General features: G+C 38.3%; 3 protein-coding genes across 5 annotated transcripts; all 3 read left to right on the top strand.

The window, feature by feature from the left end:
* The first annotated feature begins 9147 nt into the window (after nt 1–9147).
* ptpra (protein tyrosine phosphatase receptor type A) lies at nt 9148–36965 on the top strand. Its single transcript, XM_030134053.1, has 22 exons — nt 9148–9559; nt 20363–20409; nt 20684–20765; nt 20851–21312; nt 26862–26961; nt 27131–27204; nt 27632–27768; nt 29363–29453; nt 29657–29733; nt 29838–29874; nt 29986–30083; nt 30407–30526; nt 30640–30806; nt 30891–31026; nt 31158–31307; nt 31422–31515; nt 31659–31735; nt 31897–32031; nt 32276–32401; nt 32579–32730; nt 33136–33271; nt 34142–36965. The coding sequence occupies exons 2-22, from the start codon at nt 20389–20391 to the stop codon at nt 34214–34216; spliced, it is 2547 nt and encodes an 848-aa protein (XP_029989913.1). The 5' UTR covers nt 9148–9559; nt 20363–20388; the 3' UTR covers nt 34217–36965.
* Nucleotides 36966–42946: 5981 nt separating this feature from the next.
* On the top strand, nt 42947–44313 carry gnrh2 (gonadotropin-releasing hormone 2). Its single transcript, XM_030134714.1, has 3 exons — nt 42947–43084; nt 43193–43276; nt 44241–44313. The coding sequence occupies exons 1-3, from the start codon at nt 42947–42949 to the stop codon at nt 44277–44279; spliced, it is 261 nt and encodes an 86-aa protein (XP_029990574.1). The 3' UTR covers nt 44280–44313.
* Nucleotides 44314–45596: 1283 nt separating this feature from the next.
* zmat1 (zinc finger matrin-type 1) lies at nt 45597–51910 on the top strand. 3 transcript variants are annotated; one of them, XM_030135468.1, is made up of 7 exons: nt 45597–45737; nt 48292–48401; nt 48497–48583; nt 48699–48834; nt 49015–49290; nt 49972–50062; nt 50444–51910. In XM_030135468.1, the coding sequence occupies exons 1-7, from the start codon at nt 45599–45601 to the stop codon at nt 51435–51437; spliced, it is 1833 nt and encodes a 610-aa protein (XP_029991328.1). In that variant the 5' UTR covers nt 45597–45598; the 3' UTR covers nt 51438–51910. The 3 variants fall into 3 exon arrangements, with proteins under 3 accessions (XP_029991328.1, XP_029991331.1, XP_029991330.1); XM_030135471.1 differs by lacking the exons at nt 48292–48401; nt 48497–48583 and having other exon boundaries at nt 45601–45737; nt 48702–48834; nt 50444–51437; XM_030135470.1 differs by lacking the exons at nt 48292–48401; nt 48497–48583 and having other exon boundaries at nt 45609–45737; nt 50444–51437.
* The last annotated feature ends 1498 nt before the right edge of the window (nt 51911–53408 follow it).

The following is a 53408-nucleotide window of genomic DNA, read 5'->3' as shown; positions in this document are numbered from 1 at the left end:
GGTGTAAAAATTACACTGAAGATACAATCAACCAAGAGTGTTGAACTAGATTTAGTTCAGTTTCCACATACAGATCATTGTGATCTCAACTAAAATAATAACATAATAACCTATAAAACTCCAAATTTTCTTCTTGATTTAATGTGAGAAAAATATCATGTTATGACGATGAATAATGAGAACTTCAAAATGTTCTCCTTGTTACAGTGCAAAAACTGACATTAAATCATGAAAATATTTACATGAACAAATTATCCTTTGACAATAAAATGAGAATGACCTGAAATGTCTCAAGAAAATTGAGTGCAATTTTAACAATATTCTGCTTGTTACTAAATGTTTTGTGCCTTTATAGAACCAATCCATAATGCACATGTATAAGCTGAAGCATAATACTGTAAAAATTCCACTTAAGATTTTTAAGAAATTTCAGTTTTCTTCAGATAATTCACATCTTTTTTGTTTGGATAGTTTGTAAATGTAAATATTTTCATAATTTAATGTTTTTGATTTTTTTCTTTTGTTTCTTTTGCAACTAAAAGAAAGAGGAAAAAATAGTTGTCATTATTTATGAGTTATGCTATTATTTTTTTGGTCCGGCCCACTTGAGGTTAAATTGGGCTGAATGTGGCCCCTGAAATACAATGAGTTTGACACCCCTGGTCTAGGCTCTATGTTAATACCCTCATTATTCTGGGTTTGTGTTCCCAAAACTAGGGTCAGAACCTAAAAGGGGGTCACCAAGGTGTTTAAATTAAGGCACCAAGAGGTAGAAGAAAATGTACAGGAGTAATATGAGATGTGAATTCATTTGCTGAATTACAACAAAGGAACCACATCCAGGGTGTACCCCGCCTTCACCCATAAGATAATATAAGATAAGACTTTATTAATCCCACCATGGGGGAAATTTCACAGTTGGCAGCAGCAACATACAACACACCAGTGGAAGAGAAGGACGGGTAGAAAAGAAGCACAAGTGAGAGTGAAATATAAAGGAAATGTAGATATTTGGTATATATGAATATTTATATAAATAGAGAAATAGAATTACACATTCTCAAGATTTTAAATTTAACTCTTTCATGCATGAATAATGAGAACCTTAGTCAAGATCTTTTCTTGAGTGTTTTTATTCCTCCTTAGGCATGAAAAAAACAATGTGATCAAGCTTTTTTTTTCATGGAGCTAGAAAAATGTCTACTCAGCTACACCATACATTTAATTTTTGAAACAAAGAAACATGTATTTAAAACCCAATATCAGAAAGTGATACAAAAACAATGAAATAAAACATTTTTAATGCTGCTAATCTGATGTTTTCTCACATTTTTACATATTCTAATACTAGTTATTAATCACTTCATGGAGATAATATGCAAAAAAAAAACATTTTTGTTAAAAAAAAAAAACCCTGTTAATTACAGTTGAACAATCAACAATTGTTTTACACTAAAACATGTTACTGCAGATTAGGTTTATCAAGAACAGTAAAGTTACAGTAATGGTATGAATTGAAGTGTATGGTATGATGCATAAGCGTCCACATATCTGTGTTGGCAGATATGGAACTAAAACAACAAAATACATGAATTTACAAGAGAACAGCTTTGAATAACTGCCCACTGTAGTGACCACTATGCATGAAAGGGTTAAATGGCATTTAGATATATAAATATATAAATATTAGGTAGCTGGGATAGGCTCCAGCTCTCCCATGACCCTCTTGAGGATAAGTCAGTTCAGGAGATGACTGACTGATTGACTGACAACAAAGGGGAGAAGTGTTCTCTACAAGAGTTTATTAATGTTGACCTGAATAATGCCAAAGCCATGTAAAATACACAGCCAATGCATTGATTTAAAAGATGAAACAAGACTAAAATGACCTACAAACAAGTCTGTCAACAGAGGGAGAGTCAATAAAAGTACAGATCTGTGGCCATTCATTACATATCTTTGTAAGTTTGGGTCCAAAGGAAACATCCAACCGGGTCTTAAGCTGAAAACGTTTAAGAATTATGTCAGCTAAATGTGTAGTTTTAATTATGGATACACCAAATTTCAGGCCAATACCAATACTAGCAGTTTAGATGATAGCTGATGCTGATAAAGATGTAATTTATGGCTTTTTTGTTATTTACCCCCTATTTAGGGTTCCAGTGGGGGAAAAAATACTATTGTGAAGGTTTTCATCTTTGAGTTAACCACTACCAGTGGTGAAATTATATTACCAATAGCTGGTGTTGGCTGGTAGTAATAGTCAGTATAGAATGCATTGATATATTTCATAATACATCCCTAATAGCACATGAAATAACATTATGACTAAAACTGAGCAGCATCCAGTGAGTAATACAGGTTGTTTTTGGTTTATGGATGGATCTTTATTCGGAATATAATAATATTGTATTATGAAATAAATAGTATGTAAAATAATACTGACTGACTTTTATTTTCTGAAAAAAAAAAAAAAAAAAAAACTTATGCAAAAAAACAGATGTTTATCAATATTATATTTAATGGAAGCAAACATTCTTTTATGGTGACATGTCAGTATGTTAATAATACTCATTAAATAAAAATGACTAATAATCTATTATTTTTAGGGCCCCTGTCAGTTATGAGCCCTTACTATGATCATCATCTTTCTAATAATGTTATATATCCTCCTGAGACCCAGCAACACATTTTTGTCCTCTGTAGTAGACAAGTTTGACAGTTTTACTTAAAAATGCTGCCCATTGCAAAGGACATTCTATTAACCCTTTCATACATAGTGATCACAGCAGTGGACAGCTATTCTACAGCTGTTCTCTTGTATATTCATGGGTTTTGTTGTTTTACATCCGTATCAGCCAACACAGTGGACACTTATGCTCCATCCCATACACTGACATTCATACCATTACTGTAACTTTGCTATTCTTGATAAACCTGATCCACAGTGACATGTTTTAGTGTAAATCAATTGCTAATTGCTATTAGACTGTAATTAACAGGGTTTTTTTTTTTTTTTTGTGCATACTATCTCCATGAAGTGAATAATAATTAGTATTAGACTATGTTAAAGTGTTAGAAAACATTTGATTAGCAGCATTAAAAATGTTTGTTAGTTTTCCATATCACTTTCTGATATTAGGTTTTAAATAGTCTACATGTTTCTTTGCTTCAAAAATTAAATGCATGGTGTCCAGCTGCATGTAATTGTAACTCCTTAAAAAAAAACAAAAAAACACAACTCAATTGCATTGTTTATTTCGTGCCTAAAGAGGAATAAAAACACTCAAGAAAAATATCTTTACTAAGGTTCTCATAATTCATGCATAAAAGGGTTAATAAAATAAATAAATAAATAAATGTAAGGCAAGGCAAGTTTACTTGTATAGCACATTTCAGCAACGAGGCAATTCAAGGTGCTTCACACAGGACATTGAAATACAACGACAGGGAAAAAGAAACACATTTAAAACATTATAAAAGAAACATGTAAAAGGTGATTAAAAACAGCAAGTAAGAAAACAAGACATAAAATCCAAAAATATAAAAACACACACATATTAAAGTAAGAGTAGCAGTGCAAAGTTTTGAAGGAGAATATAAAATTTAAAAAGTCAAAAGCCTTCTAGTCAAAGGCAGCAGTGAACAGGTGAGTCTTTAACCTTGACTTAAAAGAACTCAGACTCTCAGCAGACCTGATATTTTCTGGTAGTTTGTTCCAGATATACGAAACATAGAAACTGAACGCTGATTCTCCATGTTTAGTTCTGACTTTTGGAACACAGAGCAGACCTGCACCAGATGACCTGAGTGGTCTGGATGGTTCATACTGGACTAGAAGGTCTCTGATGTATTTTGGGCCTAAACCATTCAGTGCTTTATATGCTAGCAAGAGAATTTTAAAGTCTATACTGTGAGAGACAGGGAGCCAGTGTAGAGACCTCAGAACTGGACTGATGTGGTCCACTCTCTTGGTCTTAGTGAGGACTCGAGCAGCAGCATTCTGGATCAGCTGCAGTCGTCTGATAGACTTTTTAGGCAGACCAGAGAAGATACTGTTACAGTAGTCAACTCGACTGAAGATAAATGCATGAACAAGTTTTTCAAGGTCCTGCTGCGACATCAGTCCTTTAATCCTAGAAATGTTCTTGAGGTGATAGTAAGGTGACTTTGTAATTGTTTGTATGTGGTTTTAAAAATTCTGTATGTATCTGAAAGAATGTTGTACTATGCAGTTTCCAATCAAGACAACTGTATATTGTAGAAAAAAAAAAAAAAAAGCAAACATTTTTCACTTTCCTGGGTCTCAGGAGGATAAAAACAGCTTCACACAGACTTCAGTCCACATGTACTTCAGGCCATTATTAACCTGTGTGGAGGTTGTGAGTGGGTACAGCTGCCTGGTTGTCCTTAGTCTTCTATAAATACACAGAACAGGACAGTCAAAGTGAGCCAGGGGCACTCCGTGGACCCTTTGGAGGACCCTGGACTTAGTTTGGGCTGCCGTGGTCCGGTCCACAGCAGCATCAGTGCGTGAGTGTGTGTTAGTGATGTGATATTCACGAACGAATCAAAACTTTTGAACGACTCTTTGAAATGAACGATGGGAACTAAGTCTTTGTAAAGAGCCATTCATTTTGTTTGGTTTTTTTGTTGTTTTTTTTAAGGAGGGAGTGTCTGATTGCCTGTCAATTTAGGGTCACTGGGGAGGCACTGGGCAGGAGGATAATGTTTGAGCAGAAAAAAAAAGATCTTGTTCTGAGGGAAAATTGCACTACAGGTAAGGTATTTAAGTAATTGCAATGATAAATCGCTTTTGTGTTTTATGCATTTTTTCTGTATGTTTACAAACATACTGTTCTTGTTCTGAGAATTGCACTATAGTTCAGGTATTTAAGTAATTGCAGTGACTAATCACTGTTGTGTTTTGTGCAATTTTTTCCGTCTGTTTAAACACATTTATTGTTCTTGTTTTGAGGAGAATAAAATGTTATTTCTTAAGAAAATGTTTTATTTTCTTCTTCATTTTTAGGCTACAGACTAGCCCACATTATGGGTACGGTTACATGATGTTTTTTAAATCCGATTTATTTTTCCAGAAGAAATTAATTTGGAACTAAAGTATTTTCTCTTCTGTTTACATGGAAATGTTAAACCCAAATAAAGGTTTACATGAGGTATTAATGAGGTAGATAAGTGAGAAAAAGGGTTTGCGCTGCAGTGCTCATGTTGCCTTGTTCTCACAGCCCTTCTGTTAGCTTAGCTTAGCATAGTCACTGCATTTCCATGGTCACACGTAGCCAGTTTTTTAAAGGTGATTTGTTGTCTTTTGTAAGCGATTTTGTGAAATCCGAGTCTCCCTAATTATTTCTTTAGATCTGCGACTTACTGCACTCATACAATCTTGGGACTGTTGTGTTGACGAAAGTTGGAAAATCTTTTTGTTGGAAGGGATGCATGCGCTAAATTAGCTTTGCTTTACCATTTTAGCTTTGCATTAGTTTTTATTTCCCAAGATTTTATTAGTGCAATAAGTCACATGACCATGATTTGAGCCTCAATTTGTGATCATATTGACCCCAGCGGACTAAAGTAATGATTAGAGAGAATTGAATTTCACAAAATCACTCATAAAATACTACAAATCACCGATAAAACCCTGGCTACGTCTGACCAAAGGAATGAAACGATTATGCTAAGCTAGGCTAAGCTAAGCTAACGGAAGGGCTGCGAGAACAAGGCAATCGGTGCACTGCAGTGCAAACTGATTTACCCACTTATCGAACTCATTAGTGCATGACGAATGAATTAATAAAAAAACAAGTGGTGAACTCTTCCTTCAGGGTTTTAGAGGCTGGTAGATCCCATCAGAATAGCCCACTGGAACGGTTTGGTAAGACTAGACTGCATTGCATATTCTTGTGCCAGCGCAGAATGTGTGCGTCATCGCGACAGGACAAGTCCAAACGGAATAAAGCGTTTACATGTCCGAGGAATAATTTAGTTCGGAATTAAAAGGGGATTAAACCAGTGACTTTATTCAGATTTAAATTTATTCCGAACTATTCTTTTTCAACTGGAATAAGGTGTTTACATGGGCATCTTAAATAGGATCTCACATTTATTCAGATTAAACCAGGAATAAAAGTTGTCATGTAAACGCACGGCATGTACCGTGATGTTTTTGGTCAAACTCCAGCATTTGCCCAATGTCACCTCTCATGTCATGTATTTAGCCCACACATTTGAACTAACTATTCTTTTTTACGGTAAGATAATATTTACATTTTTATACTGACATCTCCATCAATATTGACTCCTTATCTCTGGCTCCTACCAATGTAGCACGAAACTTGGGAGTCATGATTGATAATCAGTTGACCTTCACAGATCACGTTGCCTCTGTCACCTGATCATGTCGTTTCACTCTGTTCAACCTAAGAAAGATCAGGCCATACCTAACCCAACAGGCCACCCAGCTCCTGGTGCAGACTATGGTTATCTCCCGCCTTGACTACTGCAATGCTCTTCTAACAGGCCTCCCAGCTTGTGTTGTCAAACCACTACAGATGGTCCAGAATGCAGCAGCGCGTCTGGTCTTCAATCAGCCTAAAAGAGTACATGTCACCCCGTTACTTATTGAGTTACACTGGCTACCCATAGCTGCCCACATCAAATTCAAATCCTTAATCCTAACCTACAAAATTCTCAATGGGTCTGCTCCTACCTACTTAGGTGCACTGATAAAAGCTTATGTTGCCCCACGACCACTCCGCTCATCTGGGGAAAGAGGTCTGGTGGTCCCCAGACCTTGTACAAGACAATCCAGGCTCTTTTCACGGGTCGTTCCACATTGGTGGAACGTTCTACCGAGCACTACGAGAACAGAGGCGTCCCTGCCTATCTTCAAGAAGCTCCTGAAGACCCAGCTCTTCCGAGAGCACCTCCTGTCCTAGCACTGCCAGACATTCAATTTTAAATATTCTAATAAAGTTTTTCCCCAGGATTATCACAGACTTTCCCAGGATTATCTCTGGACCTGCTGCGGTGGTCCTGCCTCTCTCCTGCCTCCATGTGTCTCCCCCTACTCCCCTCTCCCCCAGTCTCTGTCTCTATCGCTCTCTCTTTCTCTCTTTCTTTACCCTCTCTCTTTAACCCCAACTGGCCAAGGCAGACGGCCATCCTCCAGGAGTCTGGGTCTGCTCCAGGTTTCTGCTGTTAAAGGGAAGTTTTTCCTCGCCACTGTCACCAGTCACAAGTGTTTGCTCCTGGAGGATTCTATTGGGTTTCTGTAAATTGGAGTCTGGTTTTGACCAACTCCATATATAAAGTGTCATCAGATAACTTTTTTGTTGTGATCTGGCGCTATATATAAAATAAAATTTGATTGATTGAGTGATTTGATTGGTTTTCCCCTGGAAGTCGCTTTGGAAAAAAGCGTCTGCCAAATGCATAAACATTTACTGCCGCACCAATTAAACACCTTTAAAATGTAATGTCAATCCTCACATGTAGCCTATTTAGTCATTAAAACATTGGTGTTTCAAAATAATGCAAAAAACATAAAAGAGCCAATCTGTTGAACAGCTCCCTTCATAGAGCCAACAGACTATAGAATTATATTTGTGCCAGTTTCTTGAGCGAGCAATGATGGATTCTGAGCACACAATTAGACATTTTGAGCACATAAAAATATATTTTGCAAGCACATCAATTATATTTCAAAAAGAAATTACGCTTGAGCAAACAAAAATCGATATTGTGCTCCATAAATGCGTTTGCATGTTAGTTTTACTCATAACGTTCTCTTACAAATTCTTTCCATGGCGCACAAACAGACTACTGCGCTCGCTCACTTTCCCCTTCCCTCTCTCACTCAACCTCCCTCTCCCTGCGCGCTCAGGTTGTCGTGTCCGCACGCTCAACTTGACACACACGTTACAATTGTGCCACAAAACCAACCAATCGGAGAGCTTGCGGAAGTGCACTCTGATTGGCTGTTTGCTCTCCAATTAGCTTGCTAGTTACATTTACCCAAAAAAAAGTGCTCGATGAGACAGACACGGATCGGAAGAGGAGGAATTGACTCTACACAAACTTCGGTCAGTATTTATTATTATTATGATTATTGTCTCGGGTAAATGTAACTAGCGAGCTAATTGGAGAGCAAACAGCCGATCAGAGTGCACTTCTGCAAGCTCTCCGATTGGTTGGTTTTGTGGCACAATTGTAACGTGTGTGTCAAGTTGAGTGTGCGGACACAACAACCTGAGTGCGCAGGGAGAGGGAGGTTGAGCGAGAGAGGGAAGGGGCGAGCGCAGCGGTCTGTTTGTGCGCCATGGAAAGAATTTGTAAGAGAACATTATGAGTAAAACTAACATGCAAACGCATTTATGGAGCACAATATCAATTTTTGTTTGCTCAAGCATAATTACCTCCGCCAAGGAGGTTATGTTTTTGCCAGGGTTTGTTTGTCTGTCTGTTTGTTTGTCTGTCCGTTAGTGTGCAACATAACTCAAAAAGTTATGGACAGATTTTGATGAAATTTTCAGGGTTTGTTGGAAATGGGATAAGGAAGAAATGATTAACTTTTGGGGGTGATCCGGAAGAAATCCTGGATTCTGGATCACTTTGAAATTTTCGTTAACATTGTGGTAAATGGGGCCAAAATTTTCGTTTCCCAATATCTCGCTTAATTATTGACCAAAACTCATGAAATTTAACTCAGGAATTGACAATGGGGTCCTCTATCACATTTCAAAGGCTGATCCGGATCTGATCCAGAAGGTGGATTTTATTTTAAAAAATAAATGTAGGATTTGTATTACCGATTATGTGGGGAATTTTTGTGCTTGGCGGAGGTCTGCGCTCTCCGAGTGCTTTTCTAGTTTCTTTTTGAAATATAATTGATGTGCTTGCAAAATATATTTTTATGTGCTCAAAATCTCTAATTGTGTGCTCAGAATCTATCATTGCTCACTCAAGAAACTGGCACAAATATAATTCCATAACAGTCCCATCACTAGTGTGTGGCACAGTGTGGGCAGCTGCGGATCCGTGCTCGGCCAGCAGGGGTCAGTGTGCGCTATGGAGAAACAGCAAGAGAAGCGACGAGGCCTGGCCTGGGAATTTGCAGCTCGCTTCCCATTCTTCCTATGCAGACAGACACACAACATGGCGGACTAGAATAGTCGGCCGACGCGCCCGGATACAGCGGATAAACCGTGGGATTTTACCCTCCAGGAAGGCCGTGAAAGTCCCCTCTGAAGGCACGGTGGGGTATGGTGAATTGAGGATCTTTTCGGGGGGTGCCTTCTTTGGTTCGGATTTTTACACATAAAGTGAGTGCGAAGTGTTGGCCGTGAGTCCCGGACCGAGCTTCCCTCCTCTGCTATCACCCAGGTCCCCCCACCCCGCTCACACTCTCGGTTCCTGGGGTGTGGAGACAGGGGCCGGGGTTGGAAAAAAAAACGTGGAAGAGAAAGAAAGAACGCGTCAATTCCTTCTCTGGCCTTTTTTATTTGCCGTCAAGTTTCCTCTGGGCGCTACAGGAGTTGTGGTGAGTTTTCTTAGGGGTTTTTTTTGTTGTTGTTGTTGCTTTGAGACAGAATCACACTTGTTACAATGTCGCTGTAGCAGCATGTTTCCTCTGCCTGTAACATTGTGTCACCCACAAACACACACTTTGTCCCCCCCCCTTCCTCCTCTCTCTCTCTCTCTCTCTCTCTCTCCCCCCCTCCTCCCTTTTACATCCAGTCCCCTTACATGATACCTACATCCAGGAGCGGATAAAGCCTGCTTTATACTTGGACCTGGGGCTGAGTGTAATAGTTGTAAACCTTCCTGTAATGCTTCCAGAAGTAGCTCCAAGGCAGGGAGGGAAATTTTGGAGAAGGGGGCTCTCAAGAAAAAGGGGGCTTAAAGATGAGTGCGACAACATTTTACAAGTATGGGGGGTTTGTTGTGCCAACACTGATGCTGTTTTTCTGGCAGTGGAACAAAGAGAAGCTCCAGGTCTGTGCAGCCTCACTGGAAAGTCCACTTTATTGATCAATGCTTTGTTATTACACGTTCACAGAGGGTGGGGAGTGACTTTGGCTTGCTATAAGGGTGGGTGGGTGGGTGGGTGGAGGTGCAAAGGGGGGCTTCCATGAGACCCACAACAGGAATTGGGTCGCACTAACATGAACACATATAGTCTGGTGAATACAGACAGCATTGTGTTTCTTATTCTCCTCACTCTTGTCATGGAGTCTCCAGAGTGTGCATTCCCTTTACAACCTCTCCCAAAGTTTTTTTTTTTTTTTTTTTTCTCTCCCTTTTTCTGTAATGATTAATATTCTCCTCTCTTTTTGGATGCTGGGTGTAACCAGCCATACCATGTTAGTCTTTAAAAAAGTATATATACATATTTAACTTTGCTTTCGCTTGCGATATGTGTTATGATTTCTATGCTCATTAGAACATACAACATACTCTCAACCCATAAATACTAAACATCCACTTCCAACCACAAGCATCTTCTGATCTAAAATGTGTAATAACTGTTGATCCACTAATCCTGTCATTAGGTGTAAATAATTGAAGTCGGATGCAGTTTCTCAGCTTTTCATGGTCATCAGATAAAACCCGTTTGGATGTTTTAAAGGCTCCGTAGTGAACATGGAAACACTGTCATCTTCTGCAACATTGAGTCACCAGTAGGGATGTAACGGTTACTGGTATAATGATAAACCGCAGTAAAATTGTAGACGGTTAGTATTACCGTTTAAAATCTAATAATCATGGTAACCGTGTTTGATTATCGCACTTTTAGGGGAAAAAATCCCATGTAAATATATGGTTTTATGTCAAATATTTGAGTATAGTTTTAATTTATTACAATTTTAATTTTATATCCCTAAAATTTGGAATCAATATTCACTTTTAAAGTCTTTGAAAAGGTTCGTCAAGCATCTTTGTGTTATTTATGCAATAAATTATACACATTTTTCATATCGAATTTTATATATTTTTTGTGTTTTCTGTCCTTTTGTGTTGATATAGTAGGTCAAAGTGAAAAAATAATAGGCAGATGAGATAGATGAAGTTGTGCTGAAAAAAATATACCAAACATGAGTATAGTAAACATTTCTTTATATAGTGTATAAAGGCAAAATCAAAAGTATTGAATGAAAAATGGCCTAAATAGGCTCAGACCCCTAAGGGTTAATATTTGAATGTTTCTGTCAACAGAAAGTACATTATGCCTATTATTTTTTTAGTTTTTGTTTTTGTGTTTTTTCAAAATACAACTTCGTTAAATTATTTCAGTGTGTGTATTAGTACTTTTTGAACATTTTGAGCACAATTTCTACAATACCGCAATAATAATGATAACCGTGATAATTTTGGTCACAATAACTGTGATATGAAATTTTCATATTGTTACATCCCTAGTCACCAGTAAAATAAATGTACTATGACAAATGACAGCAGTTGTAGACACTTGTTTGTATGTTCATTTAATGAGATATTTTGTTGAAAAGTCTCTTTTTCCTCATTTGCTTCAATATCATTTGAATTTGTGTTGGTGTTTTATGAACATCTGTATAATTAGTAAATTAAATATAGGAAAATACCTGATTTCATTGAAAAATTCAAAATGCAGAAGACAATATTATACAGGGTTCCTGTGGGGTCTTAAAAAGTCTTGAATTTACAAATCTGCATTTAATACCTTAAAACGTCTTTAAAAGGTATTAAGTTTGATATGGCAGGTCTGAAGTTCTGTTGCCATAAACTTGTTTGTTGTATTGTGTTTAAATGTGTCTGTTAAATGTCCAAGATGCAAAGAAAGTAACATTAGTCGACTCAGTTCCACCCATTCCAACCCGACAATTTATATTGAAATTAGGAGCCAATTATCGCTACCTTTGCAGCCCCCGATGAGAAATGGCTCAGAACGGTGGGAATCAAGGCGTAAATCGATGCATTTTTCTATATTCAATAGGAGTTTGTCAGTATGGCCATGAAATAGGCTGTGAAGTGGGCATTAAATTCTCTGCTAAGTAGTCTTAAAAAGGTCTTAGATTTACTTAGAAACCTGTAGGAACTCTGATTTTAATAAACTATGATAAATCACTCAGGATGGACAAAAAAAATCATTTGGAAGTTGTGGCAAAAATACTTATCGGTCTTTTAAGGGTTGAGGCTGATCTCATTAAATGGTGTTATATGTGATGCCAGTTCTTACGGCAATTTGGCGTGCTATATGTACGTATTTTTGACCTTTCGCATGTTGTTCGACGCCATTTGATCGCATGTCAATTTACGCCAAGATCTCCGGTTCACATAACCCTAACCCTTAGTGCGCAGTATTTGACACATTAATTCAAGTTGGACAGGTGTGAATAATGGTGTGAACATACACGCGGAAAGGTTATAATGCGTACAGATAAAGTGCAAATTAAAAGTGATGCGTATATTTACGCCAGTCATGATATCACGTTGAAGGGTTAATGGGGCAGATGCACATCTATCATGAAAAACAGTGAGGATTAGACAATATTGTGCTTAATTTGAGCAAAATGCCAACTATTTCAACACTGCGGCATTGAAAGAGTGGAACTGTTTTATACTGAGGGCTGACAGGAACATCATGCAGACTGAGGAAGCATGACAGGGACTCAGGGGCTGGATGTCAAATCTGCAAAAGCCTCTGCCATGCCTGCCCAGAGCTTCAGCCATTATGTCTTAAGTGACTCTGCAGGACATGTCGCCTATATCGCACTCTGTCCAGAACACTATACCGAGGTCATTATGTCACATTTAAGTCTATAAGTTAAGCAGCTTCTTCTGCAACTTGAGGAACTTTTTCGCTCAGTCAACCAGCAGGCCTGCTTTGACCCAGGTTTATCAGGTCTGGACAAGTCCACACAACTTGTCAAGAAAACTATATTAAAAAAAAAAAAGAAAAAAAAAAAAAAAAAAAAGGAGAGCATCTTGGCGGCTGTATCCTGGAAAAGACAGTGCTGTTATCATCTTCACATCTTCCTCAGCCTATTTTAAGCAAAAGGAGTTATTTCTGTCCAGGGATCCTGAAAGGTTTTTAGCAGCAGAGCTTGAGTGAAATCTCACATCACACTTTTCACGACACTCTAAAAATAAGTACATCTTCAAAAACGCCGTGTGTGAGCTTTACGTGACGTTTTGACAGCGGTTTGGGCTTTTTGAAATTACCTTCCTGTTGTGAAATTACACAATTTCAGAGCCGTGATACACTATTGTGAGTTGGCTCTCTGGGTGGGGCAGGAGGTATATTTTTGTTTCCACCTGTATGCCGACTGCGGAAGAGTACTGTAATTCTGCCTCCGACAGGATAAACACAGCAACATTTAGAGGATTATGACGCATTGTAAAGCTCAATTTCAGCTACATGCGGCATGTCATTCAGCCTTAATGATGTACATTTCACAATACAGGAAATCAACTCATGAGATGACTCATAATTAACAAATCAAATATCTCGTCTGAGTGGAAAGAACCAGACATCATCTTCTGTTCTTTCACAGTATTTAGAGGGTGTTCGAGATTTGTAAGACGTTTCATTTATGGAGGAAGTGAAGGTGGGTGTTGCTGAAGCACTTCTGCACTTCCATCCATAACAACAGGTACATAAATTCTTTGACTGTATACATTACGTCTTGACAACCGACAAAGCTATGCTAGAGTGGACACTGCTCTGTGATTTGTGGTGTTGAAATGTAGAGTTATGATCAAACTGACACATTAAATCATGTTTGTTAGTGAATTTGAGTCAGTTTTTCCACCTTAAGAAATCTTTGATGTGCTTTTTTGTTTGGTTTTTTTAACAATGTGGTTTGCCTTCACAGTCGAGGTCAAATTTAGGTCCCATTGAAAACCAGTTGAGAGCCACGGTTATAAATATTTATATTTGCCCTTGTCTTTGGCCTTTGAGTCAGCGAAGTGTTTCTTTTACCCTGAAAAAAATCTAAAAAATGTCCAAAGAGCATATTAGGAATGTCGAGGGCTTTTACTATGTGACATGGCAGGAAAAATTGGACTATAGAGAAGCAGTATATCATGATACCAATGTGAAGATAGGTCTCACATGATTGTCGTTTCATCTTGAGCTTCTTATCTTCAGAGGAAGAGGAGGGGACGAGTGCTATAGGATGGTCACTTCAGATATGGCGACCTTCAGAGTGGGCGTCCATTGTTCCAAAATTAACACCAAATGTTTGGCAGGGAACGAAGCAGGTGCCACCTATGTGGTTTTATTATCACTCAAAATACTTTAGTAAGAAACGTTAATATGATACGTAAGTTACTGTAGTAAAGGCACAGAAATGTTCTCATTGTAGACAGAGTGATGATAGGATCATCTACAAACTATCACTATCAGTAGAGGGTGACAGCTAATTTAAGATTCTTTACTGGAAAATAATAACCCAGAAAACAAAACCTGGTCCCACCTACACTTTTTCACTTGGTTGTACTAATTAACTTGTGTTCACTCCAAAAGTTTTCCTGTTTCTAGTAAAGTTAAACAGTTAAGTTCCAACAAGTTTGATATTTCTTCAGGGACGAAGGAGGATTATCCGATTAATTGGCTTTCACTTTTTCCTCTGCTTCAAGCTATTGTTATTTCATCAGCCATTTAATCCACTTTCAGTCAAACTCTAATATTCATAGCCTGCTTTGCTGAATGTATTTTCTGCAGGTATCGCTTTTCGTTTTACAAAGATAAATGAGCAGCCGCGTGTAAGGGCTGTAATTCACACAGGAATTAAAGATTGCTTTAAATCTTTTGGCACTGGACAGCTTCCATACTTATCACGGCAGATAATTTCTATGGCGACCTACACAGCGCTGTGGTCGATAGCCACCTCTAGCCAAGAATCTAGTGTGCTGGCTCTGTTTCATACGGCATAAGTAATATTGAGTCGGGTTTCGCCATGGCCCTTCAGCTGTCCCTTTGGCCCCACACCACGCTTCAAGGTCACTGTGGCTTCTGTGGAGAGCCCATGCTTTGCGCCTCCACATCCACCCTGTGTCCAATGTGGGAAGACTCGAGAGGCCCCTGGCATGCCCTGTGAGAAACCCCACAAAGAAGCGGGCACAGTAGAGCTTCACTGATTCACCACTTTCACTGGGTGAACAAGTGAGTGTTCTCCATCCTTCAAGCCTGATGGAACCGAATAATCATTACAGGCTTAATAACAGACACAGCGGTCACCCCTGCCCGAATGAGTAGCCAGAATAGTAATCCCATGCTTCTCTTCTTCTTTTCATCAACTCACCAGCTTATGAATGAAGCCAACAGGAACACAAACCGCACCAGCAGGGAGTAGTATCCCTCAGAAAGGGAAGTCCAGAGGATTGTGGCTGTTGTATGTGGCACTGGGGACATATAATCTGTGGTCTGTTTCAGAGCAACACTCGTAGCGGCCCTGGGTTAGGCCTACTACAAGTCTCCTGTGAAGAGAAGCATTCACAGTATCCCTGTTGCCCCAGACCCCCTCCCCTCCTTCTCAAGACATAGAAACAGTATTAATATGCCATGAATGGAGACGGACAGACAACCATTATCAGGCGCTCCAGTCACTAGTCAAGCAGGATGTCTTGTAGAAAGCCAGAAGGAAATATTTCTCTGCATGAATGGCGAAGTCCCCGTGACCACCGCTACTGGTGTCATGTCATCTAGGCCTTCAGGCTCTGAGTCTACTGGGTCTCCAGTTTACTCACTTGGCTTTAAGTGTACTCTGGGAATTATGCACAGGATTAGTTTATTTTCATTATTTAACACATGGAGAAATATCCGCTGACGGCTGTATTTATTTTTGCTGTTCTAGGCTTCAAAACATAGCAGCAGGTATTCCCACGACGCTACTGAAATGTGTCTTCATTCATTAATTCATGTCCATGTGGTCAGAGAAGATACTTACTGCCTCATCTGAGGTCACGGTTAATAGAAAAGCATCAGTGAAATCCACAGACCTGAATGGGAACTCTCCATATTAAATGACTACCTTGCATTGATCTTACGTCTTGGCCTGTGGTTGTCATGGAGATGTAATTGGACTTCCTTTATATTCTACCTATAAGTGTTCCTTTCACTCTGTGAATGAAAAGGCATGGGAACAGCCCCGCTCTTTCACAACTGTTTGATTGCACTCCTATGAGGTCTGCATTTGGCCACAGGCAGAGAGGCGAGCGTCGTCATTAGTTGGCTTGGTTCACCACTTGCATGCACATTAAGCACAGAGTCCTGTGCAACGTTGTGGACTGTCACACATGAATTAAATGGATATTAATAGAAGACATATGCTTATTTTATATAGTGAAACAATAGAGGAAGTTATTGCAATGATGTGCAAAATATGCAACCAGGCATTTAAATACACACTTTAGGAATCATGCTGTAGCCGCCACCTGCCAACCAATCACACATGAGTATTTTTAAGTACTTTATAACAGGATTAGTTGAGTCTTCTGCCAGTATGGCCCTTTTTAGTCTGCTGTTGTTAAAAGAGGATGGATGTAGTGTAACATTGGTCCCAAAAGATTAATTTCAGTGCAAATGACAGAACAATACTTTTACTGTTACCTGCCCTTGGAAAAGTAAAGTAAAGCTGCTGTAATTGCTTACTTGTCAAACATAGAACTATAATAAGTAATGATAATTCTTTAACTGAGAGGAGAGGGGGTTATTTCAGCAAGGAATGCCAGTATTTACAAGGACCATTTAGCTGATACCAACTCTATTTTCTCTTTTTTTTTTTTTTTGCATGTGTTTTTTTGTGTTTGTCATTTATTCCCCTTTGGTGCCAGAGAAATCTTAATTACATTTATGTTAAAATAGGATCACCATTATTAAACATTATATTTGAATTAGCACAAATTAAATCATATAAATTTTTGCAAAACATTTAATAAATAATAGGCTATCTGCCATTAGTGAAATGACTTCTCATATACTGATGATGATATTGGTCGATATCAGTGTACCTAATATCAGCCTCTAAATTTGTAATCAACAGACAAATAACATATTCATTTTGTCATTTTGGGGTTTGAGAAACACAACGGATGTTTTTCACCATTTTCTGAAATGTTGTAGATAACACTATCAAATAATCAAGAAAACAGATTAGTTAGCAATGAAAATAGGTTACTTGCGGACCAAATATAAATAAGCATGAATTTGTTCAGTCAGTTTATGATTGTCTTATAAACAACCAGCGTTTATAATTTGGATTGAATTTCAACCCCTAAACTAGATGTTATTTAACCTTTACAATACTTGATGTGTAACGAGATGTTGGTGCTCAAAGGATTTAGTAATGTTGTCATCCCACTGTCCTTCAAAACCATTATACTGTGAGAAAATACAGGGTGTGCAAGGGAAGGAAAAAAGCCAAGTCAGATTTCCATTAACGAGCAAGAGGCTGTGCTGTCATATTTCTGTGTTATGTGTTTCTTATTCCCCGCAGTCATACGATTGATTTTTTTGTTTACTGACTTGTGGAGCTTGTCATCATCTTAAGAAAGCGGTGGCAGTTTTGCTCTTCGCCACAGGGCAGCTCATCCCAGTGGTGGCTGTTGTAAAGGGCTTGCTCTAAGTGCTCTGCCTTGTCTGAAAAATATTCACATGGTTGCACAGCACAAGCCCAACTCAGGAGAGCTCCAACTGCATGACTACCTTCTGAGTACATTCATTTGCTAATAGATGGGCATGTACATGTTTCCTCTGCAGGGAATAGCGTGATGAAACTGTCAGAAAGATATTTACTCTGTTTTTTTTTTGTTTTTTTTTAACTTTGGGCTACATCGCAACGCTGAAAGAAATGGTGAAGATGAATTGAGCTGTATCAATTAAACGTGAGCTTTTTTTTTTTTTTTTTTTTTTTTTTTTGCTCCCTTTAAAAAGATGGGTGTCTTGTTCTACTGTCAACAACCATGTTGTAATAGGAAACTGCAGAGAGAAAGGAAATGTTTCTCAGTCATTGGAGGCACGTTATTAAAAGCTTTTTATGGACACTAAACTGTGACCTGTATAAAAATGTGATTTTAGATAAAGCGCAAATAATTTAACAGTAATCACAACTTCCTTTTGAGTCCTGTACGGATCACTTGAGTGTGAATTACACCATCATCCAGTACATATCACTGACAGAGAGCACTAAGAGCATAAAATCCCGAAAGAGGCACAAATAGAAGCACTTGCCCAGTACCTTTTAAATTAATGATGCCTTCTACCAACACATAAGTCTGCAGAAAAAAGAATCTCATCCCTTTACACACACACATACACCATGGAAGGATACTGCTTTTTCACATTAAGATTCATCTCCAGGGAGGTACACACTTGTGCCCACTGTCTCGATTAAAAACCTCCTGGGCTTCTGCAGCATCTGTGAAGTGAAGGTTAGCAACTGGACTGGCTTATGTCGCCTACACCAGCACAGTGACACGTCAGAGAGCCTCTCAGGGCGGCCAACAGAAAAATAATGTGTCATGCTTCATTAAGGTTACTAAAAAAAGCTGGTAGATGTCAGCGTACCCATGAGTAAACTCAGGTTAACTTGTTTAATTGAACCTTTCGCACGGAGGCACAGATGTGGGATAATGCTCATTTACACATTAGCTCCAGTCCAATGTGATTTTACTGTAGCCGAGTCTCTCCTTTTAATCAGTAGTGAAGGGCAGGATTGTAGGTGGAGTAGATCGTGACTATCTGCAGGCAAGTCTAAACACAGTTGAATTACAAAAAGATAAAGGCCTCTGTTTCCTCATTTGATTACAGATATTTCAGACTTGAAATATCCGACAGAACTGTTTTGGCTCAAGTTTAACCTGAGAGATTGTGTTACATTGGCTGCACATCATTCCCCATCTCTGTCCCTGGTTTCCTGACATTTCGTTGCTCAACCTGATGAAATGAAAGAACAAAATGCCCCTAAAATATTTTAACAAAACATTTGAACCAGCCTATCAGTGTGCCTGCAGTGTACAAAGGCTGTTTATCTGTTCTGAGTATGGTGTTGCCATATTCTGTCATCATTCCCCAGGTTTTCAATATGCCATTAGTATGTAAGAAATGCTCTGCTGCAAAATGCATTAATGTATTGGTACAGAAACTTGTTTTCCAGTCAGATTTTGGTGGTTTAGATTCACATTTTAAGTCGTGACTAGTTTTTTTTTTTTTTTTTTGCAAGCATTTACTAGATAAATGGATGCATGCATGGGTGGCAATGGCAGGAGAGCTACAATTGGATTTGTAGGTTAATAGCGTCCTCATTGACCACATAACTTGCTCGTCATGCTCCATTTCAGGCTGCTGTCAGAGTCAAACAGTGCTCAATGTAAGTACTGCAATGAATGAGCTCAGCTCAAAACACCAGGAGATTGGCAACTGGCACTATTAGTGCTTTTAGCGCCCAATTCATCCTCTGCCCACTGATGCAATAATCCCTCATGTACAGCATCAGTTTGTGTGCAGTAACCCAGTGGAGTGATGAAGTATCTCTGTAAGCAGAGCCAGACGGGCTGGATTATTCCAGGGTCAGGACCATGGGTTTAGGATGAGGGATTATCACAGCTCAGTCAGGGAGACAACAGCCTTGTTGGCCTGTGGGATTATACTAAAGACTGACAGTGAGCCAGGCTGACCACCCGGCCACTGTCATACTTTCTCCAAGCCTGACTGTCCTCGGGCCTCTGCCTACTCATCCTCATGTCAGTGGGTAAAAGTGTCCTTAGTGATGATTCACTGTCACTGCGGGAGTTTAAATGTGACACTTATTCTGCTTTGCTTAAGTTCTGGACAATGAGTACTCAGTATGAAACAAACTGTGGTTGGGCAAAGTACATTTCTTTCCAAAAGCTTTAAGAATGCAGGATAATGTTTCAGTATGGTTATAATATAATTTTATGACATTACAATCTGGCAGACTTATATATATCATCAATAAAATATGAAGACAAAGTCACTTAAAGAACAAATAATTGCCAGACAGTGAAGATTTCACCTGTATTTTCTTTGGAATATTTAAAGTTCTACACTAGATCTGATCCAATCTGAAATTCCAGTTTGTTTAGTATTGTGTTTCATCTTTGTCATGCAAGAAGCAATAGAAGCCCTCAGCGTTAACTATCTAGTGGAGACTAAATTACAGCTGAGTCTGTAATTATGTGTGAGATGTTATGATACAGAAATGTAGCAATTTCTATGTCTTTTCTTCCATGACTCGCAATAATGCTGCCATACCAGATTCAGTTTGGTACTGAATAACTGTTCAATTTGGGAAACATTTACAACATGAGAAACTCATAAGATCCTCTGTTTGTTCTTCAGGACCACGCTGTGCGAATGAGTGATTGATGCCAACTTCGCTCCTTCAGGTAAACGACCTTTAAAAACATACACATAGTTAAATCACTCAAGTGTTTCAAGTTATTTACAATTGCAAATGTAAGAGCATTGCCTTCCAAAATTGAGCATGTGGGATTAGCAATGAAGATTTGAAAAATATAGTGGATTATACAAGATATAAACCCTGCATCTCTTGATTGTGATCAAGGTTTTGGGGGGATTTAGTCTCTTTTTTTGATCAATTTCAGTGAGATTTGTGGTTGAATACCCTGCTGTCCTTTTTGTTGTGTGTCGTCCATGTAGGGCAGAATGGGTGTGTGTCCCCTGCTCCTGCTGTTTGGTCTAGTCCTCGGGGCCTCAGCCCAGGATAATGTCCCCATCACAAGTATGAACCACACCCACTCATATTAAACACCTTCATTATATATGTTAAAAAGTTCAGGGTTCACCCTCTTGTTTTTTTCTTTTAGGTCCTCCAAATATCACTGCCAAACCCACAGACCCCCCAGTCGCACCCTTCCTCAATATTACACTTGCGGACACACAAGCCCCCACAGCTCCACCCACCACACTCACCCTGACAACCACCCCAGTGACAACAACAACAACAACGTCAACTCCCACCACGCCCTCAAGCTCAGCAGGGGATGACAGCGTACAGCCGTCGGGTCCCAATGGTACCGTGCGGTTGGTGCCGGTCCCGCCTCCTCCACCTCCAGCTCCAACCGATGTCCCTCAGACGCCGTCAAGCACCAGCCTCCCGCCACCGCCGCCTGTCACACCAGCTCTGGATACGGAGGACAATGGGAATGCCTCGTCAGCCCCAGATACCCCAACTCCAGAAACATACCCAGATGACGGGGACTACCAGATAGAGACAGAGACCACCACAGAACCAGGCACGGAGTTCACCTCACATGCCAGCCCGCATGGTGAGTGGTGCAGACAGTTATTAAGGAAAGTGTGTTTGAAGATCTAGTTGTTATCTACCTTTATTTAGGACCTAATGCACTTCTTTATGCTAAATATGTAAACTGTGATAGCTAACTGATAACTGTGATTATATTTGATGCTACTGCTACATATCATCATGTTAGGGAAATTGTTCTTTAAATTTGAGCCTGAAATGGTGTAAGATAAGAGGTACACCAATTAATTAGTGCTTATGGAATGTTTTGCAAACTATCAGTATTGTCACGATCTGGCTCTGATAGTGGTATTTAGTAAATATTAGGCTTCTCATCTGGAATTACAGACTGGGAGAGAAAATAAGTCAAACAATTAAAAAAATTCAGATAGAATCATATAGATCAGGGTTCCTCAATCTTTTTTGAACCACATCCTATTAACGGCATCATGAGCCTAGTGGTGCCCCCCATGTGTGGAAAAAAAAAAGTGGGATGGGGGGGTGGTATGTTATTCTAAAAGTAACACGACAGACCTATATGAGGAGGGTGGGGTCGGCTGTATAGCTCTGTAGATAAAACTGTGAGAAAGTCAAAGTGAGCTCCACTCACCTTATCATTGACCACCTGCCGAAAATCAATTTGCGATCGGGGGATGGGTGGGGGGACGATGTGCCGGACAATATGCGCGCCCAGGTTGAGAACCACTGATATAGAATTTAATCTCCAGTGATGCATATTTATTTATCAATTTTGGTGTTTATTACTTTGAGTTGAACAGTCAACCACTATCAAGTAAAGTTAAAACAAAGGGTTTCAGTTCAGTTTTATGTATATACCCCAATATCACACTTCAGAGATTCGCATCAAAGGGCTTTACAGACTGTACAGTATACAACTTGCTTAAATCCTTGATTTGAGCAAGGACAAAAGGTGAATTTCCAACACTCATTGCAGTCCAATACATTCGGCCTATTACTCCGCTATTAGTTTTTTCCTCTTGTAACATGTCCTTATTATATCTTTTAATCCACTATCAGTTGACTTCTAGTTTAAAATAAACAACTGTATTATCAGATTTCAATATTTTCTACTTTGGTTTGCATGGTCCTTCCACACAAACAAAACACCAGCCTCTTTAGATGCCTGAGGTAGAAACAAAATCTTCAAAAAAGCAAAACTAAAATTCTGTCATGGAAGTTATCGAAGTAAAATACAGTGAAACTCTTTAGTCATCTGGTCATGTGACTCCAGCTCAGTACATTTGAGTCTGTTTTTTTTCAGTTTTTAACATGTGAGGCAGTTCTGCTGTTATTGCCCTCCAAAAGGGCTGGATCTGTGACATCCCACAGTAGAAACAGTGCTGCCAAATCTCTTCTACCACCACACAGTATATGCTGTCACATCGCAGACCCTACTGTCTACGAGTCTTTTTTTGGTTGTCCATTTAGTTGTGTGTTATTTATATAAGTTGTTGAGGCAGCAGCAACAGCCCGAAAGAGACAGTAAGTGAGCTCTCTGGTCAAGAGTCGACCTTTAATATTTTAGATAGATGGACATTTTTCTGCTTTTAAACTCCATTGTAGCTGTGCCTAAAATATCTTGATGTGACATACCTACATTTGACCAGTCATCCAAAAGAAACAGAAACCCAGTGCTTAAAAAAATAATATGTAGATCATTTTCATTTAAATAAGAACATGTTTCCCTATTCTCCTATGTAGTAGTAAGTATGTAGTGGAGAAGCTTAAGCCGCCTTTATATCTCGTATCAAATTAATTTGAGGTTTAGGAAATATAAACTCGTAACATCCCTGAAAGATTTCTCTTGCATTAATTATTCATTTTACTTGAGCATAAGAAAGGCTCAAAGCATGGATTGACTGGAATAGATGCTGTGTTATCGTGTAGAGCGATAACAGGTATGTTTTGATTTATTCTGCACAAACTGTTTTGGTATTAAAACTATTTTAAGGACCCAAGGGGAAACTGTGGAATTTAATTGAAGAGTCATCGTCAACAGAAATGCAACAGATGTTGTACAATGCAGTGTGTCTGTTGCATAACATAATCACTTTGGATTCATAGGTGTTACATAATTGGCCCATTGTCTCCCTGTGCTGTGTCTGGGCCTTGTTGAGAGCTGTGAGTACGTCTGTATGGCATTAGATTGGTCAAGGCTGTATCACGTCCACATGATACCCACAGCCTGTTGTGCTCCTGCTCTTTTCAATGTACACATTGTCCGGGGGAGAACACTGAAGAGTCCTGGGAATTGTGCCTGAAAATGCAACATAACTGGGCGCCATTCCAAACGACTTCCCCCAGAAAGTGCATATGGAGCACAGAGTCGACTGAATGATGAGCATATTTATATCCCCGAAATCGAGTTTTGGGGATATAATGGTTTTACCCCGAATGTTGCTGCCGCCGGATATTCTTCGTGTAAATGTGGTAACTAGGACAGATTTGGTTGGATTTCTTCTCCTTTGATAACCAACATAGTGAACCCCTAAAGGAACAACCCTATCGATTTCAGCTTCTCTATAGCCACTTTTACATAGAGATCCCGGAAAAAAGGTGAGATGGTGATCCCACCTTTTTGCATTCCGGAATCAAAGGGGCGGTGATGTAGCGCAACGTGTAGTGTGACGTATAACTTGTGTGTCGGAAATACCCCGTGCTTAGAGATGTTGCTAACCTCTCCAGAGTCAGTCCGTTTTTCACCGTTCCACAAATATTAGCATGGATAGAGTCCTCTGCCCGAACTGACAACAGCTCACAGACCTCGCCGTCTCCCCAGTTTTGACATTTTTCTGGCCACGTTGATATGTTTGTTTACTATACAAGGCCCGCGCTCATTTTTAAATCCCCCTGGTGCAGGGGTCGCACACACAATAAGTCATCTAAACGTCACACCTTGCTTGTTGAACAAGAGGTGTTCCCTTTACATAGCGTTCCAGAATCATGAGTCCACCTTTATCACAGCTCTGTTACTACCTCCAGAGGGGTTTCAGAGCCATGACAGAGGTGGGACCAAAGGATCCCACCATTTCATTTACACAGACATCGTTCCGGAATAAAGGTGAAATATTCCCGTAACAGAAGTGCTGTGGAAAAGGGGCTTATGAGTATTATATGTCATCCAAATTGGGGTGCTTTAGTTGAAAATCAGTTTTTTGGACATAAATCAAGCAGTAATAGGCCGACTGAGATAAAATTTGGTTCATATTGATCGTCTTACAAGTGTCTATTTTCTGTCTACCATCCAGAGTTCATATGGTGTCATTCTCATTCACTAGGTGGAGTTTTGTGGGGAAAAATGGGTTCTCTGACCATTATTCTGCCACTATCAGGTTGATGTAGCTCAAATTGAGTTCATATTGATTGTCTAACAATTATTATGGATAGATTTAAATATACTAGAGAGGATAGGGGGGATTTCGGGGATATACCCTTGCTGTCGGCCCCCTACAGCATAAGCCTCGTTTACATTTAACATCAGATCTTTCTTGAATTTTGACTCCATCCATGGAACAGCTGATTTTGTCATTGCATTGTCACCAGCGCCGTGTAGTTTTCTAGAGAAATCTCTTCTTTTGTTGAGCCCTAACATGTCTTACAGACCAGTCATCAGCACACAAATGGCAGTCCGTGTATGTGTACGTGTTTTTTTTTTTTTAACACTAAACTCCTGTTGTTGTTCAAATCTCATGTCTTTTGTGTTAACTGTAGCAGTGAAAGGTCACCAGGAAGACTATAGGATTGCCTTCAACCAGTAACTCATTGGCATGTTGGAAACATACAAATTGGTCAGCCATTGTAATCTACAGGATGTGTCACAGAGAATAGATAACTTACTCTGTCTAATTTGTAAAGAGCCGGTGTGACTACAATCCTCAAGGCTTTTCCTCAGGAGGCCCTTGTGCTTTCTGTCTCATGACAAGTTGACAGCTTTTACATTCACACGCTGTATTATTCATATCAAATTCACACTGAGTGACCTAAATATTTCAGTGCCGTGTACTGTCCTGATCCTGGATATAACCAGTTATAGAAGCCAAAGGTCGAGCCTCTCAGTTAAACTGTGATTTGTCCCCTCGCTGCAAAGGGGCAGCCTGTTGCTCTCTCCATTTGTGTGTTTTTCCCTTTTCGTTAGAGCGCCAATGAAATATTAACATCAACAGCCACAGCGGAAAGGAAAGATACAGACTGGTGTTGAAAGAGGAAGAGGGCACCCGATGACCTTTATAAAACAGCATCCTAACACGTCCACTACTGAAATTCGGCCTCACTGGATATGAATAAAAATGGATTTTAAAACACAAACGGTTCAGCACAGTTGTTCAGAAATAAATGTGTGGTGCATTTAGAGTACCTGATTGACCTATGATGAAAAATGTGTGGGTAATTATATTTATTCATTCGGGCTCCCTATTAGCTCCCAATCTCAAACACGTCGTAAAAAGTGAACATACGAACACACATTAGACACACTTGGCCTTGTTGTTTTCTAAGTCGAGGCTCAAATCTAAAGCATGCTTTTACCTCAGAGCACCTTGGCCTCAGAACAACCTACCTGTGGAGATAAAGCATGCAGAATCTGTAAACGTAAAACATGTGTACAGACTCACTTTTATCTTAAGCCTCTTTTCTTTTCTATCCATCAGTCGTTTATTGTTTTAAGTTGCCCTCTTTTAATGATTTTAACCTTTTTTTTATTGCTTTCTCAGTAATTGTTTCTATCCCTGTTAGTTTCATTGTTTTATTGTCTTTTTATTCCATTTATTGTCATTGTCCTTTAAAGAATTGCTGTTGTTACTTTATTGTGGTCTTATCTAGCGTTCTGTTTGTCCTGTTGGTTTTAACTTCATCTCCATTTTGCATTTGTTCTGCTGCTCTCAGTTGGTGCTTTTCTTTTTGAGTATCCAGTTTATTGTTATCATCATCATTACTATTATTATTATTGCAACAAAAATAATCCATTCTACCAATCAGCAACCAAAAGTGTAGTCAATCTAGACACCGTAGGAGTGCAATTAGTACCTTTATAAAGTGTAATATCACCAAAATCTATCTAGGTGATATGACCAAAGAATTGTGTCTCCATTTATTTGTTCCATTTTCAGTGTTTTGGATGATTTACAGTTTTAATCAATTGTTTTGGGGTACATTAAATGAAGAATAAACACTTCATTCAACACTACTGTCTTCAATGAAACTATATGCCATGTATGACTGGAGAAACACATTCACAATTATGATATTGGGAGCAAACAGGTTATATTTTGAATTTCTGTTGAGCAGCAAAAATGTCCAGAGGAATGATCTCCATTTTGCTATTTAGGCATTTTTCATCATTTTCAGAAAGTAGAACCTGATTTATTCAAACCGTTTCAATATGTTGCCTAAATCTACACAAAACATTTTGTTCCCTGTGCTTTATAATTTTTGCGCTAAATGCGGTGATGGAATTTGTCACAAGTATTTGAACCTTTTTCTGTACTTACTGTATTTTTGCTAAATGACTGTATTAAACTGTCATAACCCTTATCCCTTCTCTCTGTTTCTTCGTAGACAACAACCCGTCTGAAGACATGCCCATCATAGCCGTGATGGTGGCCCTGTCCTCTCTGTTGGTCATCATATTCATCATCATCATCCTCTATATGCTCAGGTTGGTGAGACGCTGCTGATGTTTTTCATTCACAACAGCCAGAGACCTGCGGCGACGGGCTAAGATGCTGCTGTTGCCATGGCAATGACTGACTGACTGACTGGCTTGTGTGTTTATTTATGTGAACATCTTTGGTCTCATATGCACTTTGATGTTTGTTGATTGACAGGTTTAAAAAGTACAAACAGGCGGGAAGCCACTCGAACTCCTTCAGGCTGACCAACGGCAGATCAGATGATACAGGTAGAGTCTGTGTGTGTTTGTCAGAGGATTTCACTGCATGCTTACTAAGCAGTCGCTTGTTTATTTAGGGCTATATCAGTGAAATTTGTTCAAGTAGCTTGACCAAACTTGTTATGTTGTTTTTTTTCTGATAAGGCTCCATTGATCTTGCGCCCTCCCCATCCTGTTCAGATATCATGTCACTGTTTAGCTGTTGGCAGAGGGCTTTTGTTCACTGTGATTACCTAACAGACAGGGCTGCAGTTAAGCCACACTGCCCTCTGGTGGACATCTCAGGATAAGACCATAAATGATGCAGACAGTGTTGCTTCATGTCAGACAGCTTGACTCAGATTTTCTTACCCCCTTCTCTCATGTCTTTATCTCTACCTGTCCCACTCCTCCCGTTCCTTCCCCGCCTCTCCTCCCTTCCTGCTCGCCGGCGCAGAACTTCAGAGTGTGCCGCTATTGGCCCGTTCGCCAAGCACAAACAGGAAGTACCCGCCCCTTCCTGTCGACAAGCTGGAGGAAGAAATGAACCGCCGTATGGCTGATGACAACAAGCTCTTCAGGGAGGAGTTTAATGTAAGGGGCATTTAAACACATACCCTTCATGATATAATATACAGGAGATGGTACATGTCTTTACTTTAATAGCATTTATGTTTACTCTACTAATGTTAGTGCTCAGTTTGAGTTTATTGCTCCGATCACTTTTTCCATCGCTGTTAACATTCAATATCAGATTTGATGCATACACAAAAGAACCATAACAAAGACATCACTTACAGTATATATACACAGAGGTCACTGAAATCATCTATTACAGGGGTGCCAAACTCATCTTAGTTCAGGGGCCACATTCAGCTTGTTATGATGTGAAGTGGGCTGGACTAGTAAAATAATAACAATGAAAAAAGTAAAACTACACGATGAAAAGGTTTACATATACAAAACTTCCTTAAAAATCTGAATGTCTTAAAAATATATAAGTGCAATTTTAACAATATGATGCCTCATTATTCATATCATGTACACATGTGCATCACAACTTACATTACAATTACAAATACACAATACATTTAGTAAATGGTAAGGTTCCTCAAAAGGACTAGATGTTGCAATCCCTGATGTTTGCACTACTTCTAATCTGGAGATCTTGATGGCTGCTGTAAGGGACACATTGTCAGTCACATTGTCACATTGTCAGTTGTGTACCTCAGCATCACGGGGTGTTTCGTCCAATTATCTCATAGAATCACATCACATAGAATGTTGTCAAAATTACACTTACTTCTTTTAGGACATTTCATATTCATATTAGTTCAGATTATTCACATTTTTTGTAAAAGGATAGTTTGTAAATGTAAACATATTCATGTAATTTTACTTTTTTACACTAAAACAAAGAGAAAATTGTCATTTATAGGTTATTATGATAGCGTTTTACTGGTTTTATCTACTTTAGATCATATTGGTCTGAATGTGGAACCTGAACTAAAAGGATTTTAACATCATTGATTGTTAATATCTTCAGTGTACTTTTTGCATTTCACAAATTCATCCCACGGGCCACATTGGGCCGTTTGGCGTGCTGGTTTTGGTCCACGGGCCCCATGTTTGACACCTGTGATCTATAGGTTTATTTATAAGTTGGTGTGCAATGGAGGTCAGTGAATTCATGATAGACAAGAAAAGGAGAAAGAGGCATATTTTTGATTTTGACAGTATTTCTTATGGAATTTTTTGTTGAATAGAGGTGTCATCTCAAATTCTTCTGAGGTCTAACACTTCACTGTCAATCCACTGACTACGTCTATTGCAGCTGTCCTCCATGTTTGGGACTCGCACCAGTGCAGTATAATAATGAATGTCAGTGTACAGGGACATAAAAGCCCGAAGAATGAATTCCAATACAGATATTCAGACTGTGGAGGCAAAAAATCTGACTAATTGTTCCATTCACACTGTTATGAAGTCAGTCAGATCTGTGTCGCACATTAAAAGTAAAAAGGAGGGAAAAGGATCATTTATGTCACTTCTGTCTGCAGCCAAAAAGTCGCCACCCAACAGCTAAACACTTAAATGTGTTGCTTTCACCAGTTCATCAGGTTGTTACTGGACTTTTTCCACACCCCCTGTGATTCACAGTGCTGTCATCTACTTTCTGTGTGTTTAGGCACTACCAGTCTGCCCCATCCAAGCATCATGTGACGCTGCTTCCAAAGAAGAGAATAAAGAAAAGAACAGATATGTCAACATCCTGCCATGTGAGTGTGGTTATAAATCTGCCAGAAAGACTGACAAATGTAGCAGCGTTTAGTGTTACCGCCAGTAGATTAACCATAATTAAAACCATTTATCAGTAAAATGGTAATAAACATCAGACAGTCAAAGGGATGAAATGTGAGTAATGATTGTAATGAACCATGTGTCTCAATGTCCCTGTTTGCTTTTTGTCCTCATGTCTCAGATGATCACTCCAGGGTCCATCTGTCATCTCTGGAAGGAGTCCCTGACTCTGACTTCATCAACGCCTCCTTTATAAATGTTTGTACATGCTTCCACAAAACAAACATTTCCTTCCCTGCTTTTTCATTAAATTGATTATTATGTCTCATTCTAACCACTTCCCTTTCTCTTCCCTTTTCTAGGGCTACCAAGAGAAGAACAAGTTTATTGCAGCTCAAGGTAACATTTGTCACTGCGTCAGTTTAGAGTAATCTTTGCTGACAAGCTGTTGCATCGTCTTATCAGAGCTTATGACTTGTTTTGATGTGTGCATCTGTCTTGGTCTCTCAGGACCCAAGGAGGAAACGGTAAATGACTTCTGGCGGATGATCTGGGAGCAGAACACAGCCACCATCGTCATGGTGACCAATCTGAAAGAGAGAAAAGAGGTAAGATTGCAAAGATGACAATAATGTGTAATATCTTTAAACACTTTATACGTGCAAGTATTTCTCTTGTATACAGTTTAAAATGGACAAACTTGGTAACTAATGTAAGACAGTCTGTTTTAAATGTCTTACTGTATTTTTTTAATACTTTTATTCTTAAGTTAATATTTATCTGTAAAGTTAGTTCAACATTGCACTTTGACACTGTCCTCAAGCATTAATCTTCTACAGCTTCTCATCACACTTTATGTTAGTGTGAGTTTGAATAGCCTCATTTGTGTTCTTTTGTAAACCAAACTTCTTATTTCCTGGGTTTGTTTCAGTGTAAGTGTGCCCAGTACTGGCCGGACCAGGGCTGTTGGACATATGGGAACATCCGCGTGTCTGTAGAAGACACAATGGTTCTAGTGGACTACACCATTCGCAAATTCTGCATACAACAGGTACAATAAACCTCTTATTATCAGAGGCAACTGGATCAAAATAAAATTAAGTGTCTTTTTTCCATAATGTTCTGAGGATTATGCTGAGGTCCGTGACATGATTTGTGTTTCAGGTGGGGGACGTATCTGGGAAAAAGCCTCAGAGGCTTGTCACCCAGTTCCACTTCACTAGTTGGCCAGACTTTGGGGTGCCCTTTACCCCTATTGGCATGCTCAAGTTCCTCAAAAAAGTCAAAACTTGCAACCCGCAGTACGCCGGGGCCATTGTGGTCCACTGCAGGTAAGTGTGTTAAAATGTCCACTCTTCATGTCTTGTTTGTGTTTGTATGTGTGAACTCACATGATGGACTTTTCTGTCACTCAGTGCGGGCGTGGGGAGAACAGGCACCTTCATTGTGATCGATGCCATGTTGGACATGATGATCGCTGAGAGGAAGGTGGACGTGTTTGGTTTCGTCACCAGGATCAGAGCCCAGCGCTGTCAGATGGTGCAGACCGATGTAAGCTGATTGTTGACATACTACTAAAAATACATACCTGTATTTGGCACACAGACGTAAATGCTAGATCTAAAGCTTATTTATATGATCTGGTGAAGTAATCCTTTTCTTTTCCTCCCTTATACCCACAGATGCAGTATGTGTTCATCTTCCAGGCGTTGTTAGAACACTACTTGTATGGAGACACAGAGCTGGAGGTGACCTCTCTGGAGTCCCATCTAGCCAAACTGTACGCTCCCTCACCTGGAGCTGGCTGCAGTGGTCTGGAGGCTGAATTCAAGGTCTGTTCGTCTGTGCACAGGATGCTTATTTTCCTATATTTTGCTTCTCTCACCATCTGACAAGGATATCTAATATTCACCCTCAATTTCATCTACATATTACATCATTTCCAGAAACTGACATCCATCAAAATTCAGAATGACAAGATGAGAACAGGCAACCTGCCAGCGAACATGAAGAAGAACAGAGTCCTACAGATCATTCCATGTGAGTGTGAAATCGTAGTCTGAAGTTTGGGTTTATAATGTGGCAATACTGTTCTTAAACAAAGCAGCAAATGTCATCATTCGCTCCTTTTCCAACTTTTTCACCTGCACTGAAGAAAAGCTCTGTGTTTCTACTTGTGACAGATGAGTTCAACAGAGTGATCATTCCAGTCAAACGTGGAGAGGAAAACACTGACTATGTCAATGCCTCTTTCATTGATGTGAGTGTAAAAGCATCTCGATAAGAGTGCATCATTTCATTTGGTTAATGCAGTCATTCGATCAGGCTTTCTTACTCTCTGCTGCGGTTGGATTTAATTTTTTTATTCCTCCCTCCTTTTCCTATCAACATCACCTCCTGTCCCTTTGATCGTCTTCACAGGGATACCGCCAGAAAGACTCATACATGGCCAGTCAGGGTCCCCTGCAGCACACCATAGAGGATTTCTGGAGGATGATCTGGGAGTGGAGAAGCTGCTCCATAGTCATGCTCACTGAGCTGGAGGAGAGAGGGCAGGTGTGTGTACATGTCTGCGTATGAAACTACATACACTAGTATTAGATAACTGGTCAATAATGACTGAAATAGTATATTGATCATTTGCTCCCTGTGATCTACATCTTGTATAACATAAATTGTATTAAATGTCTCTGAATCTGTATAAGCATGGAATCTACAGATTTAGAATGCACTATTAGTGTCATTTCCTTATAAGACACTCTTTACCTCTAAAATCTAATTTGCTCTCTGGGTCTTGCAGGAAAAGTGTGCTCAGTATTGGCCCAGTGATGGAGTTGTGGTCTATGGGGACATCTCCATTGAGCTGAAAAGGGAGGAGGAAAGCGAGAGCTACACAGTGCGTGACCTCCTGGTCACCAACAACAGGGTAAGAAAGGAGACGCAGACAAGCAGATGCATCATGTACATTTGGTATACAACATAATGATTTGTAGTTTTTTTTTTTAGTCCAGATGTTCAACCTCAGATTTTGGCCCTATAACAACACAAGCTATCCTTCTTCTGATTGTCAAAACAGATGGTTATTTGTTTTCTGTGTTTCCAGGAGAACAAGGCTCGAGCGGTGCGTCAGTTCCATTTCCATGGCTGGCCAGAGGTGGGCATCCCCACTGACGGTAAAGGCATGATTAACATCATTGCTGCAGTGCAGAAACAACAGCAGCAGTCTGGCAACCACCCTATCACTGTGCACTGCAGGTAAGACATAATAGACCCATTTATTTGGCCATTCTCAAATAATGTGCTGCTTTTAAACATGAAAACGGGGAAAGAAAATGCTTAACATTCAGGCAATTATAAATATCTTTGCATCACTGTCGGACATGGAAATACTTGAGAGGTAATTAAGCATGCTAGTATGTGTCTGGGAAATTGCTGCAGCCATTAAATCACAGGAAAAAACATCTCTGACGAATTGTTCTCTTCTTCCTCGTGACATTTGAATAGCTCCCACAACTGTTGCTATGCTTCTTCTCTAACACATGTACTCTCAACAAGCTTATGGTATGCATGTAATGTCTGAACATGCATAGTACAGTTGCAAACTTGACAACGTCACATTTACACATTTGACTGTGTGTGTGTGTGTGTGTGTGTGTGCAGTGCTGGTGCAGGACGGACAGGGACGTTCTGTGCACTGAGTACGGTCCTGGAGAGGGTGAAGGCAGAAGGCATCTTGGATGTCTTCCAGACAGTCAAGAGTCTCAGACTGCAGAGACCCCACATGGTGCAGACACTGGTAAGGGCTTTATTTATGACTGTGCTCTCTAATGAAACCAGTGTATGTACAGAACCATAAAAACATTAAGTGAATCAGCCTTTAAATGTCTTATATACAAGTATGACAGGTCTTAACAACTGACTGGATTATTGGAAGTCAGTGCAACTTTATTAAAATAACATACATGTGGTTGGGAAAAATATAAATTAATCACACTGTAACAAAAGTCTTGAACAAGAGCAATACAGAGCCAATAACAGCAGTTTCAGAAAAAATTATTGGAGTTCAACCATCTTCAGAAAAATCACTGTTTCTACTTACTACTTACGGTTCATGTTGCTTTTGTCTGTTAAGTCTAAGTTCAACATGTGTCTCCACTATAGTGCATTCAGTCTTTGTTGAAACCTGTTGAAAATAATAAATGTGAACTCATTTGCGCCTTATGCTCAAAATGCTTCAGTTAATATGTGAATGTGTAAAGATATTAGGGTCATGAGGGAAATTAAAGTACTGAACTGCTGTTTTAATAGCAAACAGCCAACATGTGCCTATTTGTTGGTATGTGATTAAAATAAATCTTAAATTGCATTCATAATGGCATTAAAAAGCACTAGATGCAACTTGTTGAAGCCTGCAGAAACCAGAAATTTGTAAGTTAAGCCGCAGTTATAAATCAGTAATCACCTGTTTGTCTCATATATCCATGCACTGTGAGTCAGATTAATGACTGACCGAGTTAGGTAGACATTTCAACACGACTAAAGTGACACAGTTACTCATGCACAACAGTGTTAGAAGTGAGGAATCTGTACCAGAGCTTTAAGATTCAAGAGGATTATGTTGTCATGTGTTACTGATACTGCTGTTTTCCATCCCCTCCCTCTTCAGGAGCAGTACGAGTTCTGCTACAAAGTGGTCCAGGAATATATTGATGCCTTTTCCGACTATGCCAACTTCAAGTAGGGACCTGCCATGGGTGGACGTCATCCTACACATCATACAAGCATACGCACCCACCAAAACACACATTACATTACCATGCAGAAAGCAGCATATTCCCATCTGACAGACTTCATAAAAGTGACTCATCATGACTTGATCTGCGGATGGGATGAACTGCCTGATGGAAAAGGGAACGGAGGTCTCGGCCCAGAGAACAGGGCAATGCAGTTGGACAGAAAATAACGGAGATGCCTTCTTGAATATTTTGTAATATTGGTCTTGTTAATACAGCCCTTCTCCTGTGTTTCCTTTCCCTCTCTTCTCCCTAATATGTATATAAACTTACTGTGTTGCATCTTATTACTTTGGTTTCAGACACAGTTTTCAGTTTGGCTGCATTTTCGGGTGGCACCTGTAATGTATTTTATTGGTATATATATAAATATATAAATATATATGAATATTAATTGAATGCTTTAGAGGCTAATGTAAAAAAAATCTAGAGTCAAGTTTTGGATTTCTTTTTTTATTTTGAGGGACAGAGACTTAAAAGGTTTTGGCTTTGTCAGAGCCGTGCTGTAGCGACGTGTGGCAGCAGAACACAGTTTCTGCATTAACAGACAAGAGCTGGACTGTTCTTCACTCCCAGACATTTATACAGCACACACACACACACACACACAAACAGAGCCATTTTTTGTCACTTAAAGCCACTTGCAATGTCTCCCCTTTACGTTTCAGGGGTCAATCATGATTGAAGAGCAGAACGTAGCTCATAGTCTCAGGTTGATACGAACATACACATTGAAAACCAGGAGCCATTTGTTTTTAAGGGACATCTCTGTGTGTGTTTAAACTGGATAAGCTGGCAGAGGGGGCACATCACTGTCCTCTATCTGCTGAGTGCCAAAGTCTATCACTCACGTGATGTTGCAGCTCTGAGACTCTACCAACCATGTTTAGACATTCAGGACAAGACAAATGTTTTACTGTGCAAGAATCTTTACCAAACACTTTCCTCAGCTAGGGCAGAAAATTGGAGAGGTTGAAATTCAGTAGTTTTACCCAGTATACGTTTTAGAATTGGTCATATTAAACTAACTTTATTTTATTCTATAGGTCTGTTACAGAACAGTCAAATCCCAAACAGAGACTTGGAAAACACTCCATTATTACATACTAGAAATCTATAAATGTTATATACCCATCATATTGCGTTTTGTTTACAGACACATGTCAGTATTTCTTGTAGATTGTATTAATTTCTTTTCTGTCTGGGTTTTTTTTGAGTCTGCTTGAATATTTTTTTATATCAGCTTCACATCACTACGCTGTATTGTCACACTTTTAAACAATAATTCCCTTTTATTTTCTACCATGAACACTGATGCAGAAGAATGTTTCTTTTTAGTCCAATGCTGTTGCTAACATACTCCTCAAACATGGATTCTTTGTTACTTTAATAGTGAAGGTGTGCCATACATTGTTTGCTCTGATATTTTGGCTGTCCTATGAGGACATTCACACTTGAACTACTTTTTTTTTTTTTTTTTTTTTTTTTATGAGGTCATACATTGAGGCCGTGCCCTTTAAGATTGTAATGAAAGATGAATGATGTCAGTAAACCACAGGGCTTTAGGTCAGTCCTAGTGTAAAGTCAGTCACCTCAGGAAATGACTGATGTCAGGATTGTTTAAATTGTCCAAATTGAACAAATTCAAGAGGAGTATTAAATAACCTCACCGCTGAGTTTCTGTGAAACAGTTTTAGACGAATAAGAAGGGTTAATGACTTACATTTAAGGTGGTCTGTCATGTCATGGATGATGATTTTTAATAGCTTTTAATTCTACTAAATGAAAACATGTTTTTCTTTTTAATTAGTTGTAATCATTTCGCTATAGATTTTACTTTAAGAACCCCACAACTGTAAAAAGAAAAAAAAAAAATCTCTGACAGCCAGCATTTATGATTACTTCTACTAATGACAGGAGCACAATCAAGTTAAATGAAATCATAGTTGACAAAGTCATTAGTACATGCTGAATTTTCAAAAAGGGTGGTTGCATCAGATTCGATTGTTGAACACTCACGCACTATTTGCACGAAACACAAAGCCCTAAAAAAAAAAAAAAAAAAAAAAAAAGCATAGAAACCGAAAGACAAAATAAGTACTTCAGTAAAGCAAGAGCAATATAGGGATGTTATGGATGCATTCAGTAGCTCTTTCAGGTCTCGCAGCCCTGCATTCAGCCTTTTATTAGGCTCTGTTAGGGACTTAAAGTAGCAGATATTTCAACTGACCGGTCACTGAAACTTTGGCAGTTTGTGCTTCGTCATCATCATTTCAGGTCGTCTGTTTCCCCAAAGCATCACAAGTGCCCGCACTATTAGTTAGGTGCCATTTTGTTCTTTGTGTGTTGACTTTGTCACTTATCAGGCCTTTGAGTAACAGAGGAGGACACACTTTTTTTTTTGGGATGATCAGTCTGTTTGGTTTTGCTGAAATGATGCAGGTTTATTATGTTTGGGCAACGTCATCACTTCCTTTCATGTATTTTGACAGCAAATCTAACACTGTGCCAACCTATGAGACACAATATTAGGTTTTAGTGAGTTAAAAAAAGTGCCTCATTGGTAGGTTTTAAAGAATAATTACCTTTTACCTACAATATTTACCTGAACCACAGAAGTTGCCCTTTGCATTTAAAGTCAGGCATCACCTGCAGACTGATGAGAAATCTGTGCATGACAAATCGATGGGGGTAAAACCAAAACTGGGCCAATCATCCTCCTGTTTAGAACCCCTCTGGTCCCATATACAGAGATCACTCAAGAGATACAGTTCTATTCCTGTTTGAATGAATGGCTTCATTTCATTCCATATTACTTGAATGTGGGGTCTATTTGAAATAATCCCTTGTGAGAACCTTGATCTTTGACTCGGAACGTCATCCTTCCTCCCCACAACAGATACAACAGCATCTAATAAGACTGATCATTAAGGGAAACGGGTGTCCCTAATTTCTGAGCGTTCTGACCAGAATTAACATGCGTCTCATTTCTATAGAATGATACAAAAAGAAGAGCCCATCTGTCTTTTTCTCCACTTCTGTCTGTCCTCGTGTCTCTCACAGATTCCACTCACTGTCCACTTATCTCTTCCTTTTTCTCTTTTCCTTGGACCATTTACCCCAGTGGTCACTGCCCATTCCCTTTTGTATATAATGTAAGGTTATTTATATTTCATTCCTGTCTGCTTCATTGCTTATTTTTTCTGCTTCTCCTCTCATTTTTTTTTTTTTTTTTTTTTTAAAGATGTATATGAAACTGTATCGGGACCATTTTGAGATGTATTAGGGATATTTTGTTTTGGCCATTTTTAATTTGGTATAACTGTCTTAAGCAAATCCTATTTTTTAATTTGCCTATGTTTGTTTCTAGTGTTTTGTTATTCAACATTTGAATATATGTATATATAATTATATATATGATAAAATTATATATAATTATATAATGCCAAATGGCCTTTCTAAGCAAGATTCTGTTCAAACCTAATAAAGTGCTTGAGATTTTATCATTGGTGTGTATTTATTATGTCTTGATCCATGCATTGGGGTTCTCACTGACATGAAAACCTGGAACATCATGAATTAAGTAAAATTAATAAGTTCTGCAAGTTAATTTTGAACCCCTGGATCCCCACGGGTCAACACACTTGTAGACACTGAAATCTGATTGGACCAAATATCTTACATCCACATACGCGTACTGGAAGTAGTGCAGCCAAGAGAAACACTAAAAAAATCAAGAGAATCATCTATTGGGAATAAATTAATACAATTTTATTGAACAAATATAAGAATCTAGGCTGTCAGTGCAGGTCGGTGTTTCTGATTATGTTTATGCCTGCAGAGAAGGCCTTGACGGCCCTGACAGCCCACCACAGCTGTTTAAGTGTCTATATGTATAAGTACTAGGCCTAAGTGTTTAAGTCAGCCAGTCCCAAGTAATAATATGGTTAACTACACGTGCACATTTCCTGAAGGAAATGTGATCTGAGTGCCTGCCTCTTGCCGGATTTGTGGACTTGTCGCTAGGTGCGATGTAAAAGCAAGAAATAGAACCAAAGAAGGACTGTTTATATGTAAAGCACTGAGTATGTTTGGATGAAAGTTACATTGTTCAACATTGCATTTGTATGTAAATCATTTATTACAAAAATACTATAGCTGTGTAACAGCACAACAGGAAAGAGAAAAATAAGGATCAGCTGAATTATTGACACTGTTTTTCAAAACCTAAATTTACAAATCACAGAAGATTAACAGCAGAATTTATAATTTGCATGAACAACTTTGAAAAGGTTCATGTAATGTGTTACATTTCTTCCAAACACACACTCACACAAAAGAACACAACTCATCAATGAATGTTTCAAACTGGGAAAGCAACCAAACAAAGTGCAAACCAATAAAGGGCCCTTTAGGGGTTCTAAAAGGTTCTAAAAGGAGACTGAAAATACAATTTACAATCACCCACTGAGTCTGTCACAGAGATCAAACAAAAAGATGGGCCTTAAACAGGATTTGAAATGGGAGTCAGCGGTCAGGATAGGGGGGTGGTGCAAGCTGAGGTGGGAGGGGCAATCTCTTTTTAAAGACTTCAACTGACCAATTACAGCCAGGTGAGGAGAAACATGGCGGGTCCACCTGATAACCACTAATGACCTGTGGACAAGATCCAACCAAGAAAGAAAACAGCTGTGGGATGTGTGTCTGGAACAAATGACACTGTGTGTGGAACGCACTGTGGGCTACATTTTATTGTATGAAAAGTGCTACTTAAATAAAGATTGACTGATTGAGTGACTGATTGATTGATTAATTAATAACATGTTCTGTGTACCTGAGCTCTCATTAAACTGTATTTACTTTTAAAATATTATTTATTAAAAGCAACAGAATAATGTAGAATGAATGATAGAAAATGGTGAGTAAAATAAATCTGTTTCTTCACTCTTTCATCTTCCGCTTTGAAAAAATGAAAGATGTATGACTGAGGGATTTAAATGTGTTCAATTCACTTTGATATTTGGCTAGTCTGTTAAAGTTGCATACATTTATTGACTCAGTCATTATTCACCCATGTCTTACTTCTTACAGTGTAATTGTATTACTTTAGGTTTTCTATATTCCATTTTGCTACAAAGTTCTCAGCTCTACATCCAAAAGAAAAGAAAAAAGAAAAGGAAAGGAAATGCATTCTATCATTTTACCCACTGAAATAAAGAAAGTGGGTTGGAGTGGTTTACAGCAGACATCATCATCTCTTCTGTCACATCGATGCCTCATCACTGACGTACATTCTTTGACTAATAGCTCTTTAGTAAAGAGCAGCAGGTCTGACCTTTAATCAGAAACTGTCCAAACACAATCCATGTCCTCCTTTAAATGAGAAACCAGTTGTCATTGGTTTGAAATTCCAGGGTTTGGGGGGTTTTACCATCGGATGTGAGGTCAGACATGTCAGACTGAGGATGGAACGGGTCACTGTGGTCAAACAGGTGCACCAGAGGAAATGGTCATTACCTCAGCCAGAGAGGTTAGGTGATCACACCTCTGTCTGTCTGTCTGTCTGTCTGTCGGTCTGTCAGTAACACTAGTGCACATATTTCCAAAAAAATTTGTGGAAGGATATGACATAAGCCAAGGACAAACCCTGATATGTTTTGAGCAGATCCATAATACAGAAGCATGAATTTTTAAACTATTCTTAAAATACATTATAAGGTATTTTACAGGAGCTTTAACAGCGTGTATGTGCTCTTGGATGAACTTCTACCTTCATGTAATGACTTTTATCATCCGACGACAACATATTGTAGTTGATACGAGAAATAGGCCTTTGACACTACTAGTTACAAACACTGTTTTTTGTGTTTAAATCCAGTAGTTTAGTTGTTTTTACCCCCAGGGACTTTGGAATGCATTTTTCATACATTTTCTGTTCATTTTGGCTGTGTCCATGCATATGGTATGAATTTTGGCAAGATTGTGTATTTTTATTTTTTCATTTTTTAATTTATTTTACCTTTATATTTAACAGTATTAAAAGCAAGTTGTAACTGGGTAAGGGCTTGGACAGGAGTGGAAGCAGAAGTGTACATGACTGTATCATCATCATAAAAATGAAATTTTGCGTTTGATATATTGAGATTGATGTTATTAATGTAAATTATGAACAAAAGTGGCCCCAGGACTGACCCTTGTGGCACACCTTTTGTCAAGGTGAGTGAACTGGAAGTACAGCCGTCTACCTGCACACTCTGCTTCCTGTCTGTCAGGTAATTTTTAAACCAGCTAACTGCGTGTTCTGACACTCCTGCTTTAAATAATCTATGTAAAAGAATAGGGTGAGCCACAGTGTCAAAAGCTTTTGACAAGTCAATAAAAAGGGGCTGCACAGTGCTGTTTGTTGTCAATAAAATCTATAAAATCATTAAAAACATTTAGTGCTGCTGTAACTGTGCTGTGTCTTTTCTAAACCCAGAGTGAAAGTCAGATAAAATACTGTTCTCATTTAAAAAATCCTTCAGCTGATCACTAACCAGAGACTCTAGAACTTTGGCCAGGACGCAGGGCTTGGAGATGGGCCTGTAATTGTTTAAGACCGTGGGGTCACCCCCCTTGAGCAGAGGCGTGACTAGGGCAGACTTTCAGATTGAAGGTATAGTGTCAGTGACCAAGTGACCAATTTTATCTTGTTATTTCCAGCTCAGCACCTACAGTGAATCTGAAAGACACTGTGAACTACTCTGTGTTACACTCATACTGTTAAGCACAAAAAAATGTGCCATCAAAATCCATTCAAATCAAAATTTGTAATTTTTTTTTTTTTTTTTAAATGTTACTGCTGGTCATTGACATATAACAGGCTGCAATAGTTCAACACAGAAAAATTTAGTAGATTGAAAATAACTTGTTAAAATTTTGAAAATAACTCAAAACATGGTGACAAAATGACAAAAATTTGACACTGAAAGCTTTAAAATGCTTTAGTATTTGATGTAGATGTTGGTGAAAAAATTAGCCCAATGAAAGAAAAATTTATGAATGTATTTTTTTATATCTACCTTACGAATAACAAATATGTATGTACTTAGTGGTATGAGTGTGACTAATATTATCATCATAAAATTAATGTGGTTTAATGTAAAAGTAAATGCAAAAAAGTTCTACATCTTTTATCTATAGCTCTACATCACTGATATAACATCTTGCCACCAATTTTATATGAATGAATGAATGAATGAATGAATGAATGATGCTGGATGACAGTATGTGGAACTGATGAAGAGTGATGGATGAGCCGTGAGGGTTCTGAGGGTGTGGGTGTTGTTTGCAGGTGATAATTAGAAATGACCAGGTCTTCTACACCCCTTGTCCTCAAAGACCTGTTATTTCCAGCGGGGTCAACGATGGGCAACGTACGTAAGAATGGATAATAGAAATGCATGTGGGGAGGGGGCTCCTGTCCGCCTGGTACTTAAATTGAGCAGTAGGATGAGGCTGAAGAAGATCTCTGCAGTAAAATACCAGGAAAACTGTGAGGTACTGTGAGACAATCTGCTCAAGGACAAAAACCACGGACCTTGGAGAGAATCTGTTGTAAAAGAAAAAACTGAGGTAAGAACAGATGTGTATCCACCTTTAGTATACTTTGGGTAAAATTTTTAAGTTAATATTACTTTGACAGTGGTTTAAACCCCATAGAGGTTGGTAAGTGATAATAACTTGACATTTTGCTGTTATTGGGGATAAACCTGGAGAATTACTATTTTGGATTGTGGTTTAATATCTAATGTCATCTGTGTGCATGAGAAAAGAGGAAAATAGTTGATACAAAACAAAAAATAATGAATATTTATTAGTGTTTTAGGAGTTTTCTTGTACATACAAATATTATATAACGGAAAAATTTCAATTTTTACTGAAGTCTGAAAAAAGTCTTTCCAGAAGTCCAATATTGAATGAAATTAACAGCTGGAGTCAAATATTTTAACCCATAAGGACCCAGTGTGACTTTTTTGTCAGTTCCCGAAAGATTTTTTCTCTTTATTTAACCTTTCGTAAGTGATTTATAGCTATTTATTATAATATTATCCTCTGAATTTTGCACTTTTTCCTGTGAAAATCATCTATTTTCCTAAGTTTAATTGACTGATTGTGTAGATGTTCATAAAACCTCAAAGTAAAGACAAAGGTTATTCTATCAAAACAGAAAAAAAAACTGAAGAAAAAGTGACTTTTTCAGTAAAATCTATCATTAACTGAACATAAAATCAGTGTCTCCATCCACGGTCATTGATCCAACTCCATGGGTTTTTACTGGTGAATCAATGTTGTAGAAGATGACAGTGTTTCCACGGTAACTGGAGCCTCCGAATGTCCAAATGGGTCATATCTGATGACCATGAAAAGACAAAATACTGTATTTTACACCAATTATTGACATGTATTGATAGGATTAGTGGATCAACAGTTTAGATCAGTAGATGGTTTTGGTGGACGGTGGATGTTTGGGTCTTTATGGGTTAAAGTCGTCATATTTTGGGCAGTATATTAGCTCTCCCTTACTCATTTTACAGGAGATATTAGAACTATAAGTTATGAAAACTGTTTCTATGAGTAGTTAAACATACTGAAATTTGAATTGCATTTTCTCTGATGTCCGTTCAGGTGGAAGTATCATGTGTCAGGTATCTCGGCTGGTTTTACTGCTGGGTCTGCTCATATATGTGGGCGCTCAGTTCTCCAACGCACAGCACTGGTCTCATGGTTGGTACCCAGGAGGAAAGAGGGAGCTGGACTCCTACACCACATCAGAGGTCAGCACCAGTGTTTGCATGCATTATTTTCTCCTTCAATGAGAATTTTCTGGGAACAATGGAAACCTTTATATTGTCTTTCTGTCTTCCTTTCTCTGTGTGTCTCAGATTTCAGGGGAGATTAAGCTATGCGAGGCAGGGGAATGCAGCTACTTGAGACCACAGAGGAGGGGCATCCTGAGAAACATTTTTGTACGTAAAGAAAATACTTAACCTTAACACCCAGGATCAAATATATCTATTTTTTTGTTCCAATTAACAATCAGTCAGTATTGGTGAAACATCTGTATGGAAAGAGTGGACAGTAATATATGTATTTCAGGGTTATATTTGAGATATTTTTCAGAATTTTTAATTGTAGGTATCAGTTTCAGCGATGTTGGTATTGTGTAGATCCATGATTAAGTTACACCTCCAGGGCTGAGTAATGCTTGAAACAATAATAGTTGAATGTCATCTGTGAATAGTTTTATTTTTATCGGATTCATGCTTGCCAAGGCTGCATCTCCTTTACATTCAGGAGCAAAAACACGGATTAAATAGAGAAAACAGCTCCATTCTGAAATGAAGATGCACCGGCTAAGGTTTCATTGTAGTGTACTGTAATAATTATAATAAAGTAGTGATTAATTGGCTATTTTTTAATGCCAGATATGATGAATTATGTCAAATCATATGTATTGTATTAAGTCATAGTTTATTTATTTCATTCTTACAATAAAAGTATAATAAAGACAATAAAATTTTATTGTCTTTTATTCTTACAATAAAAGACAGAGAAAAAGACAATCTTATCGTATATGTCAGCAAATTAATCACATTATGAATGAAAAGGAGCAGAAAGAAAAACAGTGTTATATTCTCTGCCCCTCTATAAAATAAAATACTTGTGCATTTACAGTAGTGACTCCAAACAAAATTGTGAAATCAACTTGTTGCAGTTCATCATTTGCAAATAAAAAAGAAAAAAAAATCTAACAATTTATTCTTTAATTTCTCATTTTCTTTACATTACCCAAACAGCCAAGCACTTTAGAAAGAGAAAAACTTAAGTATTGATATGAAAACTGATATGATAATGTCACACCTTTGACAAACACAACACTTCACTGTACTGGTATGTGTTTAACTCTGTGTGTTTACTCTGTCTTCACAGTTGGATGCTTTAGCCAGAGAGCTCCAGCAGAAAAAGTGACATCTGTGTGTCTTCACTGCTTTTCTACGTTGAGACCCTTTACTTCAGTGTCTTTGTCTTGACTTGCTCAGTTTTAACATGTTAATCTTCTGATGGGATCTTTTGGGTTTATTTGTAATATTTGTTCAGGAATTAGTTTTCTCTGCATTACAAATATTCTCCATGGAGTAAACCTGTTCAAAATATAATGTGCCATAATAAATTATCTATTTTGATATGAACTGTTTGCCCCTTTTCATTTCATTATCGTTCTTGTTAGATGACTGAATGCACAGTAAACAAATTACATTTTTTTTTTATTGTTCTTCAATAAGGAATATTTTGAGGTGAACACTTATCAGAAAATTTAGTTGAAACTGACAAAAAAAAGGTACATCTATTAATCAGTGAATACAGGGACAATTGCTTGGCATTGCTTTACCGCACTTGGGTATCCATATCTAACTTTATCTAATTTAAGGGTCATTTTGTTTAAAATAATAAATATTCAATGCTTTTAAATACAGTGTTGCCTCTGAAGTTGAAATAATTCCTCTTTTTATTCCAATATACATACATCAACAATCACCTCTGACCAGGTGCAATGATTACACTTCATATATCAAGAATAAATCTCATCGTCACAATCATTTCATGAGAAGAGGTAAAAAAAAATTAATTAAATTAATTAATTGGGTTTATGTAGATTTTACTGACCCAAAGAAAGGAAACATATGATATTGGGACAATGTTTTCTGAATGTACAGAGGTTTATCCACCTGATGTGTCACAAAATAAATAATAAATAAACATGTCTGATCACTGAATTATGTTTTGCTGCCTTAATTAGTCCATGTATAGCAATATGCATGTTGGCTCACTGGTTCTGTCTTTGTTAATATTAACACTGGTGCTTTACCAATAAAGTCTTAATTTCTGCTGTGATGAAGCCAGCATGTAGAAGTGTCCACATAAACAACAAAAATTAGAGGAAAAAAGCGAGTGTACATATGAATTTACATTTTGTATTTTGTTCATATAATTTGTTGTCGTTGAATTATTTGTCTTTTACATGTTTGTTAACAGATGATCACTGAATGTTTCATTTAATGGAAACACTAATTTTTGTGTTCAAGAAGACTTGTATTTCAGGCACATTCATATGTTAAAAATAGCTGGAATTACACTGTTTATCTTTTTTAAAATATCTATTAAATAACTGTTCAAGAGAACAGGTAGTATCAATGACAGACTCTTATTACTTTCCTCTTTCTGAATATTCGCCAAACAGAAGCGTTAAAACGCTACGTCATTGAGCATGCGCAGTAACTAGGGAAAAGATGGACGATAGAAGTGTCTGTCGTCCGCATTTTGCGGACTCAGACCCTCAAACTAACAATACTAGTGCACCCAACGCGGCTTCTGTCACAGATGCTGAAAAAGTAATAAACACTAAAATAGATAGTACCCAGGTCGAAGGTGAGTTTTGCCTAGAACGTGAAAATTCAGTTGTATGGCGTCCTATCAGCTGAGTGAACGTCAGCTTTTTAGCTAACGGGCTAGCTACTTCGAGTGAGCTAGCTCCTTAGCTAAATACGCTGATGTAAGTGTCCAACGTTAGTTTACTGTATGTTTCCGTGTTCAGCGGCTCGTACAAATACATCAGAACACACCTTAGTATCATAATCCAGACAGAAAGGTGATCATACAAGGTTGTATACTTTCCCAGGCCTTGAAGCAGTTGGCTAGATGCTAATTGTGTGACAGGCCAGTGTGGTAAAGCTCCGTCCCAACACAGTGAAGCTCAGCTGTGAACGCAGGCCTCCAACACACCGTAACCTAGTCGAGGACAGTGCATTGACAAATGTTTTGCCTTATGTCTGATTAGGAATAAGTTACATTATGTGCGTATGGCTACGTTTGACACATCAGCTGATGGTCACAGCTCATCAGCTGATGTGTCATTCAGTGTAATTCGCTTCTCCACACTTTTCTCGCTCATGAGTAGAATAAGTGTTCAAGGCTGTGCATTAAAAAAAAAAAACAGTTGGTCATAGTACACACATTTTTTAGATCCTCAATCTGTTTTCTTGTAAACTTCTACTGTGATATTCATTTGGTAAGTACCACATTTGAAATGTATCAGCAGAAGTTAACATATTTAGGACAGTATTAGTCAAAGTGTGTAAGTTTATTTTTACATTCTGCAAATGCAGTAAATACTGTCAGAAATGGGTATTTTGAAAGTATTTCATAGGCATTTCAAACAAATTTTAACCATATAGGAATTCTATCTGTCTAGTAATTTTAGTCAAATATCTAAAAGTGCAAAAGTAAACCAACACACTCCCTCCATTTGTGTTTATAAATCATACCAAAGGGCAAGCCATTAACTTTTTTTAATGAGTAATTTTGGATTGTAAAGGGTACTTTTTGTTATGTAATCAGTATTTACATGAGATACTTTGACGCAGTCTGAATAGGTAGTTTTTCCACCATTGTGATAGTTAAGAAAAGCAGCTTTGTGAAAATGTTACATAAAAATTACATTAAATTAACCCAAGGAATCTTCAATAATAGGCACAAAATATCTTACACTATTCTGGCTACTGTTGTATACTGTTGTGTTCATACACTATTAAACACAAGAAATTAGTACTAGGATTTCATAATAATGCCCCTGTTACTACTGAATGATGAAGTTTGTTGACCTTAGAACTGCATGACTTGGTGAAAAAGTCCTATTGTGATATGAGGTTATTTTTAGCCTGGTTTTTAAGGATAATGCATAGATTACTGATTATTTCAAATATGCATTTTCTTCAACTCAATCATACAAACTGATATTATTTATAAAATAAGGCAAAAATTTCATTTAACTGATAAATTAACTTTTTATATACTACCTCTCTGCTCAGTGTCACCCAATTCAAAGCACTACCAGAAAACATAGACTCTTTCAATTGGTGCTTTTTGTGATTATATAATTGCACAGGCTGACACTGTGATTGAATTAATGATGCAGCTCTACTTGAAATGAATTCACATATTTTCTAACACTAAAAAAATGTAGATTGCATTATACTACAATAAGTCCAGATTTGATATATTACAGTGAAACTAAATAATTTCATTCACTACAGTTAGCAAGGAAAGGAAGTCGTTTAATTACTCTTAGGCTTATTTCTTCTTTGCCTAAGGATTATGACTAATAGTTATGTTATCATGTTGAGTTTTTAGTTTTAGGCATATTTAGTGAGCATGGGCAGTTTTAAAGTAATGATGAGTAAAGTACATACTGTATGTATTGCTTTGTATGCCTTAGTCAGTGAATGTGGCCGAGACTGTTTAGTGAGACATGAACATGCATCAGACATTATACAACCAGATCAGTTTCAGTGAAACCTGACTTTATTTTAAATGATAGCAATAGAGCTACATGTGTTGTGATATTCTTGCATTTACATAGTTTATATGAATGGCACTGGTTAATTTAATACTATAATAATGACACTAGAGGGCCAGTCTGTAGATTAGTCCTTGTAGTGCACCTATATGTATAAGGTAGCATGTCCACATTTATAAAAAACACGAGAGCAGCAGTAGTATATTCTTTATATGACCCTCTCATGCAGAGATGCAAATGTGTATTTCAAGTAATTCAAGCATTGTAGTTTTGTGGCTATTTAGTGTGTGCAAGCAGAAGGTGCAAGTATGAAACGAGGGCAGTATATTGTAATTAGCATTGTTCATTGAGGAAGTCATACTGTGATTATTCTGCACAGTATTGCAATTTGGATCTTGGTTATTAAGGAAGATTTTTCTGCTTTTATTTCAACGATTTATTCATTGTGTAACTGAATCAAAGTATCATACACTCACCTTGAAATTGCAGGTTTTTAGGATTATATAATTACACAAGCTGACATTTTTCTTTTTATTTAATTAGTTGTGCAGGTGTTATAATTATATGTCCTCTAATTTGTTTGCCATGCTCACTGAGGTGCAATTGTGACTATAATCTGCTTCTCAGGAAACAGTTTAGATGAAGAGGAGCTGCTTAAGAGACTCCTCACTGATGATTACTGCCATGTGTGTGAAGCTGTGCTCCAGTTTGAATCTCAGCGCCTGTCTCACTATGAGGTTTTGTACAGCCTCCTACATACTGCACATGGAAGAGTGATGGCGTTTTATTGACAGTGCTCAGAATAACTTTGCCTGTTTTCTTGTGAATGCAGGGAAAGAAACATGCTCAGAAACTTAAAGTGTACATGCAGGCAAAGAGAGATGACAAAATGAGCAAAGAGGGCACAGGAGGACTACAGGTTAGTTCTCAGATGAGGGGTGTAATGCCGGAAAATGAGATGACAACCTAATTTTGTTCCCATCTTTATGCTCATGTATAGTTTATGTTTCTGTCTTGTGTGTGTTAATTTGCAGCAGACGATGACTACTGATAAGGATCGTTTTTGTGAGCTGTGTAACATGGTGTTCAGTTCCCCAGTGGTGGCAAAGTCACACTATGAAGGCAAAATCCATAATAAGAATCTCCGAAAACAAGGTCTGCATCCACCTGGTAAGTAATGGACAATTACTAGAGATTTGATACATATACTGTAGGTTTTTGGGTTTTTTTGGAACTTTAGAACATACAATACAATATACAGACTCTAACAGAGGACATTTTATATACTGTAGTTAATGAATATAAGTCTGCTATTATGATTATTTAATCTAATAATTTCTCATTGCACAGGGACACATACTATACAAAATCAGACTCAGGCTCCTGTTAATACTGACCATAATTCTGCCCCTGAGGGTAGAACGGATCATCAGATGCACCCAGCAGCCACTGCAGTGCCCCCTAGTACAGAGGTGGATCTGAAAGACCCTAATAAATACTGTTCCCTGTGTGCTGCAAGCTTCAACAATCCCCAAATGGCTTTGCAGCACTACAATGGACGCAAACACCAAAGGAATCAGGCCCGGCAGGAGCTGCTTAAAGAGCTTGGAGACGCTGACCAACAAGGTAACACACATGCAGCAGTGTATAGTTATGACATTTACATTACTTGAATATTATTGTAATAAATATATACATTCCTCTGGGTTAGGCACTAAAGTTCTATGGTTTCTCTAAGTTAATTCTATATAATATAAAGATAAGGAATACAATGTTATCTTGATTATTATATCTTAAATTGTAGGCCATAGATTAGCTGTGATAAAGAGAAGATAAGATTAAAAATTCATCAGTATGATTCCTGGAAAATATAATCCCAGTGAAAATGATATATTTATGGTATTTTTTATTTTCATTGTGCTTTTATTTTGATGCTAGTTTTTTAGAAACTCGGCAAAAACTTCAGTTGAATTAGAAGTAAGAACAGAAAGCAATATTTTAGAAGGCACAGAATGTGTTTTATGCTGCTAGGTGTGTCTCAGTCAAAAGCCCATCATAATAAACGATCGAAATTTATACACTGCACAACTGAAGTTGACTGAAATAAAACAAACCATAATATTCTACAAATAATGCATCATGTATCACTGGAAACATTTGATATAAAACTGCATAAGTCATGAAAATATACAGTGTAATACAGTCCTTGCAGTTGTGGTTTATAAACAAATATAAGCAGTTTATAAACATTATAGACCAGAGTTATATGTTTATGACACTTTCTCATCCATCATCTGTTGTTTGCAGCCACCTGCCTGATATGTCAGATTTGCAGTGCCCAGTTTAACTCTGTGGAGATGTATCAGGCCCACATGCAGGGAAACAAGCACCAGACCAGGTGAGGCCAAGTGCAATGTTATTACTTTCTATACTCTGAAATTGAAAGTAGAATATCAAGAGTCCTTGTAGTTTTGTTTCTAATGTGAATCAAATGAGTATTTAAATGCTGAAGTCTCAGGGATAGGTTCTCCAAACAACCTATCAGAAACACAATGTGCAGGTATTTTTCTCAAATAATTTTCCTTCAGAGACTGTGAAGCAAATTTTATGATTTCATTATTAAATATTCACCAGGTCGTTCTAATGAGGTGTTCAGTTTGTCTTTATTAGTAGGGAATGTAGAAGGGGTTTGGTGACACATTGCACAAGATACTTTATTGTTTTCATGCACTGACTAATTGAATCAAAGCTTCATTCATGTTAACATGTTTTCATCCAGGGAGAAGAAGGTCATCGACCTGTGTAAATCCCAGCAGAAAGTTTACAGCACATTTGCAGATGAACTGGCAGATTACATCCAGGTCCAGAAGGCTCGAGGAATCACCCCCAAGAGTGGACATGCCCTTCCCCTGATAGAAACGCAACAAGGGTGTGAAGAAGAGGAGGAGGAAGAGCAGGAGGGATTACACAAGGGGAATGTGATGCAAGTGAATAATCCCAAAACAAACCCTCCTCCCACCTCCAGCCCTCCTCCTCACCCCCACCCTGGCCCTGGTTGTTTCTACCCAGTGGAGGGGTGGCATCCTCTGTATAAAGGCTCCCCCTGGCCCCCCCACAGGTGGGACTACAGCTACCCCCCTCCAGCATCCACAGGCTCCGCCTCCTCACAGTTCACCAGTCCTCCTATGAAAAGGAGGAGGCGCAGACAGCGGTCTAGTTCCTCCTCATTTACTACCTCATCTTCCTACTCCTCCTCGTATTCCTCCTCCAGTAGTTCCACAAGTGACAGTGACAGTAGCGATCACAGACACAGAGAAAGGCGGCACATTAGAAGATCCAGGAGAGACAGAAGCCGGAGGGAACGAAGTGAGGACTCAGATAAAGAGGAGAGGAGGAGATGGAGGGGGATACGAGATAACGAGTCAGAGGAGAGGAGGAGAGAGGAGTCAGGACAGTCCGATAAAGAGAAAAGGAGAAGAAAGCACAAACCTGGTGGTAAACGTAGAAAACACGAAAAGAAATCAAGACAGACAGACTTGAAGGAGGACGGAGTGGAAAAGACAGAGGACATGTTGAAGCTGGAAAGTGTGGCTGAGAGTAGGAATGAAGCTGAGGGGCACATTGAGACTGAAATGAATGCAGAGCAGTTGGAGGGCGGGCCGGTTGAATCGGCCAAAGCCAAAAACAGGAAAGATAAGAAGAAAACAAAAGAGAAAGTAGACACTAGGACGGAGGAGGAGAAACTGTGGGACGACTCGATTCTGGGCTGTTAGTCTCAAGTTGATGAAGACTTTTGTACTGAAATTATCAAGGCAGAAAAGATGTTTATTATTTAAGATTTTCAAAAATGTGTTTATTAATCAGACTAATGTCGATGCCATTTTAAATCAGCTTTCATCTGAACGGACAGACCAGTCTTATTCTCAGTAGGTGTGCTAGCTGGCTAGCCATATTTAGTCAGAATATGTTCAACTTTTGTCCGTGTGTTTAAAGGGGTTTCGTTGGCACATCCACAACTTAAATGCTATGTCATATTTTTCACTCTGGCACATAATAATGTCTTTAAGTTAATTAACGTGCACAGTATTTATTGTTGACTAATTTGTCTGATTTCTTAGTACTCACGGTTCTCTTGGCCTTTTTAACAGTATCTCTGCTCTGCTGAGGTTTCTCATGATCATCCTCCAGATGGTGCTGTTAAACCAGAGCATAATGAATGCAAATAAAGATCCACTGATGTCAGGAGCTCAGTCGTTTACATTTCCTTTGAAACAATATGTGCATTATGTCATGTAGGAAAAAAGGGAAAAAGACTCAAGATTTAGAGGTTATTGTTAAGAGATATTATGTAGGAAAGAATGCAGTGACAAAAAATAAGTACAGGGTAATGGTGTTAGTGCAGCAAAGAAAACAAATGCAAGAATACTGAGATGTTTCTATAGTCTGCAGTGTGTGTGTTTTAGGAGCAGATTTGCACATGCAAACATCACATGAGGTGTTTGGGGTCAAACAGGTGCAACAGCAGTTAAATGCAGTGGTGGCCTGGATTAGAAATGATAGGGAAACTGGATGGGTCCAGATTGAACAGAGTACAGCTAGAGGTTTATCATTATCAACATTGTCCTTTATTAACATGAAATCTGTTAATAGCTGCTAAAATTGGCTAGAAAAAAAAGGTTATTAAAAAATTTGGATCTGTGTCGAGGGCCATACCACTGGTGGGTAACGTAGAATTCCCTCCCTCTGTGGGATAAGGGGTTTAGAAGGTGGGTTGGTAAAAGTCTAAGCACAATTAACTCATTATTCAATTCAGCTTCAGGAGCAATATCAACTTCCAGTCAACAGCCTGTATAAATATTTTCAAAAAAGACACCATATTACAAATCATAAAGAAAGGGAGTTTCTTTGCAAAAACCTAAATAATATAGAAGAAAATCTTGTTACTGTGGAAAAACACGTCCCATTTGAAAAAGCACATTTCTCATATGTGTAAAAGGCTTATAAATGATACTCTGCACAATACTGAAAGCATTAAGGGAAAATGGGAATTGGAATTAAACACTATAGTTACAGATAATGTTTGGGAAGAGATGTGTACAGGTTGTCATAAAGGACTTAATAGTTATGGAAATAATCCGAATGGAAATTAAAAAGAAGGTATTTTAACCCATAAAGACCCAGTATTACTTTTGTGGCAGTTCCCAAATGACTTGTCCTCTGTATTTATCCTTTCTAAAGTGATTTATCCCCATTGATTGTAACGTTATCCTCTGTAGTTTGTGTTTTTTCAGTCTGAATCATGCATTTTCCTATATTTACTGATCATGTAGATGTTTATAAAAGCTCAGATTAAAGTCGAAGGTTATTGCACATAATATGTGTATAATATGAATGTGTTGAATGCGATGAAAATGATGAATGTGATGATTATGATGAAAGTGATGATTGTAATGAATGTGATGAATGCGGTGAATATGATGAATGCGATGAATGTGATGCATATGAATATGATGAATTTGATGATTTTGATGAATATGATGAATATGATGCATGCAATGAATGTGATGAATGCGATGAATATGATGAATGTGTTGAATGTGATGAATGTGATGAATGCGATGAATGTGATGAATATTATGAATATGATGAATTTGACAATTATGATGACTGATGAATATGATGAATGTGATGAATATGATGAATGTGATGAATATGATTAATTTGACGATTATGATGACTGATGA

The sequence above is a fragment of the Sphaeramia orbicularis genome, chromosome 5, assembly GCF_902148855.1.
Source record: "Sphaeramia orbicularis chromosome 5, fSphaOr1.1, whole genome shotgun sequence".
In the NCBI taxonomy this organism is placed as follows: domain Eukaryota; kingdom Metazoa; phylum Chordata; class Actinopteri; order Kurtiformes; family Apogonidae; genus Sphaeramia; species Sphaeramia orbicularis.
Note: the sequence above shows the minus strand (reverse complement) of the source record. Positions and strands in the feature narration are given on the sequence as shown.

Coding starts and splice junctions, on each gene's coding strand:
- gnrh2 (XM_030134714.1), top strand. CDS start 42,947: ATGTGTCAGGTATCTCGGCTGGTTTTACTGCTGGGTCTGCTCATATAT. Junction 43,085..43,192: donor ACTCCTACACCACATCAGAG/GTCAGCACCAGT, acceptor TGTGTGTCTCAG/ATTTCAGGGGAGATTAAGCT. Junction 43,277..44,240: donor GCATCCTGAGAAACATTTTT/GTACGTAAAGAA, acceptor CTGTCTTCACAG/TTGGATGCTTTAGCCAGAGA.
- ptpra (XM_030134053.1), top strand. CDS start 20,389: ATGCCAACTTCGCTCCTTCAG. Junction 29,454..29,656: donor ATATGTCAACATCCTGCCAT/GTGAGTGTGGTT, acceptor CTCATGTCTCAG/ATGATCACTCCAGGGTCCAT. Junction 29,875..29,985: donor CAAGTTTATTGCAGCTCAAG/GTAACATTTGTC, acceptor TTGGTCTCTCAG/GACCCAAGGAGGAAACGGTA.
- zmat1 (XM_030135468.1), top strand. CDS start 45,599: ATGGACGATAGAAGTGTCTGTCGTCCGCATTTTGCGGACTCAGACCCT. Junction 45,738..48,291: donor AGATAGTACCCAGGTCGAAG/GTGAGTTTTGCC, acceptor TCTGCTTCTCAG/GAAACAGTTTAGATGAAGAG. Junction 50,063..50,443: donor GGAAACAAGCACCAGACCAG/GTGAGGCCAAGT, acceptor GTTTTCATCCAG/GGAGAAGAAGGTCATCGACC.